This window comes from Loxodonta africana, chromosome 9 (genome assembly GCF_030014295.1).
Source record: "Loxodonta africana isolate mLoxAfr1 chromosome 9, mLoxAfr1.hap2, whole genome shotgun sequence".
NCBI lineage: Eukaryota > Metazoa > Chordata > Mammalia > Proboscidea > Elephantidae > Loxodonta > Loxodonta africana.
This window is the reverse complement of record NC_087350.1, coordinates 20,981,506-21,053,113: the sequence shown is the minus strand read 5'-3', so window position 1 is coordinate 21,053,113 and position 71,608 is coordinate 20,981,506. Positions and strand designations below refer to the sequence as shown.

General features: G+C 41.0%; 2 protein-coding genes and 1 long non-coding RNA gene across 3 annotated transcripts; 2 read left to right on the top strand and 1 right to left on the bottom strand.

The window, feature by feature from the left end:
* Window positions 1-27,126: 27,126 nt before the first annotated feature.
* Window positions 27,127-30,951, top strand: LOC100665585 (procathepsin L-like). Its single transcript, XM_003407739.4, has 7 exons — window positions 27,127-27,381; window positions 27,657-27,779; window positions 27,885-28,031; window positions 28,441-28,665; window positions 29,178-29,343; window positions 30,020-30,134; window positions 30,625-30,951. Exons 1-7 carry the CDS (start codon window positions 27,256-27,258, stop codon window positions 30,722-30,724), a joined length of 1,002 nt encoding a protein of 333 aa, XP_003407787.1. The 5' UTR covers window positions 27,127-27,255; the 3' UTR covers window positions 30,725-30,951.
* Window positions 30,952-42,060: 11,109 nt separating this feature from the next.
* On the bottom strand, window positions 42,061-59,515 carry LOC135232425 (uncharacterized). The gene is made up of 3 exons (XR_010322952.1): window positions 56,175-59,515; window positions 47,364-54,788; window positions 42,061-43,174 (listed from the first exon to the last, which is right to left on the bottom strand). It is a non-coding gene; the product is annotated as an uncharacterized LOC135232425 (long non-coding RNA).
* Window positions 59,441-64,954, top strand: LOC100661420 (procathepsin L-like). The gene is made up of 8 exons (XM_003407723.4): window positions 59,441-59,566; window positions 60,368-60,504; window positions 60,803-60,925; window positions 61,032-61,178; window positions 61,365-61,589; window positions 62,286-62,451; window positions 63,523-63,640; window positions 64,361-64,954. The coding sequence occupies exons 2-8, from the start codon at window positions 60,379-60,381 to the stop codon at window positions 64,458-64,460; spliced, it is 1,005 nt and encodes a 334-aa protein (XP_003407771.1). The 5' UTR covers window positions 59,441-59,566; window positions 60,368-60,378; the 3' UTR covers window positions 64,461-64,954.
* The last annotated feature ends 6,654 nt before the right edge of the window (window positions 64,955-71,608 follow it).

Genomic DNA, 71,608 nt, shown 5'->3' with positions numbered 1-71,608 from the left:
AAATTGTTTTAATAAAAAAAATAGAAAACTAGAATTTATAAAAGTGAACATATATGTGGTTTAGGTCCTAGAAAACAGCCTTAGAGATCGTCTTCATCTGGCCCAGGATAGTCATAACCCAGTCAGGTTACACGACCGAAGTCACAGCCAGTTTCTGGAGCATCTTCCCGAATTGCTGGTGAAGACCATGTGGTTACGTTGCAGTTGAGTAAGGAGCAGACACTGGTGGGTTGCCAGGGCTGTTTGGTCTTTGCTGATAATAGCTGAGAAATGGGCTTAAGGTTTATAAGGGAAGAAGGCTAAGCTCCCATGTTTGGGGCTGGGATTCAAAAAGAGCACTCTGGCTGAAGGTAGAAGAAGGTGAGAGGGACAAGAGTGAAAGTCAGATGCCAAATTAGACCTAACTGCTTAATCCTTAGGAGTCCTTGGGTGGGATATATGGCTAAGCACTAACCACAATTGCTAGGGATTTGAACCCACCCAGAGATACACAGAAGAAAGGCCTGGTGATCTAATTCTAAAAGGTCACAGTCTTGAAAACCCTGTGGAATGCAGTTCTACTCTGCATACACAGGGTGGCCAAGAGTCTGAATCAACTCAACGGCAACTAGTTACCTAACTCCTAAACTTCAAAGAAAAGAAAGGAGGAAAAACTACCTACATTCTGCAGGCTTTTGAAGTCTCATGTTTCCACTCAAGAAGAAAATACAAAGAACAGGGTGTAGAATTCAAAACTGGGACCTCAGCCCACAAAGCCTCTAGTAGCCTCTGTCTGTTCAATTCCACTGGTGTTGGGCCATGTGCCATGTTGGCCCCTCAATGTGGCTTTCTCTGATAAGTGCTCAAATTTAATCTTTGGACCTAAGCTGACAAATGTCACATCTGCAGGGAAATTCACTGGAGTTTTGTAACAATGCTAGCAAGTGTGGTAGCAGGAAGACTTGAGAGGCTTCCAAGACGAATTCTGTCCTGGTTCGGACCTAGGTTTGATATTGTTGTTAGGTGCTGTCGACTCCGTTCCTCACAGCGACCCTATGTACAACAGAATGAAAAACTGCCCAGTCCTGCGACATCCTCACAGTCATTGCTATGTTTGAACCTATTGTTGCAGCCACTGTGTCAATCCATCTTGATACAACCAAAATTTACTTAGCACTCACTATGTGCCAGTCATCACACTGGAGGAGACAGTCCCCGACCCTAAGAAGCTGGGTGCTGTTAGTGGGAGCAAGGTGATCGAGCAGACTCCCGGGAGGAAGGGAAATCTGACAAGAGCCCAGAGAAGGAGCCAGTCCATAAGGATAAAGGGGCATCTTAGTAGAGACTGGCAAGTTGGAGCCGGGATGAGACTTTGTGTTTGGAGAAACTGCACAAGTAAGGAGTTCAGGTTCAGATGGGGCTGGATCCAGAGATGGGCTTTTAGGACACAGGGAGACCACTGGGGAGGGCAGGGGGAAGGACTGTCTTGGTTATCTATTGTGTAAAACATACCACCTCAAAAATGCGCGGCTCACAAAAAAACACATTTCTTGACTTCTGTTGGACGTCTAAGAGCTTTTCACATGACTAGTCATACATGTTGGTGTTGGTTACAAGTTCAGCTCAGGTGGTTGACCAGGTCACCAACATGTGGCCCTTCAATGGCATGGTCTTCTCTCAGCGTGAAGGCTGGGTTCTAAAAGGGAAAAAATCTAGCCTAAGAAAAGTGCTAAGAGGCCTTAGGGAAAACTGCAAGGCCTTTTATGATCTCATGGCACATTGGTTGAAGCACTGGGATGCTAACCAAAAGGTTGGCAGTTCAAACCCACCAGAGATTCTTAGGGAGAAAGATGTGGCTGTCAGCTTCCGTAAAGATTACAGCCTTAGAAGCTCTATGGGGCAGTTTTTTGTCCTGTAGGATCGTTGAGTAGGAATCGACACCAAGGCAATGGGTTTGTTTTTGTTTTGTTTTGTTTAGTCCCACAATGAAACGTCTGCCACTGAATTCTATTGGCCAGGCAAGTCACCAAGGACAGCCCAGATTAAGAGGAGGGACTTAGACTCCCTCTTGATTGGGGAGTGGCAAGGCCACATTGTAGAACAACACGTGGGATGGAAGACACCACTGTGGCCATCTTCAGAAGATAAAATCGGCCACATTCAGACTTGGAACTTTTTCCAAGAAAGAACTCCTTTGTGATATACCCTTCTTCACCACAACAGGGCAGCTCAGAGTGCTGTCCACAGAATCCTGGAACTGCAGCCCGAGACTCCAAGGAAACTTGTAGGTGCTGAATTGAACGAAAGCGTGAAGACTCCTCAGATGTCTGAAATTACAAACACGTGAAGTTCATGTAACTTGCAAAGACATTAACGTTTATTTAAACTTGTAAATGTTCCAAACTGCATCTCTTGTCTAAAACTTTTTTGAAAAAGAACACAATAGACATGAAATAAACAGACCTGAAAGAAAAAAAAATTTTTTTAAGAATGCAGAACATTTTTTTTTATAAACTATGTTATGCCAATTGAACTTGATACTCCCTGAGACCATGGTCCCCACAGCCCTCAGCCCAGCTATTCCCTCTCTCAGAGAGTTTAGATGTATCTATGGAGCTCCCATGGCCTTTCCTTGACAAGTTGTGCTGGGTTCCCCAGTATTGTGTACTGTCTTACCCTTCACTAAAGTTACCACTTACCTATTGTGTTCTCAGTGTTTTTCCATACCCACCCCTCACCTCCCTAATAACCATCAAAGCTTGCTTCTTTTTGTGTGTAAACCATTTCATGATTTTTTATAGTAGTGGTCTAATATTTGTCCTTTTGTGATTGACTTATTTCACTCAGCATAATGCCCTCCAGGTTCATCCATGTTGTGAGAGGCTTTGTAGATTCATCCTCGTTCTTTATCGTTGTGTAGTACTCCATTGTGTATATGTACCACAGTTTGTTTATCCATTCATCTGTTCATGGGCATGTAGGTTGTTTCTATCTTCTTGCTATTTGTGAACAATGCTGCAGTGAATATGGGTGTGCATATTTCTATTCATGTGACAGCTCTTATTTCTCTAGGATATATTCCTAGGAGTGGGATTACTGGATCATATGGTATTTCTAGCTTTCTAAGGAAGCATCATATCATTTTCCACAATGGTTGTACCATTTTACATTCCCCTCACCAGCGCATAAGAGCTCCATTCTCCCTGCAGCCTGCCCAACATTTATTATTTTTTTGATTCGTGCCAGTAATGCTGAGGTGAAATGGTGTCTCCTTGTGGTTTTGATTTGCATTTCTCTAATGGCTAGTGATTTCCAGCGCTTCCTCATGTGTCTGTTAGCCACTCGGATGTCTTCTTCGGTGAAGTGGCTGTTCATTTCCTTTGCCCATTTTTTAATTGGATTATTTGTCTTCTTGTTGTAGAGGTGTTGGAATTTCCTGTAGATTTTAGAGATTAGACCTTTGTCAGGTTTGCCATAGCCAGAAATTTTTTCCCAGTCTGCAGGTTCCCTTTCACTCTTTTGGTGAAGTCTTTTGATGAGCGTACGTTTTAATTTTTAGAAGATTCCAGGTATCTAGCTTATCTTCTGGAGTTTGTGTTGTTATAGTTTGTATCCTCCTGTTAATGCTGTGTATTAGGGCTTCTAGCATTGTTTTTTCTTCTATGATATCTACAGTTTGTGGCTTTATATTTAGGTCTTTGATTAATTTTGAATTCGTTTTTGTGTATGGTGTGAGGTATCAGTCCCATTACATTTTTTTGCAGCTGGACATCCCGTTTTGCCCATGTCATTTGTTAAAAAGGCTTACTTTTCCCCCTTTAATGGACTTTGGGTCCTTACTGAAGATCAGGTGACCATAGATGGATGGATTTACATCTGGGTTCTCAATTCTGTCCCATTGGTCAATGTATCTGTCGTTGTACCAGTACCAGGCTGTTTTGACTACCGTAGCAGTATAGTTGGTTCTGAGGTCATGTAGTGCAAGTACTCTGACTTTATTCTTCTTCTTCAATAGTTCTTTACTCATCTGGGGCCTCTTCCCTTTCCATATAAAGTTAATGATTAGGTTTCCCATCTCTTCAAAAAAATTGTTGGTATTTGGATCGGGATTGCATTGTATCTTGTAGATTGCTTTGAGTAGAACTGTGATTTTCACAATGTTGATTCTACCTATCCATGAGCATGGTATGTTTTTCCGTTACGTAGATCTCTTTTGGTTTCTTGCAGTAGTGTTTTGTAGTTTTCTTTGTATAGGTCTTTTATATCCCTGGTTAGATTTATTCCAAAGTATTTTATTTTTTTTTAGGGGCTATTATAAAAGGTATTGTTTTCCTGGATTTCTTTTTGTCGTTCTCTTTATTGGTATATAGAAATCCAACTGATTTTTTGTATGTTTATCTTGTATCAAGCTACTCGCTGAATCTTTCTATTAGTTCCAGTAGTTTTCTTGTGGAGTCTTCGGGGTTTTCTACATATAATGTCACCTCATCCATAAATAGAGACAGTTTTCCTTCTTCATTACCAATTTGGTGAACCTTTATTTCTTTTTCTTGCCTTATTGCTCTAGCTAAGACCTCCAGCACAATGCTAAATAGGAGTGGTGATAAAGGGTATACTTGTCTTGTTCCTGTTCTCAAGAGGAATATTTTCAGCCTCTCTCCTTTAAGAATGGTGTTAGCTGTTGGTTTCGGATAGGTGCCCATTATTGTGTTGAGGAATTTTCCTTCTTTAACTGTTTTACTGAGAGTTTTTTTAATCAGGAATGAGTGTCGGACATTGTCGAATGCCTATTTTGCATCAACTGAGAGGATCATGTGATTCTTTTCATTCCTTTTATTTATGTGGTGGATTACAATGATTGATTTTTTAATGTTGAACCATGGTATGAATTGGTGGTGGTAGTGGTGTATTATTATTATTATTATTATTTTGATATGCTGCTGAATTCTATTGGCTAGAACTTCATTGAGAATTTCTGCATCTATATTCATGAGAGATAATTGGCCAGTAATTTTCATTTTTTGTGGTCTCTTTGCCTGGTCTGGTATCAGGGTTATGCTGGCTTCATAGAATACACTTGCAAGTATTCCTTCCTTTTCTATGTTCTGAAATAGTAGTACTGGTGTAAGATCTTCTCTGAATGTTTGGTAAAATCCTCCAGTGAAGCTATCTGGGCTAGGGCTTTTTTTGTTGAAAGTTTTTTTAATTAGCTTTTCAATTTCTTCTCTTGTTATGGACCTGTTCAGATTTTCAACATCATTTTGTGTTAGTTTGGGTAGGTAGTGTGTTTCTAAAAATTGAATTTGTCCATTTCCTCTAGGTTTTCAAATTCATTGTATAGTTTTCCATAATACTCTGTTACAATACTTTTTATTTCCATTGGGTCTCTTTTAATGTCCCCCATTTCATTTCTTATTTGGATCATTTGTGTTCTCTCCCGTCTTTCTTTTGTCATTTTGGCCGGTGATTTGTTGATTTTGTTGATCCTTTCAAAGAATGAACTTTTGGGTTTGTTGATTCTACTGTTTTTCTATTCACTGTTTCATTTACTTCTGCTCTGATCTTTATTATTTCACCTCTTCTGGTGGCTATGCGCTCCCCTTTTGTTGTTCTTTTTCCATATATTTGAGTTGTGCTGCTAATGTCTTGATTTTGACCCTTTCTTCTTTTTTGATGAGTGTTGCTATAAATTGACCTCTGAGCACTGCCTTTGCTATGTGCCAAATGTTTTGGTACGATATGTTTTCGTTCTCGTTTGATTCTAGGAATTTTTTTATTCCATCTTTGAATCTATTACCCAGTAGTTATTTGGACTCAGAGCGACCCTGTGTGTGACCGAGTAGAACTGCTCCATAGGGTTTTCTTGGCTGTAGTCTTTATGGAAGCAGATTGCCAGGACTCTGTTTTGCAGTGCCACTGGATGGGTTCGAAATACCCACCTTGAGGTAAATGGTTGAGCACAAACCGTTTGTGCCACCTAGGGACCTTCATTTCCCAGGCATCACGCCCTAAAATGTTGTAAATCTGTTACTGTAAAATGATTTTGAGAAGGTGCAAAAGTCGTTGTGAAGTCTGAGGTTCTATCGCATCTGTTCCCCTTTACTTTGTTCCTTAGAATCCGATTTCAGGCATGTTTATTATTGATACTTTTGGTATTTGTTTTCTTCTCCTTTCTTTTTCCCCCGTGTCCAGGAAAGGCTCTTCTTACCCTGTGTTTTTAAGCAAGCTGTTATTCACTTTCCACGTAATTGATTTTTTTCCCTTGCTCTTCCTGTTGTTAACTTCTACTTTGATGAGACGTTATCAGAGCAGATACTATCTCAATGCTTTGGGTTTTGTTGAGGGTTGCTTTATGGCCTAAGATATGGTCTATTCTGGTGAATGTTCCATGTACATTGGAAAATAATGTGTGCTTTGCAGTCATTGGGTGGACTGTTCATATGTCTCTGAGATCAAGTTGACTGGTTGTGGTCTTTAGACCTTCTGTTATCTTTCCTGAATTTCTTCCTAGATGTTCTGTCCTTTACTGAGAGTGGTGTGTGGACGTCTATTATTGTGGAACTGTTGATTTCTCTTTTTAGCACTGTTAGAGTTTGTTTTATGTATTTTGTAGCCCTGTCACTGGGTGTGTAGATATTATGGTTATGCCTTCATGATAGATCTTCCCTTTAATCATTATATAATGCCCTTCTTTGTCTTTTACAGTGGATTTTGTTTTAAAGCCGATTTTATTCAAGATTAATATTGCCACTCCTGCTCTTTTTTTGATAGCTGCTTGCCTGATGTATTTTTTTTCCTATCCTTTGCTTTTTAATAAATTTACGTCTTTGTTTCTAAAGTGTGTCTCTTGTAGACAGCATATTGATGACTCCTGTTTTTTATTAACCACTCTGTCACTCTCTGTCTCTTTATGGGTGCATTTAGGCCATTTGCATTCAGTGTGATTACTGATAGGTGTGAGTTTACTGCTGTCGTTTTGTAGTGCTTTGTGTGTGTGTGTGTGTGTGCTGATGTTTTCTTTGTTCCTCTTACTCTCTTGTGCTGAATTTCATTTGTTTGTGGATTTTTTTCATTAGTTTTGTTTTCCTAAGTTTTGTATTTACTGAGACTTTATATTTTTCTTCTTTATTTTGATAAGTAGGTTTGTTAACCTTCTTTGTGGTTACCTTGAAATTTACCCTTATCTTCCTCAGTTTGAATCAGTCTTTTATTACTTGATACCACCTTGCCGTCCTTGCCATTAGGAAGTTCTATACCTACACCATTTATTCTCTCTTTTATTGTTCCAACATAGTTGTCAATTACAGATTAACCTCTCTAGTTCCCTGTTGTAAATCCTTTAGTTTTCATTAACCTTGAGAGTTCTTTTCCCAGGTTGGGTATCTGGCTCATGCTGTTTTGCGTCATAGATTCAGGCTGTCATCTCATGTTTGTTCTCAAACCAAAGGACTCACTTTAATAATTCTTTTAACTTTGGTTTGGTGTTTACATATTCCCTTAATTTCTGTTTATCTGGAAATGTCTTAATTTCACCATCATATTTGAACAAGAGTTTTACAGGATACATTATTCTTGGTTGGCAATTCTTTTCTTTCAAGGTTTTATATATGTAATCTCACTCCCTTCTTGCTTGCATGGTTTCTGCTAAGTAATCAGAACTTGGTCTTATTGTTTCCCCTCTGTATGTGACTTTTTGTTTTTCTTGAGGTGTTCTCAGGATTTTTTTTTGTCTTTGGTTTTAGCAAGTGTGATTATGATATGCCTTGGTGATTTTCTTTTGGGGTCTATCCTGTATGGATTCATTGAGCTTCTGGGATGGTCGGCTTTTCATCTTTCATGATATTAGGGAAGTTTTCTGTCAGCAATTCTTCAGTGATCCTCTCCGTGTTTTCTGTTTTCTCCCTCTGTTCTGAGACTCTGACCACTCAAATTTTTGCTTTTGATTGTGTCCCACATCACTCTCAGGGTTTCTTCTTTTTCTTCAATCTTTTTTCTGATTTTTCCTCAAACAAAGTAGTGTCCAAGTATTTGTCTTCAATCTTACTGATCCTGTCTTCCATTGTTTCACACCTGCTCCTCAGACCTTGTATGACACTGTCCGTTTCTGAAATCTTGTTGTTTATCTTTTGGATTCCTAAATGCTGATTTTGTATGATTTCTAGTTGTGAATTTATTTTGACATTTTATTCCTGTATTTATTTTCCTGAATTCTTCCATTGTTTTCTCCATATTTTCCATGATACTGTCTGCTTTTTCCATGATTTTGACTATTTTCTCCTTATTTTTATCTGCTTATTCCTTCAACTCTGGGATAGCTCTGAATATTAGAGATTTGAACTCCCTATCAGGTAGTTCCAGTGCCTTTTCTTCTATTGGAAAGTCATCTGGTAGTTTATTTTGGACACCTACTGGAACCATACTCTCCTGATTTTTTATATGTTTTGATATTCTCTGCTGTCTTCAGGACATTCAGTAGTTATAGTCTTCATGTACTGATTGTAAATTTGTTTCATCTGCTTTTTTCTTTTATTTGGTTATGTCTGAGGAGGTGGGCTGTGCATTTTTTGTTGTTTGCTCATCTGTGGGCATGATACTTCTCACCACCTTGTCCAATGGGCAGGGCCAGTCACTCGGTTATGGTGCAGCAGGGTAGGTCTGGTGCATTCTCTGTCTCCTGCTTGGAGCTCCATGAAGCTGTTTTCTTGTATTCCCTAACCACTGATCTCCAACAGGAGTCCAAGATGGCAAATCCACGCTGTGTTAGCTGATAGGGGACCTCCATTCTGTATCTCTGCTTGCTCTCTGTTCTCTATCAGTTTCTTATTCCATCTGATGCTTCGTTGAGTTCTTTATCTCTTCATTTGATGCCTAGGGTTCCAGGATTGATGTTTGTCTGTTTTACTTAGTTCTTCAGGTCTTTGCTGTGGAGGGACAGCATGGTGCTTCTCTTTATAGTGCCACGTTCGCTTTGCTTCCCTGATAGCAAATTTTGATTGCCACAAAAATCTAATCTGGGAGGTGGCGCCAAGATGGCAGAGTACTCAAATGCTTCTAGTGGTCCCTCTTATAACAAAGACCTGGGAAAAAAAACAAACTAAATCAATTATATATATGACAATCTAGGAGCCCTGAACATCCAAGGCAAAGTTAAGAAATTGGACTGAGCGAGCAGCAGGGGAGGGAGAGAAAGCTCAGAAGCAGTGTGGAGTTGCTGATTCGGTGGGAATCAGCACCCCTTGGCCCCAACCCCCTGGCTCGACCGCAGCAGGGCTGGCAGTAGCATTTGGAACACAGTTTCCTCAGTGAAAGAGAAAGAGCGGATCAAAAAGCTCCCCTTTGGAAAGAACTCTCTCCCATTTATCTGATCCCTCCTCCCTCTGCCCCAGGCCCCAAGCTGGCTTCAGTTACAGTCGATTTCCATGGGCCTTAGATAGGTCATGCTGCACACCCTGAGCCATTCTCCCAGCCTCAGAGAAGGAACAAATTAACAAACAGGGAAAAAATAACCTGACAGCTCCCCTAAGCTAGGAACTCAGGGCAGAAGTGGCTTCTGTCCAGACACAAGCAGTCCACAGACTTTAAATGCCTTTTACCTCTTCTTGGACTCGTATGGGCCCATTTCAGCAGCTTAGGCCCTTGTTGGCTCAGTGCAAGGGTGTCTGTACCTGAGGTCTGACTTTAACTGTTTCAGCTGTACAGTGGAGAGGTGGGTTTTTGACATTTGACACTGGTCTACTTATTAAGCAGGGTCCTCACCTACTCACATCACAGGCCTGAGGACTGCTGGCTCCACCCATGCCACCTAGCCACCCACAATGGGGTCCAAGGATAAGTGGCGCCTCCCAGACCTTACAGCTAAAAGCACTGAGTGCCCATGGCTCAGCTGCAGGGCTCACCCACCTGTGCACTCTAGGGAACGGAGACACACTTTTCTCAGAGACACTCAGGGGATGGTTGTCAGCCTCCTGCCTTGCTCAGAGATTTACCCCCTCCTGCAACCAGACACCTGTGCATATGCCAATCACCACAGCTCCTCTGAGATCATAGGTGAGAGCTGACTACCTGGACACCTGAGCTGAATCCATACAAGAAAAGGGAATGGACTCCTAGGCTCATACACCTGGTAACAGCCCTAGCCATCTAGTGAGAGGACATTAGAGCTTCAAGGGTGCCAATAATCAAGCTACCCCACTTGAGTAGACAATTTGGGCACACCAAAACAAAATGAAGCTAGAACACAGTAAACAAACATAAAATAAATTAATACAATAACTTATAGATGTCTAGGAGCCAACAGTCAATATCAAATCACACAAAGAAGCAGACCATGATTGCTTCAACAAGCTCCCTAAATAAAGAATCAAGGAATCATCTGGAGGAAGAGATAATCCTGCAATTACCAGAGGTAGAACACAAAAGATTAATATACATAACTTTTCAAAAGATCAGGAAGGAGATCAGGCAAAATGCAGAATGACCCAAGGAACACAGAGATAGAGCAGTCAATGAAATTAAGAAGGTTATTCAAGAACATAATGAAAAATTTAATAGGCTGCAAGAATCCATAGAGAGACAGCAATCAGAAACTCAGAAGATAAACAACAAAATTTCAGAATTAGACAATTCAAGAGAAAGTCAGAAGAGCAGAACTGAGGAAATGGAAGTTAGAATTGGCGAGACTGAAGATAAAACATTTGGCACCAACATATTTGAAGAAAAATCAGATAAGAAATTTTTAAAAAATGAAGAAACCCTAAGAATCATGTGGGACGCTATCAAGAGAATGAACCTATAAGTGATTGGAGTACCAGAACAGGGAGGGGATACAGAAAATACAGACAGAATTGTAGAAGATTTGTTGGCAGAAAACTTCCCTGATATCATGAAAGACAAAAAGATATCTTCCCAAGATGCTCATTGAACCCCACACAAGGTAGATCACAAAAGAAAGTCACCAAGACATATTATAGTCAAACTCATCAAAACCAAAGATAAAGAAAGAATTTTAAGGGTGGCTAGGGATAAATGAAAAGTCACCTACAAAGGAAAGTCAATAAGAATAAGCTCGGACTACTCAGTCGAAACCATGCAGGCAAGAAGGCAATGGGGTAACATATATAAAGCATCGAAGGAAAAAATTGTCAGCCAAGAATCACATATCTAGCAAAACTGTCTCTCAAATACAAAGGTGAAATTAGGATATTCCCAGATAAACAGAAGTTTAGGGAATTTGCAAAAACCAAACCAAAAGTATAAGAAATACTACAGGGAGCCCTCTGCATAGAAAATCAATAACATCAGATAAAAACCCAAGATTAGAATACAGGACAAAGCAACCAGATATCAACCCAGATAAGGAAATCATAAAAATAAATCAAGATTAAAAAATACTCAAAACAGGGAAACACTGATGTCATTATGTAAAAGATAACATTAAATCAATAAAATCAATAAAGAGGGACTAAATAATGTAGTCATAGATCTTTCATATGGGTAGGAACTCAAGGCAATATAGAGAAATAAAGTTTGGTTTAAACTTAGAAAAATAGGGGTAAATAACAAGGTAGCCGCAAATGAGACTAACAATCCTACACATCAAAATAAAATACAAGAAAAGCATAAAGACTTAGCAAAAACAAAATCAACAACAACGAAAAACACGAAAAGACAATATGTAAACCACTCAGCACAAAATATTAAGTGGAAAAAAAACTGTCAGTGACAAACAAACAAAAAAAGACATCAAAATGACAGCACGAAACTCACGCCTAACAATAACTACAGTGAACGCAAATGGACTAAGTGCACCAATAAAGAGACAGGAAGTGGCAGAATGGATTAAAAAAAAACATGATCCATCTATATGCTGCCTACAAGAGACACAAACTCAAGACTTAAGACACAAGCTAAAACTCAAAGGATGGAAAAAATACATATCAAGCAAACAACAACCAAAAAAAGAACACAAGTGGCAATATTAATTTCTGACAAAATGACTTTGAAGTGAAATCCACCACAAAGGATAAGGAAGGACACTATATAATGATTAAAGGGAAAATCTGCCAGGAGAATATAAAAATATCAAGCAAACAACAACCAAAAAAAGAACACAAGTGGCAAAATAAGACTTTTAAGTGAAATCCACCACAAAGGGTAAGGAAGGACACTATATAATGATTAAAGGGAAAATCTGCCAGGAGAATATAAAAATATCAAGCAAACAACAACCAAAAAAAGAACACAAGTGGCAATATTAATTTCTGACAAAATAGACTTTTAAGTGAAATCCACCACAAAGGATAAGGAAGGACACTATATAATGATTAAAGGGAAAATCTGCCAGGAGAATATAACCATATTAAATATTTACACAGCCAACAACAGCGCTTCAAGATACATAAAACAAACCCAACAGCACTGAAAAGAGAAATAGACAGCTCCACAATAATAGTAGGAGACTTCAACACACCACTTTCGGTGAAGGACAGAACAACCAGAAAGAGGCTCAATAAAGACACGAAAGATCTAAATGCCACAACCAACCAACTTGGCCTCATAGACATATGCAGAACACTCAACCCAACAGCAGCCAGGTAAACTTTCTTTTTCAATGCACATAGAACATTCTCTAGAATAGATCACATATTAGGTCATAAAGTAAGCCTTCATAGAATCTGAAATATTACAAAGCAACTTCTCTGACCATAAAGCCATAAAAGTATAAATCAATAACAGAAAAAGCAGGGAAGATGAATCAAACATATGTAAACTGAACAACACCTGCTCAAAAACTACTGGGTTATAGAAGAAATTAAGGACAGAATAAAGAAATTTACAGAATCAAATAAAAATGAAAACACTTCCTATCAGAACCTTTGGAACACAGCTAATGCAGTCCTCAGAGGTCCATTTATAGCAATAAATGCACACATCCAAAAAGAATAAAGGGCCAAAATCAAAGAATCATCCCTAAGGCTTGAACAAATAGAAAGAGAGCAACAAGAGAAACCCCAGGGCACTGGAAGAAAGAAAATAATAAAAATTGGAGCAGAATTAAATGAAATAGAGAACAGAAAAACAATTGAAATGGTTAACAAGAGCAAAAGCTGTTTCTCTGAAAAGATTAACAAAATCGATAAACCACTGGCCAGACTGACAAAAGGAAAATAGGAGACGAAGCAAATAACCTAAATAAGAAATGAGATGGGCAATATCACAACAGAACCAAGAGAAATTAAAAGAATCATATCGGATTACTACGAAAAATTGTCCTCTAACAAATTTGAAAACCTAGAAGCAATCGCTGAATTCCTAGAAACACACTACCTACCTAAACTAACACAAACAGAGGTAGAACAACTAAATAGACCCATAACAAAAGAAGAGATTGAAAAGGTAACCAAAAAACTCCCAACAAAAAAAGCCCTAGCCCTGACGGCTTCACTGGAGATTTCTACCAAACATTCAGAGGTGAGTTGACAACACTACTACTACAGGTATTTCAGAGCATATAAAAGGATGGAATACTCCCAAACTTATTCTATGAAGTCAGCACAACCTTATACAAAAACCAGGTGAAGACACCACAAAAAAAGAAAATTACAGCCCAATATCCCTCATGAACTTAGACGCAAAAACCCTCAACAAAATTCTAGCCGATAGAATTTAACATAAAAAAAATTTTTTTTTTTTCACCATGACCAAGTGGGATTCGTACCAGGTAGGTAGGTAAGGATGGTTCAACATTAGAAAAACAATCAACATAATCCATCACATAAATGAAAGATAAGAACCACATGATCTTATTAATCGATACAGAAAAGGCATTTGACAAAGTCCAAAACCCATTCATGATAAAAACTCTCAGCAAAATAGGAATACAAGGAAAATTCCTTGACATAATAAAGGGCATCTATACAAAGCCAACAGACAACATTATCCTAAATGGAAAGAGCCTGAAAGCATTCCCCTTGAGATCGGGAACCAGACAAGGATGCCCTTTATCACCACTCTTATTCAACATTGTGCTGGAGGTCCTAGCCAGAGCAATTAGGCTAGAAAAAGAAATAAAGGGCATCCAAATTGGTAAGGAAGAAGTAAAAGTATTTCTATTCGCAGATGTTATACACAGACTACCCCAAGGAATCCTCAAGAAAATTACTGGAACTAATAGAAGATTTCAGCAAAGTAACAGGATACAAGATAAACATCCAAAAATCAGTTGGATTCCTCTACACCAACAAAGGGAATGTTGAAGAGGAAATCACCAAATCAATACCATTCACAATAGCCCCCAAGAAGATAAAATACTTAGGAATAAATCTAACCAGAGACAGAAAAGACCTACACAAAGAAAACTACAAGACACTACTGCAAGAAACCAAAAGAGACCTACGTAAGTAGAAAAACATCCTTGCTCATGGATTGGAAGACTCTACATTGTGAAAATGTCTATTCTATCCAAAGCAATCTATAGATAAGATACAGTGCAATTCCAATGGCATTTTTTAATGAGATGGAGAAACAAATCGCCAACTTCACATGGAAGGAGAAGAGGCTCCAGATAAGTAAACCATTACTGAGAAAGAAGAATGAAGGGGGAGGCCTCGTACTACCTGATTTTAGAGTCTATTTTACTGCCACAGTAGTCAAAATAGCCTGGCAATAGTACAACAGATACCTAGACCAATGGAACAGAATTGAGAACACAGAGGTAAGTTCATCCACTTATGAGCAGCAGATACTTGACAAAGGTCCAAAGTCCATTAATTGGGGAAAAGACAGTCTCTTTAACAAATGGTGTTGACATAACTGGATAACCATCTGCAAAAAAATGAAACAAGACCCATAGTTCACACCATGCACAAAAACTAACTCAACATGGATCAAAGACCTAAATATAAAATTGAAAAGGATAAAGATCATGGAAGAAAAATAGGGACGAAGCTAGGATTCCTAATACATGGCATAAACACTACACAAAACATTACTAACAATGCAAACAAACACCAGAAGAGAAACTAGATAACTGGGGCTCCTAAAAATCAAACTCTTATGCTCATTCAAAGACTTCACCAAAAGACAAAAAAAAAAAAGACAACCTATGGACTGGGAAAGAATTTTTGGCTACAACAAATCGATCCGCGTCTAATCTCTAATATCTACGAGATACTGCAAAACCTCAACAACAAAAAGACAAATAATGCGATTAAAATATGGGCAAAGGTTTTGAACAGGCACTCCACCAAAGTAAGACATTCAGGTGGCTAACAGATACATGAAGAAATGCTCACGATCATTAGCCATTAGAGAAATGCAAATCAAAAGTACAATGAGATACCATCTCCCCCCAACAAAATAAAAATAAAAAATATTTTAAAAAATATATTTTTTAATCCAAAAAACACAAAATAATATATGTTGGAGAGACGGAACACTTATGCATTGCTGGTGGGAATGTAAAATGATACAACCACTTTGAAAAAAGATTTGGCACTTCCTTCAAAAGCTAGAAATAGAAGTACCATATGATCCAGCAATCCCACTCCTTGGAATACGTCATAGAGAAATAAGTGCCCTTACATGAATAGATATATGCACACTCATGTTCACTACAGCACTATTAACAATAGCAAAAAGATGGAAACAACCTAGGTGCCCATCAACAGATGAAGGGATAAACAAATTATGGTATATTCACACATGACATAACTTAAAACCTTGTACTGTGATTAAATTGAGTTAATTGATATTCTTTATAATTTAAGCTTCTGTATTTTTAAGCTACAGAAAGTAGGTTTTAAGTTATGTCAAGATCTTGGAAACTGTCTTTAAGTCGACATATTACAAGGTATAAAAACTTTTGTCAGAATGAATTCATATTTCATAATATTAGGACTATTCAATTTATATAAGTACTTATTTATCTCCAAGCATCAGAATAAAGCTCTTTATACCCAGAGATAGGAAAGTATTACATTTTCATAACCCTACCTTCTGCAGGCTTCAAGGAATCTTTTTAGAGAAGGAATATAGTTAGAATAATTTTAGTTTTTTTGAGGCCTTTAACAACATCCATCCTTTTCTGCACATTTTCCAAATGAGCCAATTTATACAAAAAAAAAAAATTCAAAATAGCTACTGAAGGCCCAAATCATAAGACAGGCACAAGAAGAAGTCTTTCTTGGGAGAGAAAAGAACTGAGATTTAAAGATAGCCTCATGAAAGCGGTGTGTTGGCAGACCCTAAACTGGAGGCTCTTAGCACAACTAGAATGGCAACCCACACCTAAATATGAAAAAAAATATATATATATATATATATGACTCCATTTTAATTCACTCCCTAAGACCTTAGCCCCACTTGTACTTTTCCAAATGACTCTTGGTAAATCCATGACTTAGGGTTGAGGCACAGCTCTTTATTTTAAGAGAAAAGGACCAGATATGCAGTTGTTACAGAAAGTTTGACAGAAATATTCCTAGAATACTTCATTCAGTGTGTTCTACGATGTTAACAGATAGAATTGCTGACCTAAAGAAAGACGTTAAGAGAGACTGTGTTCTGAGGACCCCTTTGTGGTTTTCACCTTGCACCTCCCTCATGCCTAGGAGCACAGAGCCCTTTGTTTATCCTGCCCTATAAAAACCCCACTCCACTCCTGCACTTCAGAACACTATTAGGACTATTAGTGTAATAGGCTGACTGTAATAAGTGTCTCCCAATTCGCGAATCTATTCCACAATAAAACTCTTTATTTTCACTTTTAACAGAGTGTAAGTCTGATGGTTTGCCTATGACAGCTGGCAATTGTCAGCCTCAGCCCCCAACCTGACAGCAGGCAGGAAAAGACAGGTAGAATGTACTCTCTGGATCAAAGCCAAGTTCTCGGGACAAAAACAAGACAGAAGGAGAACCACAAACTCACCAGTCTGCTAAGCCGGCTCAAACGATCAGGCTTATACAGCCTGTGTGTCTTTTTTCTACCCTGTGATTTTCCTTTTTATGACAACAGCAACACACTCTTAAACAGGACAATACAAAACAAAGCAAATAGGGAACACAGTTTCCTAAAACGGCTGCAACTCCAAGCTGCTGTTTTTGAAAAGCAAAAATAACAGGTTCTAGGTCCATAATTTTATAACTTAGTAACCTGCCAGTCTCAGATGGAGGAATCCCGGGCCCTTCTGACTTGGCTGAACCCATTAAAGAGCTGCCTGAGGCCCCTGTCAGAACCAGCCCAGCTTTTCTTATTACATACACCCTGTCCAAGGACAGAGTCCAAAAACCACAAAGGGAAACCAATAACGAAATTCAAGCACTAAATAGAAGTTCCTCAAGGAGGAAATGAGGCAAGGCAAATTGGAACTCATTTTCCCAAAGTGGAAGAAAAACCACAAAGCAGATGGGAACCCAGTTCTCCAAAATGACCACTGAAATTCCAAATTACCTCCTATATACAGTCCATTTTTTCAAAAACAAAGAACTATGCAGCTCATCCCATTTTGAACACAAACCCCAAGCCAGCATCTATGAGGGAGCTCCAAGTTCACACCCCTTAGATGTCAAGGATACTATTCACTAGGTTGAAACTTCAGCTTCCCAAAGCCAAATACAGTTCCCAACAGGGAGTCTGCCGTGGGGTTTCGTTCAAGGATTTTCTTTGCCTGGCAGGCAGCCTAATGTCACTGTGCCCATCTCATGCCCAGCTTATCCTCCCATGAGTGTCTTTCTGTTATAGTGGCAAGCACCTTAAAGGCTTTTACCTGTTCAACTCATGCCCACTGATTTTGCGGCTTAAAAAGGCTCTGGCATTCCCCTGTAACAACCATATGAAATGTTAATTTTTTATGACCGTAGTTCATTCTAGCTACCGACCTAGTCTCCTAAAATTCAAATCTATTTCAATTACGGCGCTGAGCTCCAACACAAGATGAGGAGCTCAAAGACCCAAGAGTTCTTATCATGGCCCAAAGAGACTGGAGAGAAGCAGAGAGCAAAAAGGAAATGCTCTATAGGCCCAGTACCTGATTCCCTCTGATGATTCTGCGACGTGGGAAGATGTCTTCTAGGTACCAATTCTCACACCATGTTTCTGTTAAGATAAAAATAATACAAATTAAGCAATTAATAAAAATTGATTGAAGTTTATTTAATATATGATTTGCAAATTGGGGCAACATTTCCGACCAGAGAGTCAAAAATGTTCAAAAGATCTTTCACAGACTTTTATATTCCATCTTATCACTAGTAATTATACATTGCCATGGATACAGGGCCAGAATAGAATTAATAAAACAATTTGTGGTCATGCACAGGATCCCATACAACACTGTTACGATGAGCAATTAATTACTGATTGATTTTAAATCATAACTTCTAGTCTGACCTTCGTCTTAGTTTGCTTGCTGAAAGGGAAGAGGACATAAAGCACTTACTGATGAAGATCAAAGACTACAGCCTTCAGTATGGGTTGCACCTAAACATAAAGAAAACAAAAATCAAGGGGGGAACCTCATACCAGCAAGAAAGTAGCACGGGAACAGAGTATTTCCTTTGGACCCGGGGTTTGTGCTCCGAGAAGCTCCTAGCCCAGGGGAAGATTGATGACAAGGATCTTCCTCCAGAGCTGACAGACAGAGAAAACCTTCCCCTGGAGCTGATGACCTGAATTTGGACTTGTAGCCTACTAGACTCTGAGAGAATAAATTTCTCTTTGTTAAAGCTATCCACTTGTGGTATTTCTGTTATAGCAGCACTAGGGTCGCTATGAGTCTGAATCGACTTGAGGGCACTGGGTTTATATGACTAAGACAGAATTTGGTACCAAGATAGTGAGGTGCTGCTCTAACAGATACCTAAAATGTGGAAGCGGTTTTGAAACTGTGAATGGATAGAGGGGCGACAGCGGCAGAGAAGTGGCAACAGCAGAGAGCTGGCCGCAGCAGAACCTGGAGACCAGCCGACAAGGCATGGAGCAAGAGAGCTGAGTGCCTGCATGCAGGAGGCTTCCTGGAGGAGTGGGGTGCCTCCAGGCACTTAGTGGTGGAGCGAGAGAGGTTTGGAACACTTGCCCCAGCAGGGGAGATGCAGGTGTGAGGCCAGAGGAGCCGAGAGGCCAAGAAACCAGGAAGCAGAAGCTGAAGAGACAAGGAACACAAGAACCCGAGCTCTCTCAGTCTCAAAAGCTTGTGTTCTGCTGGAACCGTAAAGAGGCCTACCAGGAAAGGGAATGCAGTGTCCAGGGCTACAGAGCTGATGAAAAAGCAGATGAGCAAGCTCCATGGGAAGCAAAAAAAGCATAAAAAACCCACCAAACCTTGTCCTTGCTGCCATGTGTCGGTTGAAGAAAATGGCGGAGACCTGGACATGAAGTGCCTGCAGCCCCAGTGCAAGTGTGAGGGGTGTTGGAACCCTAGCTTGGAATGAACCCCACATGCGTGGCCGACTGGTTCCATGCGTAGCTCCGAGCGGCAGGGCCGCCAGCAATCCTCGTTTGAAACGTACAGAGTGCAACCCTTATCCGCTGCTTTTCCTTTAGCCGCAGGCACGCACGCACGCACACACTGACGCACACACACATTTCAAGGTCTTTCCAAAATCACAAAAACAAAATTACAGAAGCACCTCCCAGCATCCCTTTTATCCTGTGCACGAGAAACAGCAGAGCCAATGGTGGGGCCAGTCAGAGGCGTGTTCAGACCTCAGCGATACACAGATGTTACAGCGTGCATCATAGTGCAGTTCGTGTGCTTTGCATGGATTGCCATTCTTGAGTAAATTTCAGCCAGGCTGGAAAAGGACAGGCAGAAATTGGATTCAATTTCCGGCATTTTACCCACAGTAAATATTGTGTGGAGAAGTTATTGATGGGAACTAGTTTTTTTTGCTGTCGTTGTTTTTAGGATTTTTGGGGGTGCGGGTACATTTCTTGTCAGTGGTTCTATGTAAGATTGTTTGCAATGGATTCTCAAAACTATATGCATATCTTTAAAAGAAATGCTCTTTTCTTATTTAAATTTTCAGAGCATGTCGATTCTCAAAGAACCGTATGCAATAGTCAAAAATATTTGCTTATCCCTAAGAATTTGGTGTTTATAAGTTGCACTCATTTTTTTTTTCTCATGAAATACCAAGTATGCGTAAGTCAGCTTGTCAACTAAGTGAGAAGCTATGAAAGGTAAATTGAATGCTGAATGTGTAAATTACAGGGAAGAAATCGAAACATTATGTACTTGTATTCTGTTTAATTATATACAATCTTAGAAAGAAATTGTTTGTCTAAAAATATTACAAAATATACAATTTGATTTTAAGCATTCATTTTGCAGCTTGGGGGATTAACTAATACATCTGGCTTCATTGGGAATTTAATGGGTAAGGAAGCCTGTGAAGGAGAAATGGTTACCTAGTGACCCTGAATGTTAACAAAAGTGTAGATTATTAAATCAGCATCTTTAAAGAAGCAGCATTCCCAGCCTGATTCTATTTATCAGAAGGGTTTATGCTTCTTCTGCACCCCCGTACTGCTCCCCCAATCTGCAAGGCCCAGGGGGCTGCTATACGTCTAGTGGCAAGCTCAACACTAGGTTATTTCCTCGGTTAACATGGGTTGAAGTGTTGGTCAAGTTTCCCACTTTTTTTTTTAAGCATTAGCAATATATTAAAAAAATACTCACTAGATACAGCAAACTGCATTTTCTAACACGCGGTGCGCAGATGAAAAAGCACAGCTGTTGTGTGTTGTTCCATCACCTGTATAACTTTTTTATGATGAGTCGCACTAGCACATGGAGTCCTGTTTGGCTTCGGGGACTCTGCAAATTACAAGATCTGTAGCAGGGCTTCTGTTTTTACACACAGCACCAGAAGTCCTTGCTTGGGGGACTGAAGGGGTGACCTCAGAAAATTTTCCAGGGTCACATCCCTAGGGCGTCCGTCCTCTTTCCCTAATGCCTCAGTTCACCTTGTTCTTTCAGCCTCTCAGGGCCAGCCTTTCCTGCTCTCCCTTTTCCCTCCAGAGACACTGTACCTGGGCAAGGTGGGGTGTTGGCAGCAGCTACATCTGCATCCACAGCTTCACGGGACTTCACTGCTCAGAAAACCCCACTACGCTAACATGACCCCAGGTGCCTATATCTACGTCGGGGGGCTGAAGATCCTAGAGAAAGAATGGAGGGCTCCATGCCTGTGTGACATGAGATAAAGAACAGTGACCAGGCACAATCCCAGCAGAAAGTGTTAGGTGCTGAGTCTTGAATCCAAGTAAGACCTGACTTAAAGTCACTGACAATCCCAGTAAATAGCAGCTCCTGATGTGTCAACTCAGATGGCTCCCGCCTGTCACATGGAGCACGCAACATTTTATATCATCAAAAAAAAAATTTTTTTTTTACACAACTTAGCTTGAAAATGATGTTTTAACTATTGCCTCCTTCCACATTTGTGTGGTTTGTTGGGTTTGCAGGACACAAGCAAGCCTTGCCCCATGTTTTAGTGTAGTTTCTAGAGCTGTTTAGCGTTACAGGGCAGTCTCTTTTTCTTTCCTGGTGGTTGTTTTTATTTTTTATTTTGTAGAATAGAATGGTAATTCTTAAAATAAGTTAAAAAGAAAAAAACAACCACTTTAAATGGACAAGCAGTATTATTTGAGCATGAACAGTGTGACAAAATATATGAAAAGGATAGAAACAGTCTTTGCAGAAGGATCTTTATTTTTCTCTGAGATACCTGTAAAGAAATACCTGAAACTGTATCTGAGTTTGTCCTCAAATTGTCGATAAAAGCTTCAAAAGAGCATGTGGAAAGAAAGAAAACAAAAATCCTCCCAACTGGACCAATAAGCAACATCATGATAAACAGAGAAAAAATTGAAGCTGTCAAGGATTTCGTTTTACTTGGAGCCACAATCAACGCCCATGGGAGCAGCAGTCAAGAAATCACATGATGCATTGTAGTGCACAAAACTTCTGCAAAAGACCTCTTTAAAGTGTTAAAAAGCAAAGATGTCACTTTTGAGGACTAAGGTGCACCTGACCCAAGCCATGGTGTTTTCAGTCGCCTTATATGCATGCAAAAGCTGGACAATGAATACGGAAGACCAAAGAATTGATGCCTTTGAATTATGGTGTTGGTGAAGAATATACCATGGACTGCCAGAAGAACTAACAAACCTGTCTTGGAACAAGGAAGAAGTACAGCCAGAATTCTCCTCAGAAGCTAGGGTGGCGAGACTTCATCTCATTAGGAGGGACCAGTCCTTGGAGAAGGACACCATGCTTGGTAAAGTAGAGGGTCAGCGAAAAAGAGGAAGATCCTCAACAAGATGGATTGACACAGTGGCTGCAACAATGGGCTCAAGCATGACAGCGGCTGTGAGGATGGCACAGGACTGGGCAGTGTTTTCTTCCGTTGTCCATCGGGTTGCTGTAAGTCAGAACCGACTCCACGGGCACCTAACAACTGCAACAGTCTAACATTTAGAACTGCTATCTGTGGAAACTGATTGCACACAGGTAATTCTATAAAAGAGCACAATTCCCAAGGCAAAATGTTCTTTACTAATTAAGCCAATCTGGTGGCGCGGTAGTTAACTATTTGGCTGCTAACTGAAAGATCAGCAGTTTGAACTCATTATCTGTGCCAGGGGAGAAAGATGTGGCAGTCTGCTTCTGTAAAGATTTACAGCCTTGGAAACTCTGTGGGGCAGTTATACCCTATCCTATAGGATCACTGTAAGTCATGATTGATATGATGGCAACAGGTTTGGGTTTGTTTTTTTTTTATTTGACTTCAAGGTGACTTTTAAGAGACCAGAGCCCTGGTAGCGTAGTGGTTAAGAGCTCAGCTGCTAACCAAAACGTTGGCAGTTCAAATTCATCAGCTGCTCCTTGGAAATCCTATGGGGAAGTTCTATCCTGTCCCATAGGGTCTCTATGAGTCAAAACTGACTCGATGCAATGGGTTTTAAGACAGGGAGCAAAGGCTCTGAGATCGGAAGGTGCCTGTTTGAGAAAGAGCAAAGAGACTGCTGTGGTTAGAGGAGAAACAAGTAAAAGAAAAATAGACTGTACTGTCAGGGAGGTGATGGGGTTTGAGTGTGGAACCCCTAGAGACTTAGTAAGACAGAGAACAGAGGGGCCCCCAAATGCAAACAAAGTAACAAGAAATGGGTCAGGGCACAGAAACAAAGCCATTCCCCAGAACAATGGGGCAGGCTATCTAAAAATAGTCCGCAAACTTCTTTAAAGTTGCCTTTGAGACCAGCTGGAGAAAACCAGGCCCAGGGACATACACAGAACATCCACCTGTGACTGCTGTGTGACCTTTCACCAGGGGCAGTGAGAGGCCGCAGCCCCAGCCAGGGAATCAAACCCAGGGAGTGGGAGGCTGCACAGGCACGACACCCCATAATTAGTCCTGCTATGAATCCCAGAGGCCACCGGGACAGGAGCCATCTTGGAAAGCTGCTGCATTTGCACCTTCGTCTGTGAATAAACATGAATCTTTTCCCCACCCAAGAACTTTTAAAAACTCCGGCCTGTCTTTAGTTCTGTGAGAGGAAGGTATGCGTCGCTCTAGGCCTTCCTCATCTCCGCTTGCAAGCCTCTTCAATAAAGCTTTGCTCCTTTGGAAAACCACATGCCTTACCTGCTCATTCTTGACCAGTGAGAGGCAAGAATCTTATTCCAGTAACAATTCGGGTTTTTTTAAAAAAAGAAACCGAAAAGGAAACTTTTCGGCTTGGAGTTTAAGGTTCAAAGATTATCTCAGGTCGATAGTTTGGGTCAGTAATTTTTAATTTCTGTGGAATTCAGAAATTTGGATTCCATGAGATTTAAAAACTTCATTCCTCAGACCATAAAATAAAAATTTTAATAAAAGGATTTAAAAATATGTTTATTGGTCTTAATGTGCTTTTAGAAGTGTTATAGGGGAAAAAAATCACAAAGTTTAGTAAAGCAAAAACAAAGTTTTATTCAGTGTATATTCGAAAAGGCAAAAGTGGGAAAACGGACAAGCATGTTGCCCCAGCCATGTCTGCCAGAGTCCAAGGAAACTACAGAATCATCAGTATATATTAACGTTACAAATAGGCAAAACCTTTGAAAGTGTCCCCTTTTCACAGATTGGCTAGAAACTGATCCTACCTTTTGACTTGCCTTACTTAATTAGCATTGGTACAGGTTTCAACAGACAGTAAAATTTTATATTCACTAAATGCCAATAGAAAAAGATAATAGTGGAAAGTCTTGTGTTCTGTCTTGTGTGAAATTTTCCCTAAAAGATATTTTCCAAGATTATCCTATCTATTCTTTACATCTCAGGGCCCGGTTGATGTATCCTTGTCAGTCCTTGTGAGCCCAGCTACAGCTGGGTCACATTCTCTATGCTCAAGGACAGGGAATAATGGCACCAATATTATTTCCTAAATCAGAAGGGTTATCGATTTAACCAAATTTACAAATCAATATACATTTTGACTTCATTTTTATAGAAAAAGGAATGTCAAGATATGCGTAGAAAAGGATTAATGGCGAGGGCACCTGAGGTATTGCTTTTTTTCTAAAATATATTTCTAGGTGACTAAGTTTCTTATTTAATAAACAACAGACAAATTTCTAGAAACTTTTTTGGATTAAGCTGTTGAAATCCTTAATTTTGTATATATTTCTTCCCTCTAAAACATTTCTCCAAACTCTGGAATTTAAATCCAGGTATCAGCATTCAATCTTAAGGCATGTACCCTTTGCATACTGAGGAAGACATAACCCATAATGCAGAGTGGAGAAGTAAAATTAGTTCCCACTGGCTCCACCGCTCTTACCTTCTTATTAAAAGAATTTCTTTTTTTGTAAATAACTAATTTCTAGTGGTTTTAAACTGGAGAAGACAGGAAAATATGCATCACACAATGCCACCCAGGCTGGAACCCCCAGTCCAGTCCCATTTTTCTCCTGGGATTTACATCTTAATCACGTCACGTTTTGAAGATTGGCTGTCCTGGCCAGATTTTCCTAAAACAGAGCTGCAAATCACAAAAACAAAAACAAAAATGCCAAACCCCTTGCCATCGAGTTGATTCTGAGTCATAGCTGCAACCCATCCTGAAACTGAGAGACAATGGCGGCCTGCCCTCCGGCTCTGCATTCTTCCACCAGGACCCACTTTTGCTTTGCTTGTAAACTAGACTGGACTTTTGGTTCCCGCCCTCCAGGAGTTTTTAACCAAAAACTCTAGGAAAAAGGACACTGGAAGTTAGTCTGAAATTCCATTTAGGTTCACTGCAACCATCTTTTAATAAACCATCTGCCGAGAACATTAATTCAAATTACTTTCTCTGAGCCCGCGAGGCAAGCTTTGACTCCCTGCTCGCTTTCCCTATTAGCCTCCAGAGTCCACTGAGGCAAACACGCCCGCCCAGGACAAGTTGGGGCACAGCAGAGTCAGGCGCCTGGGACAGGAGTCGCCATGCCCCAAGGCCCTATTCACAGGCCGGTGCAGCCAATAGCGGGGCACGAAGGCGGTAGGAGCCGGTTGGGCCTGGCTGCAACCCGGCGTTTTAAACGCTGAGCAGGTAGTCCGAGACCACAACCGCTTGTCTCAGTGACCCGGATACCTGCTTGTGCTGACTGCACCTGCGCCTGAGCCAGCTGCAACCTGTGCAGGTGAGCGCCCTGGCTGGGGCCGGGCCCCGCGAGGGCAGGGCGAGGAGGGACCGCCGTAGAGACCCCGGCTAGGCCGCCGGGGCGACCCCAGGATGGAGCGTCTGCCCGGGGCTGGCGAGGTCGGGTTCAGACTGAGCTCTGCTGGCCCTGCCGGGTTTGAAGGGGAGGCGGTTCGGGGGCCTGGGATGGCTGAGCCCACCTGGGCGAGTCCTAAAGCGAGCAGGGTCCCGAAGCCAGGGTGCCCCTAGGCTTCACCGTGCCTCTGCTGGACCGAGCAGCTTGACCTCGTGGGCTAAGGTTTGAGAGACTGAGTGGGGATGCTGGTGGCACAAACCCAAGTGTGGGGACAGCGGAATTGGTGCGGGCACCCTTCCCCGCTTTCCTGGGAAAGGACTTCAGAAAGGTTTCAATTCCAGAAGTGGACATTGGAAGAAACTATCACTGAACTGTCACAAATAAGTCTCTTTCCATTCCTACAGCACTTGTCGGTCTGCTAGTCATTTGGTGGCTGAATCAAATACCTCCACCCTGTAATAGGTAACTCATAGCGACCCTATAGGACAGAGTAGCACTGCCCCATAGAGTTTCCAAGGAGCACCTGGCGGATTCGAACTGCTGACCCTTTGGTTAGCAGCCGTAGCACTTAACCATTAAGCCACCAGGGTTTCCTATGAGTCGGAATCGACTCCAGGGCACTGGGCTTGAGCTGTTTTTTCTCCATGCAGGCCCTTAGCCTTCTTTCACAGTCTTTGCATAAATAACCCACTGTGGTTAAATCAATTCCAATTCATAGCGACTCTGTAGGATAGGTAGAGCTGACCCCATAGGATTTCCAAGGCTGTCAATCAGAAGCAGATTGCCACGTCATTCCAAAACCAAACCTGTTCCCAAGAGGCGATTCAGACTCCAATAACCCTATGGGACACAGTAAACGGCTCCTACAGGGTTTCTAAAGCTGTAAATCTTTACAGAAGCAGGCTGCACATCTTTCTCCTACTGAGCCGCTTGGTGGGTTGAAACTGCTGACCTTTCAGTTAGCAGCCAAGTATTAACCACTGTGCCATCAGGGCTACTTCTTTGCATAAATATTTGGTGTCTTAGTTATCTAGTGCTGCTATAACAGAAATACCACAAGTGGATGGCTTTAATAAACAAATTTATTTTAGGGGGCTAGAGGTCTAAATTCAGAGCGCTTACTTTGAGGAGAAGGCTTTCTGTCTCTGAAAGGTCTGGAGAAAGGTCCATGTTCCTTCAGCTTCTGCGTCCTGATTTCTTGGAGATTTCCACATGTCTTGGCATCTGCCTTACCCAATCTCTCTTCTGCTTGCTCCTTTCATGTCCTTTATCATACACCCTACACTAATCCTGCCTCATTAACATAACAAAGACAACCCATTCCCAAATGGGGTTATAACCACAGGCATAGAGCTTAGAATTTACAACACATATTTTGGGGGGACACAGCTCAATCCATAACACTTGGGAAGATAATTTAAACGTTTTCACTTCACCTTGGTGGCTGTAACTTTTCAGGAGGGAGTAAGATGGGTTTTGAAAACAAATAGTTACTCAGATGTTCATTTCTTTTCCCTTCCTAGGTTTTTGAAACATGAACCTTTCACTCTTTCTGGCTGCCCTTTGCTTGGGTATAGCCTCAGCTGCTCCAAAATTTGATCAAAGTTTAGATGCGCAATGGAACCAGTGGAGGTCAACGTACAAGAAAGTATATGCTGTGGTTGGTATCATCTGAAACTGTCCGGAGGGGTCCCAGAGACAATGGTCCCTGCTTGTTGGGAGTTCGGAGCCAGATGGGAGCTTCTAGGGGCCAGCTCTTCCAAGGCTGAACTTCATGGTGCCGGTTCCTGAGTGCAGTGCGGGCGTGGACAGGTCCAGCACTCAGAGGCACAGATCTGTCTTTGGCTGTGGTTTCTCTTCCATCTGCTGATCCACTTGGTGAGGAGGGTTGGGTTTTAAGGGGAATTAAAGACAATCTGTTATGTTTGCCTCTAGAATGAAGAAGACTGGAGGAGAGCAGTATGGGAGAAGAATATGAAGATGATTGAACGGCACAATCAGGAGTACAGCCAAGGAAAACATGGCTTCACCATGGCCATGAATGCCTTTGGGGACAAGGTGAGTGTGGCATTTATTGATGGCTTAATTCTGTACTTCATCTCCTCAGTATTTTAACAAAATACTCTCTTGCTTTTTCAACATTTTACTTACTTTTCTTTGAAGACCAATGAAGAATTCAGGCAGCTGATGAACGGCTTTCAAAGCCAGAAACACAAGAAGGGGAAGCTGTTCTATGAACCTGTCTTTGGTCATATCCCCACATCTGTGGATTGGACTCAGAAAGGCTATGTGACTCCTGTGAAGGATCAGGTATGTCATGATTCAGACTCAGATCTATCTCGAGTAAAAAATAGAAAAGCCAAAAAGGAATTGACCTCTTTGCTACTCAGCGGAGAGACATGCAGTTCACTTTTTTTTTTTTTCTTGAGAGCGTTCAGATTTATGGGCTGTTGTCAGTCTTTGAAGGAGCCCTAGTGGCACAGTGGTTAAGCGCTCGACTGCTAAATGAAAGGTCAGTGGTTCAAACCCACCAGCTGCTCCAGAGGAGAAAGATGTGGCAGTCTGCTTTCGTAAGGATTACAGCCTTGGAAACCCTATGGGGCAGTTCTGCTCTGTTCTATTGGGTCCCTAAGATTAGGAATTGACTCGATGACAATGGGTTTGGGTGAGTCTTTCTGTTTGTCTTGTAAACTGACAACTTTTAAAATTACCTTTTCAGGGTCAGTGTGGTTCTTGTTGGGCTTTTAGTGCAACTGGTGCCCTGGAAGGACAGATGTTCCGGAAAACTGGCAAACTTGTCTCACTCAGTGAGCAGAACCTGGTGGACTGCTCTTGGCGTGAAGGCAATGAAGGCTGCAATGGTGGCCTGATGGATAATGCTTTCCAGTATGTTAAGGACAACGGAGGCCTTGATTCAGAGGAGTCCTATCCATATACTGCAACAGTACGTGAAGCTCCTTATCTGGTTGTCATCCCAGCTCTTTGGAAAGCTGAACAATTTCTAGGATAAGATGCCTTATTCAGCATTCACATTTCAGATAGTAGACTTTATATCTGCAGCTGCGAACTGTCACCATAAATTACTAGCCTTTGCACAGTTCTCTGATTAGACAGTTAACCTATAGCTAGCAGTTCTTTCATGTTACATGGAGAATGAATTTCTCCACAGGGAGAAACAAAAGCCATAGCCATACTTGGAGTCCAGGTTGGTCTTAGGGTAACACATACCTCCCCCTTCACTAAATTCTTTCTGGACCATGTCACTGAGGAGACACCAGGTGAATTTGCAATTTCAAACCAACCAATTATATTTTACTACCTGGGCTACTTTATAACAAGGTTGACTTGGAAATCATTAAGCTGCAGACTGCTGAGTCCTGGGGTCCTAGAACTCATCTTCATCAAAAGGTGGGTGGCAGTTATTGCTCGCGTCTCTTTCCTCTTTACTTATAAAAGGACACGCAGGACTGTCGCTACAATCCCAAGTATTCAGCTGCCAACGACACTGGCTTCGTGGACATCCCTCCGCAGGAGAAGGCACTGATGAAAGCAGTGGCAACCGTGGGTCCTATCTCTGTTGCTATTGACGCAGGCCAGGTTTCCTTCCAGTTCTACAGTTCTGGTAAGCATCTTTCTTGTTGTTGCAGACATTAGGCAGAAAAATCGGAAAGCTACCATTTTATAGTTGTTAGATCTATAGAATTTTCCCAAAGGGTTTTACTCCTGTAATTAAAACCTTTTGGCTAAAGTATTTTTGTGTTCTGTGCTGTTTCCTTAAGGGATCCTGGTGGCACAGTGGTTAAGTGCTCAGCTGCTAACCGAAAGGTGTGCAATTCAAACCCAGCAGCTGCTCCACCGGAGAAAGATGTGGCAGTCTGCTTCCCTAAAGGCTACACAGCCTTGGAAACACTATGGGGCAGTTCTACTCTATCCTATAGGGTCGCTATAAGTCAGAATCAAGTCGACAGCAGTGGGTTTGGTTTGTGTGTGTGTGTGTGTGTGTGTGTGTGTGTGTGCTGTTCCCTTAGAGTGGCATACTAGCAGTCAAATGGCAACGTTTCTAGGAGAACTCTTTTCTACCTCTTAGCAAGTTGTTTAAAGAAGGGATTGCACTAATTTGTATTTTTGCTAGTCTTAGCTGAGTGCATAAATGCCCAGAACCTTGATAAGAATCAATCCCACCTGGAATTCTGATGTTTCCCTGCACTTAAAGATGTCTCCCTTAACGTGGCTGATAGGATGGGTTAGTGCCATGGTTCACCTAGGGCTTCTCACCCTGGCACTGATTTCTCTTCCAGGCATTTATTTCGATCCCGCATGCCGCCTCACTGTGAACCATGGCGTTCTAGCGGTTGGCTATGGCTTTGAAGGAACAGACCCAGATAAAAATAAATATTGGCTTGTCAAGAACAGGTAAAAAATGCTAAATAATTCTAATACTTATAACTGAAATTGACGAATCAGGACCTGCATACAGGTCCACAAGCCCTTCAGCCCAATTCTAAAATCCTGGAAGTCTTTCTCCCACTTAGGTGAACACAGAAATTATCAATATTTGATTATAAGATTCTGTCCCAGGCTTGCTACAGTATTAATATGGTATTTTTAATGTTACATTTCTAAATTCTGAAATACACCTGGCCGTAAGGGTCTTCTCTTTCACAGTTCTGTGAAATCAGGTCTTATTGGAGGTCAGGATATCCAAGCTATGTGCAGGTTTAGGACTCAACAGCTTATACACAATAAGCACCTGCCTACTGATTCTCTGAAGCCTGACAGATTGTCCAGAGCCGCCCAGGAGATCAGTGGCCTCTGACACACTCTACGTATTAGCTGGTATTGTTCAGGAAACTAAAATATACTCGATTCTTTGTATAACAAGGAAGTTCTACTGTTCTTTCAGCTGGGGTAAAAGTTGGGGCGCAGATGGATATATAAAGATAGCCAAAGACCGGAACAACCACTGTGGAATCGCGAGGGCAGCCAGCTACCCCACGGTGTGACCTGATGGGCCTGGATGATGAAGGATCCAGGATGGCCTTTCCGAATAATGGATTTTTGTCTTAAAACTGACCAGCCCTTATTGTCTGGGATAAAACACTTGAATCCTTGAGGATCCAAGTTGTGATTTGAATTCTGTGACATTTTCACACTGGTACAATATTACCACTACTTTAATTACAGTTTTGTAATATTGTCTCATTGCTTAAAGACTTTTGAATTTTCATTTAAAAAATGTATATAAAGTCTTATCTTTTTAAATAAAACTTATATTTCACATGCAGAGGTGGGTTTCTTTGTTTTTATGCCTTAATTTTTCATGTAGGGGAAATGTCACTGGGCTATGAAGACGTAACCGCGTGTGCCAATGGCGCACAGGGAGGAAGACGCTGGGTGGGCTCTGGATTTCTGGTTACAGATTGGTGGACGTTTTTAGCTCCTTATTGGCTCTGCCTGACCCATCTCTTGAGGGAGCAAATTTTCATAAATGATCCAGAAGGACCAAGCTAAATTGTTTTAATAAAGAAAATAGAAAATTAGAATTTATAAAAGTGAATGTATATGTGGTTTAGGTCCTTGAAAACAGCCTTAGAGATCGTCTTCATCTGGCCCAGGATAGTCATAACCCAGTCAGGTTACACGACCAAAGTCACAGCCAGTTTCTGGAGCATCTTCCCGAATTGCTGGTGAAGACCACATGGTCACCCTGCAGTCAACTAAGGACCAGACTGGTGGGTTGCCAGGGCTGTTTGGTCTTTGCTGGTAATAGCTGGAGAAATAGATTTAAGGTCCATAAGGGGAGGAAGGATAAGCTCTCACGTTTGGGGTTGGGATTCAAAAACAGTACTCTGGCTGAAGGTGGAAGAAGGTGAGAGGAATGAGGGTGAAAATCAGAGGCCAAATTTAGAACTAACTGCTTAATCCTTAAGAGTCCTTGATTGGGGTATATGGCTAAGCACTCAACTACTAACCACAGAATGCTGCGGGTTTGAACCCACCCAGAGATACACAGAAGAAAGGCCTGGTGATCTAATTCTAAAAGGTCACAGTCTTGAAAACCCTGTGAAATGCAGTTCTACTCTGCACACACAGGGTGCCCATGAGTCTGAATCAACTCAATGGCAACTAGTTACCTAATCCCTAAACTTCAAAGAAAAGAAAGGAGGAAAAACTACCTACATTCTGCAGGCTTTTGAAGTCTCATGTTTCCACTCAAGAAGAAAATACAAAGAACAGGGTGCAGAATTCACAACTGGGACCTCAGCCCACAAAGCCTCTAGTAGCCTCTGTCTGTTCAATTCCACTGGTGTTGGGCCATGTGCCATGTTGGCCCCTCAATGTGGCCTTCTCTGATAAGTGCTCAAATTTTAATCTTTGGACCTAAACTGACAAATGTCACATCTGCAGGGAAATTCGTTGGAGTTTTGTAACAATGCTAGCAAGTGTGGTAGCAGGAAAACTTAAGAGGCTTCCAAGACAAATTCTATCCTGGTTCGGACCTAGATTTGATGTTGTTAAGTGCTGTCAAGTCTGCTCTGACTCATAGTGACTCTATGTACGACAGAATAAAAAACTTTGACATCCTCACAGTCATTGCTATGTTTGAACCCATTGTTGCAGCCACTGTGTCAATCCATCTCATGGAGACTTGATACAACCAAAATTTACATAGCACCCACTATGTGCCAGTCATCACACTGCAGGAGACAGTCCCCAACCTCAAGGAGCTGGGTGCTGTTCGTGAAGCAAGGTGATCAGAGCATACTCCCAGAAGGAAGGGAAATCTGACAAGAGCACAGACGAGCCAGTCCATAAGGATAAAGGGGCATCTTAGTTGAGACTGGCAAGTCGGAGCTGGGATGAGACTTTGTGCTTGGAGAAACTGCACAAGTAATGAGTTGAAGTTCAGATGGGGCCAGATTCAGAGATGGGCTTTTGGGACACAGGGAGACCACTGGGGAGGGCAGGGGAAATGACCGTCCTGGTTATCTATAGTGTAAAACATAACCACCCCAAAAATGAACAGCTCACCAAAAAACATTATCTTTCACATTTCTTGACTTGAGCTGGACATCGAAGAGCTTTTCACATGACCGGTCATAGATGTTGGTGCTGGTCACCAGTTCAGCTCAGGTAGATGACCAGGTCACCAACATGTGACCCTTCAATGGCATGGTCTTCTCTCAGCGTGAAGGCTGGGTTCCAAAATGGAACAAATCCAGCCTAAGAAAAATGCTAACAGGCCTCAGGGACAACTGCCTTTTATGATCTAACCTTAGGTGGTACACTGATTGAAGCACTGGGCTGCTAACCAACGGGTCAGCTGTGTGAACCCACCAGTGACTCTTAGGATGAAACATGTGGCAGTCAGCTTCCGTAAAGATTACAGCCTTGGAAACTCCACGGGGCAGTTCTTCTTTGTCTTGTAAGATCGTTATGAGTAGGAATCGACTCCAAGACAATAGTTTTTGTTTTTTTTTTTTTGGTTTAGTCCCAAAATGAAACCTCTGCCAATGAGTTCAACTGGGTAGGAAGTCATCACGGACAGCCCAGATTAAGAGGAGGGACTTAGATTCCCTCTTGACTGGGGAGTGGCAAGGCTACATTGTAGAAGAACATGTAGGATGGAAGATACTATCATGGCCATCTTCAGAAGATAAAATTGGCCACATTCAGACTTGGAACTTCCTCCAAGAAAGAACTCCTTTGTGATATACCTTTCTTCACCACAACAGGCCAGCTCAGAGTGCTGTCCACAGAATCCTCGACCTACAGCCCAAGACTCTAAGGAAACTTGTAGGTGCTAAATTGAATGAAAAGTGTGAAGACCCCTCAGATGTCTAAACTATTATACAGACATGTGAAGCTCATGTAACTTGCAAAGACATTAACATTTATTTAAACTTGTAAATGTTCCAAACTGCATCTCTTGTCTAAAACATTTTTTAAAAGAATAGACATAAACAGAGCTGAAAACAAATTTTTATTTTTTTTTTAGAATGTAGAACATTTTCTTTACAAACTGTTTTGCCAATTGAGCTAGATATTCCCTGAGACCATTGTCCCCACAGCCCTCAACCCAGCTATTTGGTTCCTCAGGGAGTCTGGATGTGTCTATGGACCTTCTATGACCTTGCCCTGTACAAGTTGTGCTGGCCTCCCCAGCATTGTGTACTGTCTTACCCTTCACCAAAGTTACCACTTATCTATTGTCTACTTAGTGTTTTTCCATCTCTACCTCTCCCCTCCCTCATAACCATCAAAGCTTGTTTCTTTTTGTGTGTAAACTTTTTCACGAGTTTTTATAGTAGTGGTCTCATACAATATATGTCCTTTTGGGGTTGACTTATTTCACTCAGCATAATGCCCTCCAGATTCATCCATGTTGTGACAGGCTTCACAGATTCATCACTATTATCTTTGTGTAGTACTCCAGTGTGTGTATGTACCTTAGTTTGTTTATCCATCCATCTGCTGATGGGCACTATTATGAATAGAATTGTGTCCCCCCAAATTACCTGTCAACTTGGCTATGTCATGTTTCCCAGTATTGTATGATTGTCTACCATTTTGTCATCTGATGTGATTTCATATGTGTTGTAAATTCTATCACTATGATGTAATGAGATGATTAGTGCAGTTATATTGATGAGATCTACAAGATTAGATAGTGTTTCTTCAGACAATATCTTTTGAGATATAAAAGAGAGAAGGGAGCAGAGAGAGACACGGGGACATCATACCACCAAGAAAGCAGTGCCAGGACCACAGCGTGTCCTTTGGATATGAGGTTCCTGAGCTGAGATGCTCCCAGACCAAAGGAAGATTGATGACAAAGGCCTTCCTTCAGAGCCGACAGAGAGAAAAGCCTTCCCCTGGAGCTGACGCCCTGACTTTGGAGTTCTAGCCTACTAGACAATAAGAATAAATTTCTCTTTGTTAAAGCCATCCACTTGCAGTATTTTTGTTATAGGAGCACTAGATGACCAAGACAGGCATCTAGGTTGTTTTCATCTTTTTGCTATTGTGAACAATGCTGCAATGAACATTGGTGTGCATATGTCTACTCACGTGAAAACTCTTATTTCTCTACAATATATTCCTAGGATTGGGATTGCTGGATCATATGGTATTTCTATTCCTACCTTTCTAAGGAAGCACCACATTGTTTTCCAAAATGGTTGTACCATTTTGCATTCCCACCAGCAGTGCATAAGAGTTCCAATCTCCCCACAGCCTCTCCAACATTTCTTATTTTATGTTTTTTTGATTCATGCCAATAATGCTGGGGTGAGATGGTATCTCATTGTGGTTTTGATTTGCATTTCTCTAATGGCTAGTAATCTCAAGCATTTCCTGCTTGGATGTCTTCTTTGCTGAAGTGTCCATTTCCTTTGCCTACTTTTTAATTGGATTATTTGTCTTTTTTTTAATTATTATTTTCCTGTAGATTTTAGAGATTAGACCTTTGTCAGATTTGTCATAGCCAGAAATTTTTTCCCGGTTTGTAATTTCTCTTTTTGGTCTTTTGGTGAAGTCGTTTGATGAGCAAGTGTTTAATTTTTAGAAGATCCCAGTTATCTAGCTTATCTTCTGGAGTTTGTGTGTTGTTGGTTGTGGTTTGTATCCTGTTAATGCCATGTATTAGGGCCTTTAGCATTGATCCTATTTTTTCTTCTATGATCTTTATAGTTTTCGGTTTTATATTTACGTCTTTGATCCATTTTGAATTAGTTTTTCTGTATGGTGTGAGGTATGGATCCTGTTTCATTTTTTTGCAGACAGACACCCAGTTTTGCCAGCACCATTTGTTAAAAAGACTTTCTTTTCCCCCTTTGATGGACTTTGGAGCCTTGTCGAAAATCAAGTGACCATAGGTAGAAGGATTTACATCTGGGTTCTCAATTCTGCTCTATTGGTCAATGTATCTGTCATTGTACCAGTAGCAGGCTGTTTTGACTACTGTATCTGTACGGTAGGTTCTGAAGTCATGCAGTGCGAGTCCTCCTACTTTATTCTTCAACAGTGCTTTACTAATCCAGGGCCTCTTCCTTTTCGATATAAATTAATGATTAGTTTTTCCATCTCTTTAAAGAATTTGTTGGTATTTGGATCAGGATTGCAATGTATTAGTAGATTGCTTTGGGTAGAATTGTCATTTTCACAATGTTGAGCCTACCTATCCAAGACCATAGTATGTTCTTCCATTTATGTAGATATCTTTTGGTTTCTTGCAGTAATGTTTTGTAGTTTTCTTTGTATAGGTCTTTTACATCCCTGGTTAGATTTATTCCAAAGTGTGTGTGTGTTTTTTTTTAGGGGCTATTATAAATGGTATTGTTTTCCTGATTTCCTTTTCATCATTCTCTTTATTGGTGTATAGGAATCCAACAGATTTTTATATGTTTATCTTGTATCTGGCTACTTTGCTGAATCTTTCTATTAGTTCCAGTAGTTTTCTTGTGGAGTCTTTTGGGTTTTCTATGTATATTATCATATCATCCACATATAGGGACAGTTTTACTTCTTCATTACCAATATGGTTACTCTTTATTTCTTTTTCTTGCCTATTTCTCTAGCTAAAAGTTCTAGCAGAATGTTAAACAGGAGTGGTGATAAAGGGCATCCTAGTCTTGTTCCTGTTCTGAAGGGGAATGCTTTCAGCCTCTCTCCATTAAGAATGATGTTGGCTGTTGGTTTGGATAGATGCCCTTTATCACATTGAGGAATTTCCCTTCTGTACCTATTTTATTGAGAGTTTTTATCAGCAGTGGGTGTTGGACTTTGCCAAATGCTTTTTCTGCATCAATTGAGATGATCATGTGATTCTTTTCTTTCCTTTTATTTATGTGGTGGATTACACTGATTGATTTTCTAATGTTAACCATACTTGCATTAAAAAAAAAACCAAATCCGTTGCTGTCAAGTCAATTTTGACTCACAGTGACCCTATAGGACAGAGTAGAACTGCCCCATAGGGTTTCCAAGGAGCACCTGGTGGATTCAAACTGCTGACCCTTTGGCTAGCAGCCATAGCTTTTATCCACTATATCACCAGGGTTTCCCAACCTTGTATACCTGGTATGAATTGCAGTTGTTGGTGGTATGTTATTATTATTACTTGATATGATGCTGAATTCTGTTGGCTAAAATTTTGTTGAGAATTTTTGCATCAATATTCATAAGAGATATTGGTCTGTAATTTTCTCTTTTTGTGGTGTCTTTGCCTGTTTTTGGTATCAGTGTCATGCTGGCTTCAAAGAATGAATCTGGAAGTATCCCTTCCTTTTCTATGTTCTGAAATAGTCTGAGTAGTACTGGTGTAAGCTCTTCTCTGAATATTTGGTGGAATTCTCCACTGAAGCTATCTGAGCCAGGGTTTTTTTTTTTTTTTTTTTAACTGTACTTTATACAAAGGTTTAGAGAACAAACTAGCTTCTCATTAAACAGTTAGTACACATATTGTTCTACGACATTGGTTAACAACACCACGACACATCAACACTCTCCCTTCTCAAACATGGGTACTCTATTACCAGCTTTCCTATGCCCTCCTGCCTTCTAGTCCTTGCTCCTGGGCTGGCGTGCCCCTTTAGTCTTGTTTTGTTTTATGGGCCCGTCTAATCTTTGGATGAAGAGTGAATCTCGGAAGTGGCTTCATTACTGGGCTAAAAGAGTGTCCAGGGGCCATGCTCTTAGGGTTTCTCCAGTCTCTGTCAGGCCAGTAAGTCTGGTCTTTTTTTGTTAGTCAGAATTTTGTTCTAGGTTTTTTTCCAACTCTGTCTGGGACCCTCTATTGTGATCCCTGTCAGAGCACTCAGTGATGGTAACCAGGCACCATCTAATTGTTCTGGACTTGGTCTGGTGGAGGCCGTGGTAGTTGTGGTCCATTAGTCCTTTGGACTAGTCTTTCCTTTGTATCTTTAGTTTTCTGCATTCTCCCTTGCTTCTGAAGGGGTGAGACCAGTGGAGTACCTTAGATGGCTGCTCACAGGCTTTTAAGATCCCAGATGCTACTCACCAAAGTAGAACGTAGAACATTTTCTTTATAAACTATGTTATGTCAATTAAGCTAGATGTTCCCCGAGACCATGGTCCCCACAGTCAGGGCTTTTTTTTTGTTGGGAGTTTTTTTTTTTAATAATTTTTATTGTGCTTTAAGTGAAAGTTTACAAATCAAGTCAGTCTGTCACATATAAGCTTATATACACCTTACTACATACTCCCACTTACTCTCCCCCTAATGAGTCAGTCCGCTCCCTCCTTCCAGTCTCTCCTTTCATGACAATTTTGCCAGTTTCTATCCCTCTCTACCCTCCTATCTCCCCTCCAGACAGGAGATGCCAACACAGTCTCAAGTGTCCACCTGATACAAGTAGCTCACTCTTCGTCAGCATCTCTCTCCAATCCATTGTCCAGTCTCTTCCATGTCTGATGAGTTGTCTCCAGGAACGGTTCCTGTCCTGGGCCAACAGAAGGTTTGGGGACCATGATCGCCGGGATTCCTCTAGTCTGTTGGGAGTTTTTTAAATTGCCTTTTCAACCTCTTCACTTGTTATGGGTCTGTTCAGATTTTCAGCATCATTTTGGGTTAGTTTGGGTAGGTAATGTTTCTAGAAATTTGCCGAATTCTTCTAGGTTTTCAAATCTGTCAGAGTGTAGTTTTCGTAGTACTCTGTTATGATCCTTTTTATTTCAGTTGGATGTGTTGTAATGTCCCCCATTTCACTTCTTATGTGGGTCATTTGTGTCCTCTACTGCTTTTGTTTTGTCAGTTTGGCCAGTGGTTTGTTGATTTTGTTAATCCTCTCAAAGAACAAACTTTTGGTTTTGTTGATTCTATTGTTTTTCTATTCTCTACCTCATTTATATCTGCTCCGATCTTTATTATTTCCTGTCTTCTGGTGGCTGTGGGCTTCTTTTGCTGTTCTCTATTTGTTTGAGTTGAACTAATGTTTTGATTTTGTCCCTTTCTTCTTTTTTGATATGTGCATCTATTGCTATAAATTGACCTCTGAGCACTGCCTTTGCTGTTTCTCAAAGTTTTGGGTATAATGTGTTTTCATTCTCATTTGATTCCAGGAATTATTTGATTGCACCTTTGATTTCTTCTATTACCCAGCAGTTTTTAAGCAGGGTGTTATTCAGTGTCCATGTAATTGATTTTTTTGCCTTGCTCTTACTATTGTTAATTTCTACTTTGATGACGTTGTGATCAGAGAAGATACTTTATATTATCTCAGAGTATGGATTTTGTTGAGGGTTATTTTGTGATCTAAGATGTGGTCTATTCTGAGAACATTTCCTGTGTGTTGGAAAGAAATGTGTACTTTTCAGCTATTGGGTGCAGTGTTCTATATATATCTATGAGTTCAAGTTGGCTGATTGTGACCTTTAAATCTTCTGTATCTTTCCTGAGTTTCTTTCTAGATGTTCGGTCCTTTACCAAGAGTGGTGTGTTGAAATCTCATCCCATTACTGGGGAACTGTCAATTTCTCTTTTCAGTGGTGTTAGAGTTTGTTTTATGTATTTTGTAGCCCTGTCATTGGGTACATAGATATTTATTATGGTTATGTCTCCATGATGGGTCATCCCTTTAATCATTATATAATGTCCTTCTTTGTCTTTTATGGTAGATTTTGTTTTAAAGTCAATTTTATCTGAGATTAGTATTGCCATTCCTGTTCTTTTTTGGTAGCTCTTTGCTTGGTTTATTTTTTTCTATCCTTAGATTTTTAATAAATTTATATCTTTGTTTCTAAGATGTGTCTCTTGTAGGGAAGATATTTATGGATCCTATTTTTTTCTGTCACTCTTCGTCCCTTTATGGGTACATTTAGGCCATTTACATCCAGTGTGATTATTGATAGGTGTGAGTTTATCGCTATCATTTTGTAGCACTTTCTTTTTGGTTGTGCTGACATTTTCTTTGTTCTCTTACTCTAGGGTGCTGAATTGCTTTTGTTTGTGGATTTTTTTTTTCATTTCTTTTGTTTCTGTAGATTTTTGTGTTTATCTTAAATATGTTTTTCTTCTTTATTTTGATCAGTAGGTTTGTTAATTTTCTTTGCGGTTACCTTGAAATTTACCCTTATCTTCCCAAGTTTGAACCAGTCTGTTATTACTTGGTATCACCTTGCCTCCCTCTCCATTAGGAAGTTCTATACCTACACAGTTTATTCCCTCTTTTATTGTTCTGACTTTGTCATTTACAGATTAACCTCCCTGGTTCCCTACTGTAAGTCTTTTTAGTTTTGATTAATCCTTGAGACTTCATTTCCTAGGTTGGTATCTGGCTTGTGTGATCTTGCTTCCTAGATTTAGGCTGAAGTCTGATGTTTGTTCTCAAACTGAAGGACTCACTTTAATAATTCTTTTAAGTTTGGCTTGGTTTTTATATATTCCTTTAATTTCTGCTTATCTGGAAATGTCCTAATTTCTCCATCATATTGAATGAGTTTTACATGATGTATTATTCTTTGTTGACAATTTTTGTTATGTTACAGAGAGAATTTCTTTCTTTAAACCTCATGAACCAACCTCTGCTAGCTTCAAAGTTTTCTTCTGCAGCTTCTTCACCTCTCTCAGCTTTCAAAGAATTGAAGAGAGCTATGCCCTTGCTCTGGATTAGGCTTTGGCTTAAGAGAATGTTATGGCTGGTTTAATTTTCTATCCAGACCACTAAAATTTTCTCCATATCAGCAATAAGGCTGTCTCACATTCTTATCTTTTGTGTGTTCACTGGGGTAGCACTTTTAATTTCCTTCAAGGATTTTTCCTTTGCATTTGCAATTTGGCAAACTGTTTGGTGTAAGAGGCCTAGCTTTTGGCCTATCTCAGCTTTCAGCATGCCTTCCCCACTAAGCTTAATCATGCCTAGTTTTGATTTAAAGCGAGAGACATGCAACTCTTTGTTTCACTTGAACACTGACAGGCCACTGTAGGGTAATTAATTGGCCTAATATTAAAAAAAAAAAAAAAAATTTTTTTTTTTTTTTTTAATATTGCCATGTCTCAGGGAATAGGGAGGCTGGAGGAGAGGGAGAGAGATAGGGAAAGGCTGGTCAGTGGAGCAGCCAGAACACACAACATTTATTGACTAAGTTCATTGCTTTATATGGGCGTGATCTGTGGTGCCCCCAAACAATTACAATAATAACATCAAAGATCACTGATCACAGGTCACCCAATAGATATAATAATGAAAAAGTTTGAACTATCGTGAGAATTACCAAAATGTGACACAGAGACACGAAGTGAGCACATGATGTTGGAAAAATGGCACTGATATACTTACTCGATACACGGTTGCCACAAACCTTCGATCTGTAAAAAACGCACTATCTGCGAAGCTCGATAAAACAAGGTATGCCTGTATTGGGAAATTCCTACATGGCAGCATGCTGGGTGCTGGGTACACATGAGTGAAGCTAATAGTCCAGGTCCCTCCCTAGTGGAGCTCACATTCTCAGTGGGAGACAGCAAATCAAAGAATCACACAAATCCATGAGCAATTGTGACAAGGGCTTTAAAGTGGGAGCACAGGGGACAATCAGGGCAAAAACTGGGGACCGGACCTACCCTGGGGATCCCAGATGGTTTCCCTGAGCATGTGCTGCCTTACCCGAATTTTTGGATTTCACATGTGCTAACCTGGCAGAAGAAGGAAAGCCACCTGGGCAAGGAGGTGCTTGGTCCTCTCCACTGTCCTGGGAGGTGGGCAGGTGTGGCCTCTGCTCCCTAAATCAGTAAGCAGGGCCCAGAGAACGTGAGTGCTTGTTGCCAACCAGAACTGCCCTAGTTAAACAGCTGCCTTCTCTCCCGTCCTGAGTTCTGCCCCATGCTGTCTTTCCGCTTCAATGTCCATGCTTTGCAACCAAAAGCTTTGGTGTACATTTCCTGATTTTTTCTTTCTCCCTAATATAGCAGAGACTTCAGTAGGGAAGACAGGGTGAAGGCTCACCCTTAAACCTGTTTAACGCCTCTTCATTAGCAAAAAGATGCCAGGGATTTAGTGCTTTTCTTGTCGCTTCCAGGAAAGCCCTGCTTCCTAAGCAGCTGACAAGTTAGAGGACCTTCTGCTTGAAGCGTTCCTTCCCCCTCCCTATCGCTTCCTTGCCTTCCCACCTGTGCTTCCCACATCATCAACCCCACCCCCCTCAAAACACACCCACATGTAAAATATACTTACTCTTTTTGTTTTTCTAAGCTGTCAAGATAGCTTCAGCAAGCTCTTGTATTGTCTAATCAATTCATTTTGGGTAAGGGTGTTTCCTTCAGGGCTTCTCATGGACTACAGTTCCTTATCCTGTGATCTCCACAGCTAATGTCTTCAGGATAGAACTTCAGGTCTAAGGCCACCTTGTCATCTAACATTCCACAATCTAGAGTTTATTTCATGTCGTGTAGGACGTTAGAAATCTAAGAAAATTAATGAAAGATACTCAGGCTTGTCATGCATAAATTCATTTCATTTATTGCAAGGTAGTCATGGCAAGGCACGCAAGTAAGACCTTTCATTTAGAACCAAATAATCAGAATTGACAATTAAGACTACAATGTTAGTTCAGCAGTTAGAGTCCAAATCTTTAGACTTCAGGTTTTTCCTTTAATGAGAATCTCAGGAGGAAGGCTTCTCCATGGCTGCCTCATAGCTAGGGTCCAAGGCTGGGGGTGGTGGACAGAATCTCAGTTCCATCTTTGCCTCCTTTCAGTGAGTCAGGGGAAATTTAGTGTTTATACGAGAATTTGTCACCTTGGTGCCACAGGACAAGAGCCAGTGTGATGTCAAAGATATTACATCTGTTCTGCAGGGTCGGGAGTAGCTGAATGATGCATTTTTTCTTCAAGGTTAGAGATTAGGAAGGTTGTTTAGATTTCTGCTATGTTTTCTTGTGTCACAGCATGCCACATCAAAGTGTACTTTAAGGTTGTTTATGTTCCTCACATACTTCACATGCTTCTAAGTTTGGATGTCTAAGTTCAGAAATTTTCTAAATAACTTTCTTATGACTTCCAGGTGTCTAATGACACCTATAATTAACATTAGAGAGCCTCACAATGGTAGACCTATTTCTAAGTTCACATAATGAGTAATTATACATATACAATTTGAAAGCATAATAGTGACTTATAGCTCATGGGGTTTGAGAGCATCATAGAAACACACAGAACATTTCTTTAATCTACAACTGCTTCCCAAATTAATAACCCCTTGCATTCGTAGAGGCCCTAATGTCTCAGTCAGGATTCAAACAGAGAAACTAACCAGTGGAGACATAGATGAGAAGGTTCAGTGTAAGGAACTGACTTATGGGATCATCAGGACTGGCTAGGCAAGTCTGAGATGCATAGGGCAGGTCATCAAAAGGGTAGCTGGAACCCTCAGGCACGAGCTGAAGCATCTGTCTGGAGGTGGAGTTTCTTCTTTCTCAGGGAAGCCTGGGAGGCCCTGCAGGGTACAAACAGTTAAGAGCTCTACTACTAGCTATAAGGTTGGGGGTTCAAACTCACCCTGAGGCTCCTGGGAAGACAGGCTTGGTAATCTGCTTCTGAAAGGTCACAGAATTGAATACCCTATGGAGCAGTTCTATTCTGACATACATGGGGTCGGAGCTGTCTTGAGGGCAACTGTCTTAGTTATCCAGTACTGCTATAACAGAAATACCACAAGTGGATGGCTTTGATTAACAGAAGTTTACTCTTTCAAAGTATAGTAGGCTAGAAGTCCAAATTCAGGGTGTCAGCTCCAGGGGAAGATTTTCTTTCTCTGTTGGCTCTGGAGGAAGGTTCTTGTCATCAACCTTCCCCTGGTCTAGGAGCTTCTCAGTGCAGGGACCCCAGATTCAAAGGATCCACTTTGCTCCTGACACTACTTCCTTGGTGGTATGAAGTCCCCGTCTCTCTGCTTGCTTCTCCCTTTTATATCTCAAAAGAGATGATTTAAGATACAACCTAACCTTGTAGATTGAGTCCTGCCTCATTAACATAATTGTCTCTAATCCTGCCTCATTAACATCATAGAGGCAGAATTTACAACAGATAGGGAAATCACATCAGATGACAAAATGGCGGACAATCACACAATACTGGGAATCATGGCCTAGCCAAGTTGACAGATATTTTGGAGGGACACAATTCAACCCAGAACAGCAACAACCAGGGAAGCCTCAGTTCTGCTCTTAGGCCTTTCAACTGATTGAATGAGGTACACTCAGATTATCTAAGATAATCTTCTTACTTAAAGTCTACTGATTATGGGCTTTAATCACATCTACAAAATACCTGCATGGGAACACCTAGATTAGTATTTGAGCAACTGGGGACTGACCCTAAGGCAGCTAACAACAACAACAGATCAGCCAAGATGGCACATAAATCTGACCACCACACCAACTATGTGCTTTGAGGTTGACAAAGTGCTTCACAGTACACAATTTCATTTGATACAAAACACCCTCATCATTAGGGTCTATTTTGTTACTACGAGTTAGAATCTGCCACTTCTGATATGATAAGAGAGTCCAGAATTCCTATTTCTTGATTTTTGTGTGACTTAATTCTTTTTCCACCTGTCCTCCACTGGCAAAACAACTCACTAAGATTCCTAGAGCAGGTTGTTATAGCTGTCTTTCAAAGGGGACTAGGGGGAGGAGGCTATCTCCTCAAAAGTGATCAGTGCTCACTGGATGGAAAACTGTGAGCCCACAAGTTGCTTTTTTTTGGCCAACACCATCATTTTATAACCAAAGTTTTAGTGGGGAACTAGTAGAGAACATTGGTATGACTGTGAAAAATAAATAAACAAATCCTTAAAAAATAAATGAATAAGAGAGACCCGAGGGAGTTGTCTGAGACATTTTCTCAAGGTCAATTAATTTTATTGTGACAGAAGAAATATTCAGTCAGAAAATATAATTTTTGAGTTATAAAAGGCAAGTTTTAGAGCAGTATAACCAGAATGTTCCTTAGATGCAACGATGGCGAGATTATGTCTCACATACTTTGGACATGTTACCAGGGGGATCAGTCCCTGGAGAAGGACACCATGCTGGTAAAGGAGAGGTTCAGCAAAAATGGGGAAGACCCTCAATGAGATGGATTGACACAGTGGCTGCAACAATGGGCTCAAACGTAATAATGATTGTGAGGATGGCGTAGGACCAGGCAGTGTTTCGTTCTATTGTACGTAGGGTCGCTATGAGTCTGAACGGATTTGACAGCAACTAACGACGACAACAAATATAATTTGTTGCAATTAAAAATATATAGACAGATATACACTTTCCTATATGTGCACAGAAAAGGTTCATAGAAGAGGGTCTGACCTCTTTGGGCCCAAGCTCAGGTTCAGTGAAAATTGCTGGGATCAGGCAGGCAGTGGTAGCCACTAGGCTTGCTGTTCCAGGAGGCCACCCACAGGGACCTCTTGCAGTGCCCTGATGGGCTCCAGGAGTCCTAGAATCCACCAGGACCCTGAGGAAGGGGTCATAGGGGACACTTGCTAAGCACGGGCTGGCTAGTTCCTGGTCTTGGGGACTTTAAGGAATGAAGCAGTTCTAAGCTCACAGTGACATGTCTAACTAACCCAAGAAGAACAAGAAAAGTCTAGGATTTCTGTGTCCTGGAAGAAAGAGCAGAAGCCCTAGCGGTGTGGTGGTAAAGCACTCTGCTGCTAGCCAAAAGATCAGTGCTTTGAACCAACCAGGTACTATGCAGGGGAAAGATGTGGCATTCTGCTTCTATAATTACAGCCCTGGAAAACTCATGGTGCAGTTCTACTCTGTTCTATAGGGTTGCTACGAGGTGCAATTGCTTCAATGGCAACGGGTCAGGGGTCTACCTGAGACCCCACTGAGCACTGGAGCAAGTGTCGGGGAAGCTGACAACAATTCCTCTGTTCAGCCAATAATCATCATTCTGCAATGATACTTACTGGGTGTCTACCATATACTGCCAAAAGAACAAACAACTCAGTCCTAGAAGAAAAACAAACAAAATATTCCTTAGAAGGGAAGATAGTGAGTGAGACTTCAACTCACTTACTTTGGACACGTCATCAATAAAGTCCAATCACTAGAAAAGAGCATCCTGTTTGAAAAATAGAGGGCCAACAAAAAGGAGGGAAACCCTCAATGAGGTAGATTGACTAAATAGTTGCAATAATGGACTCAAACATACCAATGGTCATGAAGATGGTGTAGGACCAGCCAATGCTTCGTTTTGTTATGCCTAAGGTCACCAGGAGACAGCCAAATCCACAGTAACTAACAACAACATACACTGCGGATCCCAGCACTATAAAACAAGGCTTTGTCCTCAAGATGCTTTGGGCGACAGCGTTGTAACCTAGTCTTGTTTGTTCTCCTGACTGACTAAAATTCTTTTCTTATATCACGCACATGATGATTTAGTTCCATTTCCCTCTTTACACCCAGAGAAAAACTCTTCCTTTACCCTCTTCCCAAATTTTCCTGGTCAGAATTCCACTCACTTTCTCCAGGGAGCCACACCACTGGGTGCTGCATGTCAGTAACTTCCACTCGCAGCACATGGAAATTCAGATGCTGGGGAGACTGTGAGGGGCTGCTTGGGGTAATGAGATGCGGGTGGGTGTGGACAACACATGTGCTACATCCAAAGTGCAGATGCTAATTAGCCTTGGAATGGCCACTTTGTGTGGTCCTTGCTCCCTGGACAGCAAACATGGTATTGGCCAGGGACACACTCAGGCAGAGCCAGTAGACTCCAAGCCTTGTTACCTCATGCAGTGGGGCTGTGAGAGCAGGAGGACCTGTGCCTTCTGTCAATTGCCTGATTGTTCCTCCCTGATGTGGGAGAACACCACCTGGGTATAGGACACTAAACCCTTCACCCTTGAGTTGATTCCGTCAAGTTGATTCTGACTCACAGGAGTAATCAAATGCACTTAAAAGAAGCAGTCATTGCTCCCTCAGATCAGAACTTGTGTTCTCTACTTAACGCTTCCATGGTATTGCCTCTGGCTGTCTCAATAAGGGTCCTGAAGAAAGATCAGATTTCTTATTCAGAGGGTGGGCTAGTGCTCAAAGTAGAAGCTGGGTTACTATGTGGACCCTAAGGATCTAGAGGAGATCTGAGGATAAAGGCTAGATGTGCTTGAGACCACGGCTAAAGGTCTGACTTGAGGACAGTAAAACTAAGACCAGGAGGCAGCAGCCGTAAAGGAACACACGAGAAACAACAAACAGCAACCGGCAGCATGGAGCCAGTGACTCAGCAACACTTCCAAAGCTTGTATTGAAAAGATCTTCCTGGTTTTGCTTTTTGAGGGGCATCATACTAGGGAACTGAGGAAGCTTGCTTATATGTCTCTACTTTTACTTTTTGTGGTCTCCTGTTTTTTAAAAGAATGTTTTGTGTGTGTCTGTTTTTAAATTGGTTAACAAATGAACGAAATTCACTTTTTTTAACGTCCAGCGTTCCTAAAACCATGAGTCACGGAAGCACTGTCATCTGAAATAGGCTTGAAAGTCTGACATTTAACTGTTACTAGGTAAGGTGCTCCCAGGAGGCACAGGGCAAAACGCCCTCCTGAACCTGGTGGGGTAGGAAGGTGGGGGCCCCACCCTTCCCAGCAGCATACCTTCTGTGTGGCTCACCTGTCTTTTCTTCCTTTCAGCATCCTGACTCCAGGGCAGGCAGAACCCACAGTCCCAGCTGAGAGCCTGGCACTGGGAGTGTTGGTGCTTTTTCTCACCGTGGCCTCGGTGCTCCTGTCTTACCACACCTGGTACCTCAGGACCAGAGTGGAGTTTGTGAATTACAGCGAGAGGTGCTGGGCTGAGGGATGTGGCAATGTCCCCGGAGCTCAGCCTCCTTTTCTAAGCCCTGCTGGCCTGACGTGCATTTAAGTTATTTCTTCACTTTACAGAGGAACTTAACACTTCATCCTCAGTTGTAACATAGTAGCACCCATTTCCTAGAGCAGTGGTTCTCAAAATGGGGTCCTGGGACCAACAGCATCACTTGGGAGCCTGTTAGAAAAGCAAATTCTGAAACCTCACCCCAGACCTCTGGAATCATACACTTTGAGGGGGGAGGGGCAGGGAGCAGCAATCTGAGTTTCCACAACTCCAGGTGATTCTGATGCATGCTCAAGTTTGAAAGCCACTGTCGCGGGGTTGTTGTGAAGATTAAACAAAGGAACATGTAGAAAATGCTCAGAACAGTACCTGGCATGTGAGTCATATTTAGCTATTGTTGTTAGTTACTGTGTTAGTTATTGTCTTAAGCTGGGTTCTCTAGAGAAGCAAAACCAGTAATGCGTATAAATATATATAGAAAGATTTATATTAAGCCAACAGCTCACGCGATTGTAGGGGTTGGAGTGTCCCAAGTCTTTGGATCAGGATAGAGTCCATTCCCAATTCACAGAGCCACAGAAGCTGGTGAACCCAAGATGAGCAGGTTGGAGAGCAGGGATCCTGCTCACAGGTTGTGACAGTCGAGGACTCCCCAAGGTCGGCAGGCAAGACTGCAAGGTTTCTTCTGAGTCACATAGCTGCAGGAGCTGGTGAACCCAAGATAGGCAGGTCGGGGAGCAGGATTTTTGCTCGCAGGCCATGAAGATTGGCGAATCCCAAGATGGACAGGTAAGCTGCTAGCTCAAGTCCCAAGAACCAGAGGTCAGACAAGAGACAGCTGCTGGATCCCGAACAAGTCAACAACATTTGCAAGGTGAGCAGGAAGGAAGTAGGCAGTAGGAGGCAGAGAGATGAAGGCTGAGGGGGCGGTGAGCCACCACAAGCCCCACCCCTGTCAGTACCACTCCGCAGGTTCCATCATGGGGGTGATCACACATCAAATTTCAACAGGAAAGTGATTATATTAAACAACTGCCAAAACACTGAGAATCATGGCCCAGCCAAGTTGACACACAACCTTAACTAACCATCACAGTTATCTAGTGCTACTATAACAGAAATACCACAAGTGGGTGACTTTAACAAACAGAAATGTATTTTCTCACAGTTTAGAAGGCTAGAATTCTGAATTCAGGGTGCTGTCTCCAGAGGAAGGGTCCCTCTCTCTGTCGGCTCTGGAGGAAGGTCCTTGTCTCTTTGTGCCTCTGCTTCTGGTCGATCATTATATGGCTTGACAGCTCTCTTCCCGCATCTCTGCTTGCTCCTTAATTGTTTAATCTCTTTTGTATTTCAAAAGAAATTGAGTCAAGGTACCCCCTACACTAATCCTGTCTCATTAATATAACAAAGACAACCCACTCCCAAGTGGGATTATAACACAGAGGTCAGGATTTACAACACAATTTTTGGGGGGGACATAATTCAACCCATAATAATTACCACTGAGTCAACTCCAACTCATAGTGACCCCAGGTACAACAGAAGGAAAACTTGGTCGGTTCTGCATCATCTTCAAGATTGTGGATGCGTTTGAGTCCATTATTGTGGCCACCGTGTATTCTGAGTGCCTTCCCACCTAGGCTCATCTTCCAGGACTATACTGAACAATGTTCTATTGTGATCCATAGGGTTTTCATTGGTCGATTTTCAGAAGTAGATCACCAGGCCTTTCTTCCTAGTCTGTCTTAGTCTGGAAGCTCAGCTGAGACCTGTCAATCATGGGTACCTTGCTGGTATTTGCAATACCTATGGCATACCTTCCAGCACCACAGCAACATGCAAGCCATCACTGACAGATGCTGAATTTAGCTACTAAAAAAATCCAAACCAAACCCATTGCCATTGGGTCGATTCTGACTTGTAGTGACCCTATAGGACATAGCAGATCTGCCCCATAGGGTTTCTAAGGGGCAGCTGTGGATTCAAACTGCCCACCTTTTGGTCAGCAGCTGAATTCTTAACCACTGAGACACCAGGGCTATTCAAGCCCACTGTCATCGAGTCGATTCTAGGGCTACTAAACCACCATAATCGTAGGAGTCTTTTCTGATAATGTTTTAATTTCAAGAGTACGAAGCAATCATACACTAAGATGTCCTTCCTCAGGAACAACCCCAAAGTACATAAATGTGGAAGCTGAATCTCTTCACAGCAGAAAGGTCTTCTCTGTCTTTACCATTTGCCATAACGACACAAAGACTGACTTTTACTTATGCCATATTTTTTAATATACATGAAATTTTTTAATTGAAATATACTTGTTACGGATATAATCGTGTCTCCCAAAAATATGTGTTGTAAATCCTAACTTCTACGCCTGTGGTTATAATCTCATTTGGGAATAGTTGTCTTTGTTTTGTTAATGAGGTAGGATTAGTGTAGGGTGTATTTTGAGTCAATCTCTTCTGAGATATAAAAGAGATTAAAGAAGCAAACTAAGCAGCAGAGATGCGGTAAGATAGATGCCAAGCTGCATGGTTCCTCCAGAACCAACAGAGAGAGAAAGCCTTCACCTAGAGTCAGTGCTCTGAATTTGGACTTCTAGCCTCCTAGGCTGTGAGAAAATAAGTTTCTGTTTGCTAAAGCCACCCACTTGTGGTATTTCTGTTATAGCAGCACTAGATAACTAAGACAATGCTTCACACAATATTCCCCATTTTAAAGTATACTTTTTAGTTTGTAGGATATTCATAAAGTTATGCAGATGTCATCACTATCTAACTCCAGAATATTTCCCTCACCCTAAAAAAGAAACCTCATGTTAATCTACGTTCTTTCTCTATGGACTTGCCAATTCTTTTGGGTAAGGATTGGGATTACTGGGTCATAGGTAATTCTATGTTAACTTTTCAAGGAACTGTCAGACTGTGGTATCTCATTGTGCTTTTGATCTGGATTTCCCTTATGATGGTGAGCCTCTTTTCATGTGCTTATACGCAATCATCTATCTTTGGAGAATTGTCTATTCAAGTCCGTTGCCCATTTTTAAATGGGTTCATTTGTTTTTTCATTGTTGAGTTGCAAATGTTCTTTATATATTTTGGGTACTAGTCCCTTATATATGATTTGCAAATATTTTCTCCCATTCTATGGGATTCTTTTCACTTTCTTAATAGGGTCATTTGAAGCACAAAAGACTTTACTTTTGATAAAGTCCTATTTATTTTTTTTCTTTGTTTGTGCTTTTGGTGTCATATCTTTAAAAAGTTGCCTAATCCAAAGTTATGCAGATATTCACCTACATTTCCTTCTAACAGTTTTCTAGTTTCAGCACTCACACTTAAATCTTTTGTCCATTCTGAGTTAATTTTTATATATGACATGAAGTAGGGGTCCGACTTCATTTCTTTGCACGAGGATATCCAGTTGTCCCTGCACCATTTGTTGAAAAGACTATTCTTTCCCCCATTGAATTGTCTTAGCACTCTGTTGAAAATCAATTGACCATAAATATAAGGGTTTATTTCTGGACTCTCAATTCTATTCCATTTATCTATATGTCTACCCTTATGCCAGGACCACACTGTCTTGATTGCTGTAGCTGATTCCTCCACTCTAGTTCTTCCTTTTCAAGATTGTTTTGGCTATTCTGGGCCCCTTACAATTCTGTATGAATTTTAGGATCATCTTCTCTATTTTTGAAAAAGAAGGAGTTGGAATTTTGATAGGGATTGCATTGAATCTTTAGAACAATTTGAGGAACACTGCCACCTTAAAAATATTATTTTTAAGATCCATGCAGATGGGATGTCTTTCCATTCATTTAGATTGTCTTTAATTTTTTCAGCAATGTTTGGTAGTTTTCAGCATACAAATCTTAGAAGTCTTTAATTAAATTCATTCCTAAGTATTTTATTATTTTTGATGCTATTATAAATGGAATTATTTACCTAATTTCATTTTTAAACTGCCCCTTGCTAGTGTATAAAAATGCAACTAATTTTTCTATATTGATGCTGTATCCTGCAACTTTGCTAAACTTGTTCATTAGCTCTAACAGTTGTAGGGTTTTGTTTTGTTTTGTTTTGTTTTGTTTTGTTTTAGATTCTTCAGAGTTCTTTATACATAAAAAAAATCATGTCATCTGCCAATGGAGATGTTTCACTTTTTCCCTTCTAATCTGAATTCCTTTTATTACTTCTTCTTGTCTAATTACGCTAACTACAACCTCCAGTACGATGTTGAACAGAAGTGCAAGAAGAGACATCCTTGTCTTGTTCCTAAACTTAGGGGAAAGCTTTCAGTCTTTCACCATTAAGTATGATGTTAGTTGTGGGTTTTCTCATAGACGTCCTTTATCAGGTTGAGAAAGCCCCCTCTATTCCTAGCTTAGACAGTTTCTGCGTAAATGCTTTAACTACACCAAGCAGAGGACAATAAGCACCAACCAAGAGCTTAGTTAATTCATGGTGATTAATTGATTTACTTGATGAATTGCCTGACTGTTTAACCCTACGGGAAAAAGCAAGAGTACCGTAACCCAGAAAATTAAGTTATTTAGTAAGTAGTCTCATATGAACATGAAATCATCAACAAGCTATTTCAATATGATTATAAATACTAATAAACCACTTTGCAAATGGATGGTTCGTTGGATAATGTTTTTGAAGAGTAATTCTGGGCTGTGAATTTAAACAAATTGGAGGAAGTTATTATATTGGGGGGAGCCCTGATGGCACAGTGTATAAGAGCTTGGCTGCTAACCAAAAGGTCGGCAGTTTGAACACACCAGCTGTTCCTTGGAAATTCTATGGGAGTAGTTCTATTCTGTCCTATAGGGTCACTATGAGTCAGAATTGACTCGATGGCAAAGGGTTTGGCTTTTTTTATATTATATTGGGAAGAGTATTAAATGACCTCAATGTCTTATATACCACCACACTAATTTGTTAGTTCCCCTACAGTTTAAAACTTCCAGAGAGTTGCTAAAGAATAATATTTTGTTCTACTACAGAGAAAAAAAAAAATCTATGCAGATGCACCCAAAAATATACTTTCAGAGATGGTGTACTTTAAATAGAAATTGGGAAGTTCTGCCAGCTATAATTCACCAATGGCAGAGCTAAAGTTTAGTTACTTGACCAAAATGTGAACATTTTAATAATTAGTACTCAGCAACTTTTTTGCAAAGACATAGAGACAGAAGAGTAGATAAAGAAACCAAATGGTAAGCATTACCACCATTCTGTAATGCATTATTTAACAGATTATAGATGGATATTTCTATGACTTGGAGCAATAATGTCTTCCACTCTCTCACTTAAATGGTTTTCTCCCTGCATTTCTCCATATTTCTCCCACAGACATATATAACACTCTAACAGACATATACAGAACATTCAACCCAACCGCAGCACAGTATAAATCTTCTCTAGTCACATGGATCATTCTCCAAGATAGACCACATGCTAGGTCACAAAGCAAGTCTTACTACATTTAAAAAGACTTAATACATTTAAAAACTAGAAGTTCATAACAGAAGGGAAACTGGAAAATATACAAACGTGTGGAAATTAAATAATGCACTATTAAACAAGCAATGGGTTAAGGAAGAAATCAAAGAAAAATCAGAAAATACTTAGAGATGAATGAAAATGAAAGCACAAAATACCAAAATTTATGGGATGCAGTGAAGGCAATGCTCAGAGGGCAATGTAAATGTGTACGTGAAAAAAGAAGAAAGATCTCAAATCAATAACCTAATTACAACTTGAGGAACTAGAAAAGCAAACCAAGCTCAAATCTACCAGAAGGGAGGAAATAACAAAGATCAGAACAGAAATAAATGAAGACTGCAAAAGCAATATTGAGAATTGATAAAACCGGAAGTCGGCTTTTTGGAAAGATCAATAAAATCAACAACAATTTAGCTAGACTGACAAAGAAAAAAAGATGGAAATTTCTAAAATCTGAAATGATTGTGGGGGCATTACATCTGACTTTATAGAAATAAAAAGGATCATAAGAGAATATTATGAACAATTGTGTGCCAACAAATTAGATCATCTAGATGAAACGGACAAATTCCTAGAAACACTGAACTCTCTACATTGACTCAAGAAGAAATAGAAGATCTCAATAGACCCATAACAAGTGAAGAGACTGAATCAGAAATCATAAACCTTCCAACAAACAAAATTCTTAGACCAGATAACCTCACTCTCCCGTTTATAGAAATAACTCTAAACTTTCTTAAACTTACCCACTAAAAGAAAAGAAGGGAACATTTCCACATTGATTCCATGAAGCTAGCACTACCTTGATACCAAAGCCAGGCAAAGACATTACAAGAAAAAAAAAAAATCTGCAGACCAATATCCCTTATACATATAGATGCAAAAAAATCCTTGACAAAGTCCTAGCAAACCAAACCCAAAAATATATTAAAAGGATTATACACTATGGTCAGGTGGAATTTGTTCCAGGAATGCAAGGGTGGTTCAACATTAGAAAATCAATCAATGTAATACACCATATTATACATTAATAGGATAAAGGAAAAGAGCCACATGATCGTCTCAATCAATGCAGAAAAAGGCATTTGATAAAATTCAACACCCTTTCATGACAAAAACACTCAACAAGCAAGGAAAAAGTGGAGAAATCCTCAATATGATAAAGAGGATTTGTGGAAAACCCACAGCTAATATCATACTCAATGGAAAACGACAGAGAGCTTTCCCCTTAACATCAGGGACAAACAAGGCTGGATTAAGGCATGTGAAGGCCCTAAGCACTGAATCTGTGGTGCCCTCTCCTTTGCTTACACATGCATTCAAACCAGATATGTGAGTTATATACATAGAAGTATATATATATATATTGTGTGTGTTTTACCTAGCCATGATGTAATTTCTTTTTAAATACCACTATATTAACAATTGAGCCCAAAAGTGGTATATGCAGTTTTAGTTGAATGAGATGAACTGGCTTACAAAATTTTTAGTGGGTTCAGGGTACTAAGATTTTTACTATACACCGCATTTTCCAAAAAAAAATAATATTCCACGTAGTCTACGACAAAGAAAATGAGTCAGTGAACTTAGTTGCTTCAACAATAATGTAAAGTTCTGCTGATCTTCCACAACGAAAAATGGACTTTCACCAATTTTGCTTCAAACAGCTTATACTTCAGTGTCGATGCTTGTTTTGTAATAAATCCTACAATTATAAATGAACAAATGAAAATCTGTCATAAAGGAAAATTTAATGATCAAAAAACAAAATTACAAAAAAAATCACTGTATTGTATTTTTAGATAGATCTTTCATTTCTATGTTACAATTAAAAATACTTCTTTCTAGTCTTTGCTCTTACAAATTCTTCAATGATTTCATCACAATTAAGCTGCTGAACAATATCTACTTCCATACACAATGCTGTGATTGATGTTGTTAGGTGACATCAAGTCAGTTCTAACTCATAGAGAACCCACGTACAACAGAACGAAACACTGGCTGGACATGCGCCATCCTCACAATCGTTGTTATGCTTGAGTCCATTGTTGCAGTCACTGTGTCAATCCATCTTGTTGAGGGTATTCCTCTTTTTCGATGACCCACTACTTTACCAAGCAGCATGTCCTTCTCCAGGAACTGGTCCCTCCTGATAACGTGTCCAAAGTATGTGAGACATAGTCTCGCTATCCTCACTTCTAAGGAGCATTCTGGCTGTACTTCTTCCAAGACAGATTTGTTCATTCTTTTAGCAGTCCCTGGTACATTCTATATTCTTCACCAATACCATAACTCAAAGTTGTCAATTCTTCTTTGGTCTTCCTTATTCATTGTCCGGCTTTCACATGCATATGAGATGATTGAAAACACCGTGGCTTTGGTCAGGTGCACCTTAGCCTTCAAGATGACATGTTTGCTTTTTAGCACTTTAAAGAGGTCTTTTGCAGCAGATTTGTCCTATGCAGACCATTCTTTGGTTTATATATGACAACATACGATCTCTGTGAATTGAACTGTTTTCATGTTTATTAATCATATTTGAATCGTGCCAATCGCTAAATTCCCCTGTAGCAAATCGAGAATTAAATGATTTGGGACTGAATAGATATACAGAACCTACTGACAGAGAGGCCTGTTATCTATTAATATAATCCGTCCTTGCCCAGTGACCATTCATGCTGGATCCAGTTGTATGTTGGGTAAATACAGCAAGAGTTAGACTCCACAGCTCGCCCCCACCTCGTTTATTAGAAAGAAAAAGTATACTCCCAAGAGACCCTCTAAGATAAGGAGTTCCAATTACATGGGAGGGGACCATAGGAGACAGATGTCAGTGAAGGTATTGACGTGGTAGGTGCCTCATAGCTTAAACGACCTTGTGCGTTTGGCACCCTTGTGACCCTGCATGAACTTTCTCTCCAGCCGGCACATTCTCGCGCACCGGGGCTGGTGTCGGTTTCACTTAGTGCCCTGCCAGTTCCCTTCCACTGCGATGCTCACTTTTCCTTGAGTCCTATTTATTTGGCATCCATGGGTCTTTGCTTTGGACAACTGGTGCTCCTGTTTTGTTGACGCCCTAAGCCATGCTTACCTTGTTTATTGAGTAATCCATCCCTGGAAACAAGACAAGGATGCCCGCTGTCACCACTGCTGTTCAATATTGTACTGGAAGTCCTAGCCAGCGTAATTATGCAAGAAAAACAAATAAAAGGTATTCAAATGGGGAAGGAAGAAATAAACTGTTTTTTCAGATGACATGATCCTATATATAGAAAACCCCAAAAATTCCACAAGAAAACAACAAGAGCTAATAAATGAATCCAGCAAAGTAGTAGGGTATAAGATCAACACACAAAAATCAGTTGGGTTTCTAACAATGTAATTGTAAATTAAGGAAATAAATCTATTTGTAATAGCATTTAAAAGAATAAAATACCTAGGAATAAATTTAACCAGAGAAGTGAGTATCACTCTGCCATAAAGAAAAATGAAGTCCTGACACATGGTACCACATGGATGAACCCTGAAAACATTATACTGAGTGAAGTAAGTCAGTCACAAAAGGACAAATATTGTATGATTCCATTTACGTAAAATATTTAAAGTAGGCAAATATATAGAGATCAGATTTCATTAATAGTTACCAGGGACAGGAAAGAGAAGGAAAGGGGGGAGTCATTGCCTAGGAGGCACTGAGTTTTTGTTAAGAGTGATAGAAAAATTTGAAAACAGATAGTGGCAATGGTTGTACAACATGATGAATATGATTAATGTCACTGAATTAGTCATTTTTTAAAAATATTGAAACGGCAAATGTTTTGTTATATATATTTTTACCACAATAAAAAATAACAATCATTTTATAATAATTATTATGCCATTAACATTGGCGTACAAGTAACTGTTTGAGTCCCTGCTTTCAGTTCTTTTGGGTGTAGACCTAGGAGTGGAATTGCTGGCTCATACAGTACTTCTGGAGCCCTGGTGGTACAGTGGTTAAGAGCTCAGCTGCTAACCAAAAGGTTGGCAGTTTGAATCCACCAGTCGCTCCTTGGAAACCCTATGGGGCAATTCTACTCTGTCCTGTAGGGTCACTATGAGTCAGAATTGAATCACAGCAATGGGTTAGGTTTTTGGTTTTTTATAGTAATTCTATATTTTATCTCGTGAGAAACTGTCAAACTGTTTTTCACAGAGGCTGTACCATTTTGCATTTCTACCAGCAACGAGTAAGGATTCCAATTTCTCCATATCTTGGCTACTATCTGTTGTTTTCTGTTTTCGTTTGTTTGTTTTAAAATCTTGTTTGTTGTAAAATCATAGCCATCCTTTTGTTGCTGTTCATTCGTTTTGAGTAGATTCCGAATTGTTGCAATCCCATGCACGCAGAGTAGAACTGCCCCATAAGGTTTTCAAGGCTGTGACCTTCCGGAAGCACATCACCAGGCTTTTCTTCCAAGGTGCCTCTGAGTGGGTTTGAACTGGCAACCTCTTGACAAGTAGTCCAGAGCCACCCAGGGACTTCTAAAGTCATCCTAGTAGGGGTGAAGTACTATCTCATTGTGGTTTTGATTTGTATCTCCCTAATGACTAATAAGTTGAGCATCTTTTCAAGTGCTTGTTGGCCATTTGTATATCCTCTTTGGTGAAATGCCTATTCAAGTCCTTTGCTCATTTTTGATTGGCCAGTTTATGTTCTGTTATTAATTCGTAGAATTTCTTTATATACTCTGGATATTGTTGTTGTTAGCTGCCATCAAGTCAACCCCTGACTCATGGTGACCCCATGTCTTACAGAGCAGAATTGCTCCATACAGTTTTTCTGTTGTTGTCTTAAGGTTCAAGGAAGCAGTTTGCCAGGCCGTTCTTCTTGAGTGGCTGGGTGGGTTCAAATCACCAAACTTCAGGTTAGCAGTTGATTGCAAACTGCTTTTGCCACCCAGGCTTCTCATATTCTGGATATTAAAATCTTATCATTTAAATGGTTCGCAAATATTTTCTCCCTTTCTTTACGTTGTCTCTTCACTGATAAAATACTCTGTGGCATAAAAGTTTTTATTCTTGATAAAATCCAATTTATCTACTTTGTCGTTTGTTGCTCCTGCTTATGGAGTCATGTCTAAGAACCCATTGTTGAAAAGTAGGCATTTCAGTACAATATGCTTTGTAACCACCTGAGAGCTTCAGCCTTTCGCAGTGTTTGAGAAGGACTTTCTACTTCAAAGATCATAAAATGAAATTTTCAATAAACAGACTTTTAAAATATTTATTGGTCTGATTGAGCTTCTAGAAGGTATATCAATTTAACCTTAAGTAAAAAAAAAAAATAGTTTACAAAGGGACATACATTATGACTCCATTTTTGTAAAAAACAAAAGTCAACGTATGCATAGAAAAGGATTAATGGTGAGCAGTTATAAGGTATTGATGCTTTTTTTTCCTAAAATGTATTTTCTGCCACTGACTACGTTTCTTATGTAATAAACAAAAGACAAACTTTTAGAACGTTTTCGCATTGTTTCTGAAATCCTTAATTTTGTATATATTTTCTCTACCTACAACATTTTCCCAAACTCTGGAACTTAAATCCAGGCATTAAATGTCATTAAAGAAAATTTCTTAAATTAAATCTCAAAACATGCACCCTTTGTATACGGAGGAAGACAATAACCCATAATGCGGAATGGAGAATAGCAGTTTCCACCGTTCTCACACGGTTTTCTCCATTTTATTAAACCTTTTTTATCTCCTGTAAATAACTCGTTTCTGGTGGTTTTGACAAAGGCTGGTGAAGAAAGAGAACCCCTGAACTAGAGAAGACAGGAAAAGACGCATCACAAAATGCCAACCAGTCGGCACCCACCCAGTCCAGTCCCATTTTCCTCCCGGGATTTGGGCCTTGACAACTGATCACGTTTAGGAGACTGACTTGACCTTCTGCCCAGATTTTTCTAAAGCCCAGCTGCATCCCACCCTGAAATTGCGAAGAAAGGCGCCTGCCCGCGGGCTCTGCATACTTCCATCCGGATTCATCTTTGCTTTGAATCAAACAAGAATGAACAGAGTTTACTCTTTCTCAGCCCTCTAGAATTGTTTGTTTTATCGTGGTAAAAACATATATATCACACTCTAGAGCAAAAAGACACGGATGTGTTGCTGACATTTCTTTCAATAACTCGCCGAGCGCATTCATTGGTCATTAGTTCACCTGAGCCCACCGAGAAGGCGCCCGACCCCACCTACCTGGTGAGCAGAGCCGGGACTGAGCAGAGTCACGCGCCAGGGAGTCACGGAGCCCGGCGGCCCCGCCCAGAGGCCGGTGCAGCCAATCGCGGGGCGCGAAGGCGGTGTGGGCGGGGCCGCCCGGGCCACAACCCCGAGCTTTAAAGGCTGAGCCCACTGCCCCTGACAACAGCCGCGGTTATCAGCGATTCCCATACCTGCTGGTGCTGACTGCGCCTGCGCCAGCCGCGGCCTCCACAGGTGAGCGCCCCGGCGGGGTCGTGGCTGGGCCTGGAGGAGGGGCCCCTGCGGGGACTCCGGCGAGGCGGCCGGCGGGACCCCGGGACCAGAGCGTCCGCCCGGCGCTGGCGAGGTCGGGTTCGGACTGCCCGCCAGCGCTGCCGGCCCTGGCTCGGGGGCCCGGGGCGGCCGAGACCACCTGGGCGGGTCCCAGAGCGAGCAGGGTCCCGCAGCCGGGCCGCGCTGTGCCCGGGCTGGGCAGGACTGAGCCGCTTGACCCCGCGCTCCGGGTGAGGGGCCGGCGCTTCCTGCGGCGCCGTCGACATCCTCTGGGAAGAAGCGGAGGGGCGGGGGCAGGCCTGGCACGGCCCCTGCCCAGCCCGCGACGCGTGGTGTGGGGCCCGGCCCGGGGCTTGGGCTCTGAGCCCGGACTCCCCCCCCCTTGGCCGGGCGCTTGGGCGGCACAGACCCCAGTGTGGGAATGGCGGGAGCAGTGGGGGCACCCTTTCCCCACTTTTTGGGAAAGCACTACAGAAAGGTTTGTTTGAGAAGGGAGGCTGCAGCTGTCACAGTTCAGTCTGTTTGAGTTATCTGTCTCCTGTTCATTTGGGGGCTGAATCAGACACCTCCACTGTTAAGTCCTTGGCCTGTATTTTTCTCCACCCAGGTCCTTACCCTTCTTCCACAACCTTTTCATAAATACTTGGGAAGATAATTTAAACGTTTTCACTCCTTCATGGTGGCTGTAACTTCTCGGGAGGGAATAAGATGGCTTTTAAAAATTGTTGGTTAATCAGATACTCATTTCTTTTCCCTTCTTAGGTTTCTGAAACATGAATCCTTCACTCTTTCTCACTGCCCTTTGCTTGGGAATTGCCTCAGCTGCTCAAAAACATGATGAAAGTTTAGATGAGCAATGGTACCAGTGGAAGTCACTGTACAAGAAACCATATGCTGCGGTTGGTATCATCTGAAACTGTCCAAAGGAACCCCAGAGACAATGGTCCCTGCTTGTTGGGAGTTGGGAGCCAGATGGGAGCTTCTAGGGGCCAGCTCTTGCCAAGGCTGAACTTCATGTGCCCATTCCTGAGTGTAGCGTGGCATGGACAGGTCCCTGCTGTGTCCCAGCAGGGAGGACAGCACTCAGAGGCACAGATCTGTCTTTGGCCGTGGTTTCTCTTCCATCTGCTAATCCACTTGGTGAGGAGGGTTGGGTTTTAAGGGGAATTAAAGACAATCTGTTATGTTTGCCTCTAGAATGAGGAAGACTGGAGGAGAGCAGTATGGGAGAAGAATATGAAGATGATTGAACGGCACAATCAGGAGTACAGCCAAGGAAAACATGGCTTCACCATGACCATGAATGCCTTTGGGGACATGGTGAGTGTGGCATTTATTGATTGCTTAATTCTGCACTTTATCTCCTCAGCACTTTAGCAAAATAACTCTCTTTCTTTTTCAACATTTCATTTACTTTTCTTTGAAGACCAATGAAGAATTCAGGCAGGTGATGAATGGCTTTCAAAACCAGAAACGTATCCAGGGGAAGCTGTTATATGAACCTGTCTTTGGTCATATCCCCAAATCTGTGGATTGGACTCAGAAAGGCTATGTGACTCCTGTGAAGGATCAGGTATGTCATGATTCAGACTCAGATCTATCTCGAATAGAAAAGCCAAAAAGGAATTGACCTCTTTGCTACTCAGCGGAGAGACATACAGTTCACTTTTTTTTCTTGAGAGAGTGTTCAAATGTATGGGATGTTGTCAGTCTTTCTGTTTGTCTCACAAACTGACAACTTTTCAAATTACCTTTTCAGGGTCAGTGTGGTTCTTGTTGGGCTTTTAGTGCAACTGGTGCCCTGGAAGGACAGATGTTCCGGAAAACTGGCAAACTTGTCTCACTCAGTGAGCAGAACCTGGTGGACTGCTCTCGACGTGAAGGCAATGAAGGCTGCAATGGTGGCCTGATGGATAATGCTTTCCAGTACATTAAAGACAACGGAGGCCTTGATTCAGAGGAATCCTATCCATATACTGCAATGGTACATGAAACTCCTTGTCTGTTTGTCATCCCAGCTCTTTGGAAAGTTGAACACTTTCAAGGATAAGACGCCGTATTCAGCATTCACATTTTAGATGGTAGAATCTGTATCTGCAGCTGTCAGGACTGTCACCATAAATTATTAGCCTTTGCATAGTTCTCTGATGAGACAGTTAACCTATAGCTAGCAGTTCTTCTGTGTAACATAAACAAAAAAAAAGAGAAAGGGCAAACCAAATCCATTGCGTTGAGTTGATTCTGACTTATGAGGAAAAGTAGAACTTCCTCATAGGTTTCCAAGGACCAGCTGGTGGATCCGAACTGCCAACCTTTTGATTAGCAGCTGAGCTTTTAGCCACTGCGCCACCATGGAAAATAAATTTCTCCATAGGGAGAACAACAGCAATATTTGGGGGCCAGGTTGGACTTAGGGTAATGCACACCTCCCCTTTCACTAATTCCTTTCTAAAGGGATGTCATTGAGGAGACACCAGATGAATTTTCAGTTTCAAACCAGCCAATGGCTATTTTATAACAAAATTGACTTGGAAATCATTAAGCTGCAGAGGCTACTTTATAACAAGATTGACTTGGAAATCATTAAGCTGCAGACTGCTGAGTTTTCAGGTCCTACAGCTCATCCTCACCCAGAGATGGATGGTAGTAATTGCCTCTCTCTCCCCTTTACCTATAAAAGGACAAGCAGGACTGTCGCTACAATCCCAAGTATTCGGCTGCCAATGACACTGGCTTCGTGGACATCCCTCCACAGGAGAAGGCACTGATGAAGGCAGTGGCAACAGTGGGCCCCATCTCTGTTGCTGTTGACGCAGGCCATGAGTCCTTCCAGTTCTACAAATCAGGTAGGCAGCTTTCTTTTTATTCTAGAAATTAGGTAGAGCATTTGGAGAACCATCATCTTGTACCAGTGTGACTCTTTGGTATATAAAATTCAATGTATAGTTTTGGGTGTGTATTTAATATTCGGTATGGGCTATTTTTGCATCTGATGTTTCCACTCGAAATTATCTTAAGCATAGTTCCGTAATAATTAGCAGTTCATAAATATTTTTTTAATGGCCAAATAATTTTATAGGTATAGCTTCATTTACTTTTTCTCCAGTTTTTGGACCTTTAAGGTTTTTCCTAAGATTTTTACTTCTGTGATTAAAACTGAAAACCCTTTGGCTCAAGTATTTTTGTGTTCTCTGTTTTTTCAAGTTCACTGGGTGGTACAAGGAGCCCTGGTGGCACAGTGGTGAAATGCTCGGCTGCTAGCCGGAAGGTCAGCAGTTCAAACCCACCAGCCATTCCATGGGAGAAAGATTCTGCAGTCTGCTTCTGTAAAGATTTACAGCCTTGGAAACCCTGTGGGGCAGTTCTACTCTGTCTTATAGGGTCTCTGTGAGTCAGAATCAACTTGATGGCAGTGGGTTTTGGTTTTTGGTCTGGGCGGTGCAAATGGATTGTGCTGGACTGCTAACCTTAAAGGTTGATGGTTGGAACCCACCCAGTGGTTGTGGAAAAAAGGTCTGGTAATCTGCTTCTGTAAAGATTCCAGCCGAAAAAACACAATGGAGCAGTTTTACTGGTAATATATAAATTTGCCGTGAGTCAGAATCAACTAGAGGACAACGGGGTGTTTTTGTTTTTTTGTGCAGTTTCATTAGAATGGCATTCTAGATGTAGAATGACAAGGTTTAAAGATTAGTTTTTTTAGATATTTGCAGAAAGGATTATGCTAATTAGTATTTGTGCTATAGTAGACAAGGGCCTGAATCCACATAACCTTAATAAAAAGAAATCTCATTATGCCTCATGTGGAATTCTGACATTTCCCCGAACTTTGAGATGCCTCCCTTAATGAGTTGATAGGGTGGGTTACTGCCATGATCACTTGGAGCTTCCTACCCCAGCGCTGATTTCTCTTCCAGGAATTTATTACGATTCAAACTGCAGCAGCAAGGATCTGAACCACGGTGTTCTGGTGGTTGGCTATGGCTTTGAAGGAATAGACTCGGCTAACAATAGATATTGGCTTGTCAAGAACAGGTAACAAATGCCAGATATTATAATGCTTACATTTGAAATTGAAAAGGGAATTCTTGTTTGGAACCAGTGTTTGGATACAAGTCCACAAGCCATTAAGCACAATTCCAAAATCTAGGACTCTTCCTTCCACTTAGGGTGAGCAGAGACATATTAGTGTCTGATTATGAGATCCTGTCCCTAGCTTATGACAGTATTAATATAACATTACATTTCTGAATTCTGAAAAACTAATCCTGAAAAGCACCTGCCCTAAGAGTTTTCGCTTTGTCTCTAAGTTGCAGTTCTGTGAAAGGTCAGTATTTGAGGTTGGGATATAGAAATTACATGCAGGTTTGAAACCAAAAAAATAAACACAGTTGCCTTTGAGTCGATTCCGACTCATAGTGACCCCACCTGTGTCATAGTAGAACTGCTTCATAGGGCTTTCAAAGGCTGATTTTCTGGAAGTGATTACCCTGGGCAGCTTTGAACGACCATCCTTTTGGTTGGCTGCTGAGCACTTAACTGTTTGTGATGTCCGGGGACTCCAGTGCAGGTTTAGGACCCAAGAACTTATACAGAATGGACACCTGCCTCCTGATTCTCTAAATCAGAAAGATTTTCCAGAACATCCCAGGAGACCAGTGGCTTCTGACATACTAAATATTAGGTGTTATTGTTAATAAAACCAAAATGTACTTGATTCTTTGTATAAACAAGGAAGTCCTACTGTTCTTTCAGCTGGGGCACAGGTTGGGGCACAGATGGGTATATAAAGATGGCAAAAGACCGGAACAACCACTGTGGAATCGCCACGGCAGCCAGCTACCCCACGGTGTGACCTGATGCGCCTGGACAATGAAGGATCCAGGACAGCCTTTCCAAATAATGGATTTTCGTCTTAAAACTGACCAGCCCTTATTGTCTGGGATAAAACACTTGAATCCTTGAGGATCCAAGTTGTGATTTGAATTCTGTGACATTTTTACACTGGTAAAATATTACCACTACTGTAATTACTGCTGTAAACAGTTTTGTAATATTGACTGGTTGCTTAAAGACTTTTGAATTTTCATTAAAAAAATGTATATAAAGTCTTACCTTTTTAAATAAAACTTACATTTCACGTGTAGAGGTGTGTTTCTTTGTTTTTATGCCTTAACTTTTCATGTAGGGGAAATGTCACTGGGCTATGAAGACGTAACCGAGTGTGCCAATGGCACACAGGGAGGAAGACGCTGGGTGGGCTCATTTCTAGTTACGAGTAGGCAGACTTTTTTAGCTCCTTATTTGCTCTGTCTGATTTAACTCTTGAGTGGAAAAAATTTTCATAAATGATCTAGAAGGACCAAGCTAAATTGAAGGACCAAAGAAAAAGAAAATAGAAAATTAATTGGAAATTAAAAATTTAGTTGGAATGGACATATCTGTGATTCAGAGACTAGAAAACAGCCTTAGAGATCGTCTTCATCTTGCCCAGGATAATCATAACCCAGTCAGGTTACACAACCAAAGTCACAGTCAGTTTCTGGAGCATCTTCCGAATTGCTCGTAAAGACCATGCGGTTACATTGCAGTTGAGTAAGGAGCAGACACCAGTGGGTTGCTAGGGCCATTTGGTCTTTGCTGGTAATGGCTGGAGAAGTGGGTTTAAGGTTTATAAGGGAGGAAGATAAGCTCCCACATGTGGGCTGGGATTCAAAAACTACTCTGGCTAAAGGTGGAAGAAGGTGAGAAGGACAAGAATGAAAGTCAGAAACTAAATTAGACCTTGCTACTTAATCCTTAAAAGTCCGTCAACTACTGAACCTACCCAGAGGCATCTTGGAAGAAAGAACCTGGTGATCTGCTTCTCAAAGGTCGGCCTTAAAAACTGCAGAACACATTTCTACTCTGACATCAATGGTGTTGCCAGAGAAGGAGCCAGTCCATAAGGATAAAGGGACGTCTTAGTAGAGACTGGCAAGTCGGAGCAGGGATGAGACTTTGTGTTTGGAGAAACTGTACTAGTAACGAGTTGAGATTTAGATGGGGCTGGATCCGGAGATGGGCTTTTAGGACACAGGGAGAACATTGAGGACGGCAGGGGGAATGACCGTCCTGGTTATCTGTTGTGTAAAACACACTACCCTAAAATTGAGCAGTTCCCAAAAAAAAAACATTATCTCTCACATTTCTTGACTTCAGCTGGACATCCAAGAGCTTTGCACATGACTGGTCGTAGATGTTGGTGTTGGTTACAAGTTCAGCTCAGGTGGTCGACCAGGTCACCAACATGTGGCCTTAAATGGCATGGTCTTCTCTCGGCGTAAAAGCTGGGTTCCAAAAGGGAACAAATCCAGCATAAGAAAAGTACTAAGAGGCCTCAGGGACAACTGCAGGACCTTTTATGATCTAACCTTAGGAGGCGTACTGGTTGAAGCACTGGGCTGCTAACCAAAAGTTTGGCAGTTCAAACCCACCAGAGACTCCTAGGGAGAAAGATGTGATAGTCAACTTCTGTAAAGATTACAGCCTTGGAAACTCCATGGGGCAGTTCTTTGTCCTGTAGGATCATTAGGACCAGGAATTGACTCAAGGGCGATGGGTATGTGTTTTTTTTTTTTTTTCTTTTTAGGTTTAGTCCCACAATGAAACGTCTGCTGCTGAGTTCTATTGGACAGGCAAGTCACCAAGGATAGTCAAGTTTAAGGGGAGGGACTTAGACTCCCTCTTGATTGGGGAGTGGCAAGGCCACATTGTAGAACAACACGTGGAATGGAAGATACCATCGTGGCCATCTTCAGAAGATAAAATCGGCCACATTCAGACTTGGAACTTTATCCAAGAAGGAACTCCTTTGTGACACACCTTTCTTCGCCACAGCAGGGCAGCTCAGAGTGCTGTCCACAGAATCCTGGAACTGCAGCCCGAGACTCCAAGGAAACTTGTAGGTGCTGAATTGAACAAAACTGTCAAGACCCCTCAGACGTCTAAACTATTATACAGACATTTGAGATTCGTGTAACTTTCAAAGACATTTATTTAACTTGTAAATGTTACAAACTGCATCTCTTCTCTAAAAACTTTTTTAAAGAAATAGCTAAATAAACATGAAATAAATAGTGCTGAAAAAAATTAGCAGAAATATCTCATCTGAAGCATCATCTCCTCTGTCCCAGGCATCTTTTTTTTAATTGTGCTTTAAGTGAAAGTTTACAAACCAAGTCAGTCTTTCATACAGAAACTTATATACACCTTGCTATATGCTCCTTGGAAACCCTGGTGGCGTAGTGATTAAGTGCTATGGCTGCTAACCAAAAGGTCAGCAGTTCAAATCCAGCAGGTGTTTCTTGGAAACTATGGGGCAGTTCTTCTCTGCCCTATAGGGTCACTTTGAGTCGGAATCGACTCAGCTGCAGAGGGTTTGGTTTTTGGTTTTTTATATACTCTTAGTTTCTCTCCCTCTTTTTTAATGAGACAGCACACTCCTTCCCTCCACTCTCTGTTTTCCTGTCCATTCGGCCAGCTTCTGACCCTCTCTGCCCTCTCATCTCTCTTCCAGACAGGAGCTGCCCACATAGTCTCATGTGTCTACTTGATGAAGGATGCTCACTCTTCACCAGTATCATTTTCTATCTCATCCAAAAAAAAAAAAACCCACTGCCGTCAAGTCTATTCCGACTCATAGCGACCCTATAGGACAGAGTAGAACTGCCCCATAGAGTTTCCAAGGACCACCTAGTGGATTCGAACTGCCAACGCCACCAGAGTTTCCTTCTATCCCATAGTCTAGTCAAATCCCTATCTGAAGAGTTGGCTTTGGGAATGGTCCTTGTCTTGGGCCAACAGAAGGCCTGAGGACCCTGACCTCCAGGGTCCCTCTAGTCTCAGTCAGACCATTAAGTCTGGCTTTTTATGAGAATTTGAGGTCTGCAACCCACTGCTCTCCTGCTCTCTCAGGGGTTCTCTTTTGTGGCCCTGTCAGGGCAGTCATCAGTTGTAGTCAGGCACCATGTAGTTCTTCTGGTCTCAGACTGATGTAGTCTCTGGTTTATGTGGCCATTTCGGTCTCTTGGGCTCATAATTTCCTTGTGTCTTTGGTGTTCTTCATTCTCCTTTACTCCAGGTGGGTTGAGACCCATCGATGCATCTTAGATGGCCGTTCACCATCGTTTAAGACCTCAGACGCCACTCTCCAAGGTGGGATGCAGAATGCTGTCTTAACAGATTTTATTATGCCAATTGACTTAGATGTCCCCTGAAACCATGGTCCCCAAACCCCCGCCCCTGCTACACTGGACTTCGAAGCATTCAGTTTACTCAGGAAACGTCTTTGCTTTTGGTTTAGTCCAGTTGTGCTGAGCTCGCCTGTACTGTGTGGTATCTTTCCCTTCACCTAAAATTGTTCTTATCTACTATCTAATTTAGTGAAAAGCCCTCTCCCTCCCTCCCCACTCTCTTAACCATCAAAGAATATTTTCTTCTTTGTTTAAACTATTTTTCGAGTTCTTAAAATAGTGCTCTAATACAGTATTTGTCCTTTTGAAATTCACTAATTTCACTCAGCATAATGCCTTCAGATTCCTCCATGTTATGAAATGTTTCACAGATTCATCATTGGTCTTTACTGATATGTAGTGTTCCATTGTGTGAATATACCATAATTTATTTATCCATTCATCCATCGAAGGGTACCTTGGTTGCTTCCATCTTTTTCCTATTGTAAACAGTGCTGCAGTAAACATGGGTGTGCATATACCTGTTTGTGTAAAGGCTCTTATTTCTCTAGGGTATATTCCAAGAGTGGGACTGCTGGATCGTATGGTAGTTCTATTTCTAGCTTTTTAAGGAAGCGCCAAATTGATTTCCAAAGTGTACCATTTTACATTCCCACCAGCAGCGTAGAAGTGTTCCAGTCTCTCCACAACCTCTCCAACATTGGTTATTTTGTGTTTTTTGGTTTAATGTCAGCCTTGTTGGAGTGGGAAACCCTGGAGACTAGTGGTCTAGTGCTATGGCTGCTAATCAAGAGGTCAGCAGTTCGAATCCGCCAGGCGCTCCTTGGAAACTCTATGGGGCAGTTTTACTCTGTCCTGTAGGGTCACTATGAGTCAGAATCGACTCGATGGCAGTGGGTTTCGGTTTTTGCGTTTTGTTGGAGTGAGATGGAATCTCACTGTAGTTTTGATTTGGATTTCTCTAATGGCTAATGATTGTGAGCATTTCCTCATCTATCTGTTAGCTACCCGAATTTCTTCTTTAGTGAAGTGCCTGTTCATATCCTTTGCCTGGTTTTTAATTGGGTTATCTTTTGGTTGTTGAGATTTTGCAGTATCATGTAGATTTTAGAGATCAGACGCTGATTGGAAATGTCATAGCTAAGAACTTTTTCCCAGTCTGTGGGTAACCTTTTTATTCTTTTTTTGTAGTCTTTGGATGAGTATAAGTATTCGATTTTTAGAAGCTCCCAGTTATCTAGTTTTTCTTCTGCATTGTTAGTACTGTTTTGTATACTGTTTATGCCATGTATTAGGGCTCCTAGCATTGTCCCTATTTTTCTTCCATGATCTTTATCGTTTTAGTTTTTATATTTAGGTCTTTGATCCATTTTGAGTTAGTTTTTGTGCATGGTGGGAGGTATGGGTCTTGTTTCATTTTTTTTGCAGATGGATATCCAGTTATTCCAGCACCATTTGTTAAAGAGACTGTCTATTTCCCCATTTAACTGACTTTGGGCCTTTGTCAAATATCACCTGCTCATATGTGGATGGATTTATGCCTAGATTCTCAATTCTGTTCCATTGGTCTGTGTATCTGTTTTTGTATCAGTACCAGGCTATTTTGACTACTGTGGTGGTATAATAGGTTCTAAAATCAGGTAGAGTGAGGCCTCCCACTTTGTTCTTCTTTTTCAGTAGTGCTTTACTTATCCAGGGCCCCTTTCCCTTCCATATGAAGTTGGTGATTTGGAATTTGGATCAGAATTGCATTGTATCTATATATGGCTTTTGGTAGAATAGACATTTTTACAATATTAAGCCTTCCTATCCATGAGCAAGGTGTATTTATCCTCTTATGTAGGTCTCCTTTGGTTTCTTGCAGTAGTGTCTTGTAGTTTTCTTTGTATATGTCTGGTAAGATTTATTCCTAAGTGTTTTATCTTCTTGGGGGCTACTGTGAATGGTATCGATTCGATGATTTCCTCTTCGATGTTCTTTTTGTTGGTGTAGAGGAATCCAAGTGATTTTTTATGTTTATCTCATATCCTGATACTCTGCTGAACTTTTCTATCAGTTTCAGTAGTTTTCTTGAGGACTCCTTAGGGTTTTCTGTGTATAAGATCATGTCATCTGCAAATAGAGATACCTCTACTTCTTCCTTACCAATCTGGATGCCCTTTATTTCTTTATCTAGCCTAATTGCTCTGGCTAGGACCTCCAGCACAATGTTGGATAGGAGGGGTGATAAAGGGTATCATTGTCTGGTTCCGGATCTCAAGGGGAATGCTTTTAGACTTTCTCCATTTAGGATGATGTCTGTTGGCTTTGTATAAATGCCCTTTATTACGCTGTGGAATTTTCCTTCTACTCCTATTTTGCTGAGAGTTTTTATCATGAATGGGTGTTGAACTTTGTGAAATGCCTTTTCTGCATCAATTGATAAGATCATGTGTTTCTTGTCTTTTGTTTTATTTATACGATGGATTATATTATTTGTTTTTCTGATGTTGAACCATCCTTGCATACCTGGTATGAATCTCACTCGGTCATGGCGAGTTTTTATATGCTGTTGAATTCTATTGGCTAGAATTTTGTTGAGGATTTTTGCATCTAAGTTCATGAGGGATAACCAAAACCAAAACCAAATCCATTGCCTTCAAGTCGATTCCAACTCATAGGACCCTGTAGGACAGAGTAGAACTGCCCCATAGAGTTTCCAAGGAGCGCCTGGTGGATTTGAACTGCCGACCATTTGGTTAGCAGCTGTTAGCACTTAACCACTACGCCACCAGGGATTCCTCATGAGAAATAAAAAAAAAAAAAAAACTAGTGCCACATGAGGAATATAGGTGTGTAATTTTCTTTTTTTGTGGTGTTTTTACCTGGTTTTGGTATCAGGGATATGCTGGCTTCATAGAATGAGTTTGGGAGTATTCCATCCTTTTCTATCCTCTAAAATACCTTTAGTAGTAGTGGTGTTAACTCTTCTCTGAAAGTTTGGTAGAACTCTGCAGTGAAGCCATTACGGCCAGGGCTTTTTTTTTGTTGGGAGTTTTTGAATTACCTTTTCAATCTCATCTTTTGTTGTGGGTTTATTTAGTTGTTCTACCTCTGTTTGTGTTAGTTTAGGTAGGTAGTGTGTTTCTAGAAATTCATCCATTTCTTCCAGGTTTTCAAATTCATTAGAGTACAATTTTTCATAGTAATCTGATATGATTCTTTTAATTTCAGTTGGATTTGTTGTGATATTGCCCATCTCATTTCTTATTTGCATTATTTGCTTCCTCTCCTGTTTTTCTTTTGTCAGTTTGGCCAATGGTTTATCAATTTTGTTAATTTTTTCAAAGAACCAGCTTTTGGTCTTGTTAACTCTATCAATTGTTTTTCTGTTCTCTAATTCATTTAATTCTTCTCTAATTTTTATTATTTGCTTTCTTCTGGTGCCTGAGGGTTTCTTTTGTTGCTCCCTTTCTATGTATTCAAGTTGTAGGGACAGTTCTTTGATTTTGGCCCTTTCTTCGTTTTGGATGTGTGCATTTATTGACATAAATTGATCTCTGAGCACTGCTTCGCTGTGTCCCAAAGGTTCTGATAGCAAGTGCTTTCATTCTCATTGGATTCTATGAATTTCTTTATTCCCTCCTTAATGTCTTCTATAACCCAGTCTTTTTTGAGCAGGATATTGTTCAGTTTCCAAGTGTTTGATTTCTTTTCCCTGCCTTTTCTGTTATTGATTTCTACTTTTATGGCCTTATGGTCAGAGAAGATGTTTTGTACTATTTTGATG

What these genes read in the sequence shown, in the direction of transcription:
- LOC100665585 (XM_003407739.4), top strand. Translation starts at nt 27,256, where the DNA reads ATGAACCTTTCACTCTTTCTGGCTGCCCTTTGCTTGGGTATAGCCTCA. An exon ending in TGAATGCCTTTGGGGACAAG is followed by an intron (nt 27,780 to 27,884) that starts GTGAGTGTGGCA and finishes TTTTCTTTGAAG; the next exon opens with ACCAATGAAGAATTCAGGCA. An exon ending in TGACTCCTGTGAAGGATCAG is followed by an intron (nt 28,032 to 28,440) that starts GTATGTCATGAT and finishes TTACCTTTTCAG; the next exon opens with GGTCAGTGTGGTTCTTGTTG.
- LOC100661420 (XM_003407723.4), top strand. Translation starts at nt 60,379, where the DNA reads ATGAATCCTTCACTCTTTCTCACTGCCCTTTGCTTGGGAATTGCCTCA. An exon ending in ACAAGAAACCATATGCTGCG is followed by an intron (nt 60,505 to 60,802) that starts GTTGGTATCATC and finishes GTTTGCCTCTAG; the next exon opens with AATGAGGAAGACTGGAGGAG. An exon ending in TGAATGCCTTTGGGGACATG is followed by an intron (nt 60,926 to 61,031) that starts GTGAGTGTGGCA and finishes TTTTCTTTGAAG; the next exon opens with ACCAATGAAGAATTCAGGCA.